A 72,089-nucleotide genomic window follows, 5' to 3' on the forward strand; every position below is an offset into this window, starting at 1 on the left:
AGGAAACCCATGACTCGGTGCCAAGGCCACTGTTCGTCGTAACCAAGGATGCTTGGCTCGGAACCTTAGGTATGAGAGGGGAAGGTCAATAATGAGCACCCCCACTCACTTCATCAAAAGATCGGCCTCTACTAAACCATAATATGACTTTTTTATTTTCTTTATATGTTTATGTTCTGATTATTGAATAAATCGTAAAATTTACTATGTGAAGCATACAAGTATAGACTAGTTTGCTTAAATTGGAACAATTCAATTTCATGTTTGCTTTTCGAAAAGGGTTTGAATTTGCCACTTGACAAAGCGGGTTTAAAATTTGTGAATTTGCCACTGCAAAGTGGGCTTAAAACGTACATTTATTGAATCATTCCAATTCAAGTAACAAGCCTTCATCCACAGGCATTCATACAGTTTATCATTTAAGCAATTAGTCTCATGGTAGGATGCTAAACATAATAAGAAAATCACACACAAATGGGATGCTAAAGCATAAAAACTCACAGATTTACCGACGTCCCTCGAACTGCTACAAAACAAAGTTAGTAAAATATGCATGATCTTATATACAGAATCCTAATGCAATTCACTCACGAGATGCAACTAAAGATTCGACTTCTAAAATATGGCATATGAATTATCTCAAGAACATGAGGTAGAGCATAGAATCACGGAAGAATTGATTAAATCCACACATGTAAATTTAGCCTAATCTTAATGCATGAAACATGAATGTAAAACATGGATATGCATGGCATGTCAAATATATACATATGTATAGGTAGGGAAAATGAGTAAAGAATTGGAGAGAAAGAAACGGGATGAAGAGTTATTACAACACCTTAAATATTACATTTCCGAACAAAATAAATAAAATAAAATTCTCACAAACCCTCAAAATAAAAATAAAATAAAAACTTCATATACTTTGGCGTCTACGACCATGAACTCTGTCGCCTTTACTGTTGCATGAGTATAGACCATTCTTTGGAACTGAAAGTTGCATCCAAGACCACAAGCTCGGTTCTGCCATAGGCATTGACGTCGAGACCAGTTGTGAGAAGATCAGCAATGTCTTTCCTCAGAAACTTCTCCATTGCGTTTCTCTTCCTATTTATCATATCAATTCGAGTCTTCGATTCGAGTCTTCGTGAGCTTGATTGCAGACTTGCATTTTGAGTAGAATTTGCTCTTCAATAACTCATCAAACATGTTGATCTTTTGCACTCAATCTCTCTAAAAATCTTCTTGGTCACCTTTTCTCTTTCCTTCTCCTCTCACTCTCTCTAAAATAATTCACTCATCCCCCATGAACCACACCTTCCTCACCACCTTTTCTCTCTCTAGACACCCACCCCTCATATCATAACTTCTTCCCCGTTTTATCTGTGTGTGTATGTGTCATGCATGTGTGTGACTCTTCTCTACCCGAGAGAGAGAGAGAGTGGACTCGAAGTGTGTCTTTGTTGTTTTAGAGAGAGAGACCGTGGGTTTGGTCTCACCAAAAATCAGAAATATAGAGAGAGAGAAGAGGCAAAGAGATAGAGAAGTTCATGTATGGCTCCAAAGAAGAATTTCGGGGTGAGAGAGAGTGGAGGCCGAGAGAGTGAGAGAGATAGAGAGAGCCCCCCCTGTTTTGTTTTCTCTTTTCTTCTTTATTCTCCTCAAGAGAGAGAGAGATGGTGAGGTCCCCCTCTCTCCCGTCTGTGCTGTCTTCTCCCCCTGTATCAACCGTGTGTCTGTGTATGTGCTAGCCGTGGGGGTCATCAGTGCATGTGGATGTAAAGGTGTGTATCTTCATCTCCCTTGAGTGGTGTTGGGTCTCCTCTTTTAGAGAGAGAGAGTGTGATTCTGGAGGGTGCGTTCGAGAGAAGGGTGGGTGATGTGTGTGAGCGATTAGAGGAGGAGTGAAGGTCGAGAGAGAGACGTTGGCTGGTGGGTTTGATGAGCCGTTGGTGTCCCGGTGGTGGTCAGTGGACGCGGAGATTAGCCTCTATGGTATATGCATGTGCATGCCGAGGCTGGAGAGTGAGAGAGAAGATGCATGTGTCTCTCTGTGTGTGTTCATCCGTATGTGTATCTCATGCATGTGTGTGCTCCTCCCCTAAAACAATGCTGTCATCTCCCTCTCCTCTCACCCGAGGGAGCGAGAGAGCCCGTGCCTGTGTGTCTTGGGTCTCTCTATCAGTCTTGAAGCTCTAGTGTGTGCATGGAAGGAGAGAGAGATCACCGTGTGTGTGATCGGGTGGTCTGTGTATCTGAATCCCCTTCCCCCTCTCCTGTCTGTGCTCCGTTCTCTTCTCTCTGTTGAGTGTCTCCCTCGTGTATGTGTCTGTCGTGCCCCCCTCCCCGTTGGTTTTGGTGTGTCTTTACATTTTTTTTGAGAGAGAGAGAGAGAGAGGAATGGGTGCCTCTAGAGAGAGAAAAGTTGGTGGTGTCTGTCTTCTGGTGTGTTGGGTCTGTGTCGTGAAAGAGAGGAATGTTAGAGAGAGACGAGAGAGATCCCCCGGGGTGTTGTGTGTCAATCTCTTTTTTTAGTGAGTGAAACATGGGTGTGTCATGCCGTGTGGATGATGTCTGTGTGCATGTGTAGTGTGTGCGGAGCAATGCTACGTATCATGAAAAAACTTTCATGAAAATGATCATGAAAAATTCATGACTCTTAAATTACATTTAAAATAAAACACCACACACTAATCAAGGTAATCTAAAGGTTATAAATTTTTCATGATCAGTTTCATGAAAATTTTTTCATGATCCCTATCTTTTCTCAGTGTGTGCGTGATGAGTGTGTAACCCACCTCCCCACTCACTCCACCTTTCTCTTTTAAAAATGAGAAAAATTATGAATTATGAAGAACTTTTATGAAAATGGTTATGAAAATTTATAATTCTTAAATTACTTTGATTAATTTGTGATATTTTATTTTAAATATAATCTAAAAATCATAAATCTTTTATAATTATTTTCATAAATTTTTTTTCATAATATCTAATATTACTCTCTAAAAATACTCCGCCAAAGCAAAACATAATTATCTTGGCCATAGACCATGTTCACCACTACCTTTCTTTTCGTTTTTTCATTTTTTTTATATTATCATCATCTCACCCACAACATTCTGACCATATTTTCTTTTCTTTTCTTTTTTTTAATTTTTTTTTGTTTTTATTATTTTTTTATTTATCAAATATCACATGCCAATTTTTATAAACACACCTAAAAAGTTTGTACAAACACACAAAATTATATAAAATTATAAAAGATTATAAATTCATAAAATAATAATAAAAATATTTTAATTTGGCCAAAATAAATGAGGTTTGGAATTAAAATTTCAATTTGATTTTTCTGGTAAGGGTGGTAAAAATAAAGTGTCCAAGTCTTAGGGCCGGTCAAAATGGGGTGTCTACAGTTGCCCCTCTTTGACAGAACTCGAAGTCATTTCATGACGTGAGTGAATGTCAAAGCCCGAAGATGACCCTTTTGACAAGGCCGTAAGACTTGGGCAATCAAACAAAATGCAATGCATGTAGTTGAACCCAAAGGTTGCCTACGTATTCTTTTGCAAGGAATCAAACCAGCGTAGTTCAAGGCCAAAATACAAATAATATGAAGGAAGATTTTGAGAATTGGACTTACACGCTACGCGAAGCCGATTTGTAATTGGACTTATACGCTTATGCGAAGCCGGTTTGAAAATTAGACTTATACGCTATGCGAAACCGATTTGAAAATTGGACTTATATGCTATGCGAAGCTGGTTTGAAATTGGACTTATAGGCTATGCGAAGTCGGTTTGAAAATTGGACTCGCTATGCGAAGCTGGTTTGTAATTGGACTTATACGCTTGTGATGCCGGTTTGAAAATTGGACTTATACGCTATGCGAAGCCGGTTTGAAATTGGACTTATTTTCAAAATTATTTTTGAGTATCTTATGATATATCATGCCTTTAGTTGAGTATTTGCATCTCTTTTACAGAGAGAGTCGGTATTTTAACTAGAAATCATTGTTGGAATCTTTATTGTATTTAAAAAAATAAATTCTGTTTTGTACTTAACAACAAACGGAATACAGAAGAAATAAAGGAAATAAGAGAGATTATTTGATTACAAAAATCAAACCAGACTATAAAATAAATAAATAAATAAAACAGATTTTTATTTTGTTATAAAAATAAAATCAAAATATGATATAAATAAATAATAAAACAAAAAATAAATTAATTACTAACCTTATGTATTTATTGAGCAAAATTTTGATCAAGTACAGTGTTTAACACCGTGTCCTCTCCACGGTGCTTTTCAGATTATGGACGTCTATCTCCTAGGATAAAATGATCAACAACAAATAATTGCAACACTACAAATTATTTGCACAACGAACATATACACTGTTTCTCACAGAAAATTAATACAGCAAAATACAGAGATGAATGGCAGCAAAGAAGAACGAAAATTAGAATAAAAATCCAAATGAGAGACTGCCTTTATATAAAAAAATCCGTAGCTGTATGGTTTGAATTAAACAGGTGCAAAACCTGTTTGAACATGTATTCTACCTGTTCAGTTTGAATGAACATGTATGGAACTTGCTGGGTTTAAATTTCAAACAGATATGAATCTGTTTCATTTAAATTCAAACAGATATACATCTGTTCGAGTAGGGAAAAATCGGAGCCAATTTTGAAATTAATTTTCAAAATTCAAATTCCAAAAAATTAGATTTTAATTTTAAAAAAATAAAATTCAAATATTTTTGGCCCAAAAAATAAGTAGTATTGGGCTGGACAAGCCCAGCCCAACCCAACCTCACACCACGTACTCACGCGGAGTTTAATTTACCCATAACATTTCCCTTTTACAAACTTGGGGTGCCATTTGGGGCCCTTCCCAAGTTGCAATCCCAAGCTTTATAAACCCATAAAATTTTTCCCACCAAACCACTGTGGAACAAACATTTATTCAAACCTTAAGGAATTTTCACCAAAAACTCAATTTCCATAGAGCTCACTTTAGCTTTAATTCTCTATTCACCTAATAATAGTTTTGAGCAACTAAATATATTACGTGAATCACAACGCGACATAGAACGCGTTACCACTTAGACCCGTCAAATTTGACACATGAGTCCCACTTAAAAATTAGGTCATAGTTAAGGAAAATTTTTCCAAAACTTCCCAAACCCATTTCTAACAATCATGACATCTTAATTTCTATTATTGTGTTTCTTATGCACTAATTATGCCCATTTGTAGTCAGAGAGGTTCTTAGAAATCATGATACCTGTACGGGAAAGAAATAAACCTTCTCGTATAATCCTGTTGACCAAGTTCGTGCTCCTCCGTACGACGTCGCTTTACTCCCTGAAAACACAAACGTGAGCTAGCCGGCGGGTGTGTGCCGGATACCTCTCTGATGCCTAAGTCAGCAAAATAAACAAATAGACAAAAGCTCTGTGTATTCGAGAATCAAAGTTGTGTTACCTCTCCGAATGTGATGTTGTGAGCTTTTATAGGTTCCTCGTGGTACAATCCTAGTAGGACTCTTACTCCTCCATATAGAGTCCTCTTTGGATTCACACTCCTGAAAGATAATGTTTATCCTTCAACACCCCCCTCACTGCTTAAACCAAGTGAGATGGTTTTTCTATGGTCGGACTCCAATATGACCGAGCTAAGCATAGCTATGCTAAGCCGCAGATCAGACCGAGATAACTCTACCTCGGTTCCTCCTGTACAAACCATAGCATAATTGGACCGAGCTAACAATTAGCATGGTTCCGACCGATCTAATACCACAGCGCCATGACCAGTATAACTTCTAGTATGGTGACCAAGCTAACCGTAGCTTTTTGGGACCAGAGTAACTTCAAGTCTCTCACGGACTGGAGTAACTTTACACCTCTCTTGGGCCGGTGTAACTTTATACCTTCCTTGGGCCGGAGTAACTTCATGGCCTTTTTACTCAGCTCTTTGTACTGCGGAACATAACGGCCCATAACCCAACTCGGCCCAATTTTCATATAAATTACCCTCTCAATTGCCCCTTAATTCCATCTGCATAGCATGATAGGGATTACCTGTTCATCAATCGGGCTAACAATTTTAGCCTGTCGACCGAGCTAAATTCACACCGGGCTCTAGTTGTCCGGTCAAAACGTCTCTTCAATCACAACAACTGAATCGCTTTTCATTCCAATGGACACGTGGCAGACTCTTATTGGCCCAGCACAGCTGTCACGTCGTTCTTCGTACCTCACAACTTTTGAACAGTCCCGCCAAAAAGCTTTACACAAAGTAGCAACCCCTTTTTCCCCGAATCTCTTCCTACCTTACTCATCTTTTCTTCCTCTTGTTCTCTCTCTTGCCTGCGTCTCCATCGTTTTGCATCCGTGAAGCTTGCGTTTGTGGCTGTTTTCTACTTCCCTTTCCTTCCTCTTACCTTGGTGAGTAACACAAATCTATTCTATTTTTCTGGTTTTCGCACTTTTTTAGTCCATAACACTTGTTTTATGTGTTCTTGTAACACATTTTGTACTTCCATTTTCTGCCGTGTCTTGCATCTTCTGCAAAAACTTAGTAATAGAACTCCTCTGATTCAAGAAATAATATGAAAAACACTAGTTTTGATCCAAAATCACAATATAACCGAACTAGGAAGTTGTTTGTAGTGGATGTCAGTCTAACCGGACCAACCAACCGAACTAACTCTTTATGTTATACCATTAGTCTCAATAAGCCAAAGTACCCTACTCTTCCTAACCGAGCTAATGAACCAGACTAGGGCTGCGCAATAGTAGACTCGAAGGTTTTAATCTCGACCGAGCTACATTCTGGGGCTAAACCAGCCTTCCTAGTTCAGTCCGAACTAAGAACGCGGCCCCTAGAGGCTCCACGGGGATAACAAAACCTTTGCTCAAAACCAAGATCACAAATCCCTGGCACAAACCGAGATACCAAATCACTTGCTCATTCCATGATAACAAATCCCTAGTGCAAACCGAGATAACGAAACCCTTGCTCAAACCGAGCTACGATACGTAGTATTTCACATAGCCGAGCTAAGACTTGATATATCTTGCCTTTATTTTCTTTTAGCACGGTCCCCCGGTTTGTGCTTAACACCTTGTTTTTTCACTTTGCAAACTTAGGTTGCCCAGGCACCCCTTTGAGCGCTCAACCGAGCTACACAGCACAAATCCTCAACCGAGCTAGCACTCGGTTGTAATTTATTCATATCTTTATAGAGAATGGGTAAATATAGGTTCTTAGTAGACACACCTGGTGGATTGGCCGAATTCCGAAGAGAGTATAACATCCCTGACGACGTCCATCTTACCTTAGCCAAACAAAATATCACACCCTGGGAAAACCAAGGTTTCGTACCTTCTACCCTCCTCTCCATCATAGAGACCGGGCTAAGATTCCCTTTACAGCCTTTACTTTGCGAATTCCTCAGGCAGACTAGGATATGCCCAACCCAGCTTTCGACCAACTCATACCGTATAATAAATGGTATAGCCGAGCTAAACTGCCGAGCTGGCATTAACCTCGGTTTAGCCGAACTGTTCCACCAATACTCCATATGATCAAAAGAAGATGGCTGGGTCAATTATCTAAGAATACGTCACCGCCGAGAGAAAATAATAAAAGATACACCGGACAAAGACCTGAACGATGATGATTTTTTCTGGGTATTTGGGAATTTTGAAGACCACCAAGCCCAGATCCCAGGTGACCGAATAAACTGGAAAAAAGGAACCCCTGGTATAACTCCCTCGGCTCTTTTGCACGTTTCTCTTTATTTCGGTTTCCTACTTCTCAACCGAACTAACAGCTGCCTTCTTTATGCAGATTCAGCCCATCTTAAGTCGCTGTACAGCTACCCCAATCTAGGCACACTTCGTGCCGCACTACGATACCCAGAGAGAAGTTGGGCCAAACTACTGAATTTTGAGCCGACCTACCGATATAGCAGCCGACGCAAAGCCAGAGTAACTGACTTTTTGTTAGAGGCTTCTCCAAAATCGGACCCAACCTTGCCACAAATCAACTTGGTCCGAACTACAAAAAAAGAAGAGATGGCAAAGAGGAACAGAGTAAGGGCCCTCCTAACCGAAACCAACCGAGCCGAAGTGCCACCATCCAACCAGACTCAAGAGACCGTGGTGGCTCTTCCATCTCAACAACCCTCCTCATCTCGCCCCAGCAAGCGTGCCCGGACTACCTAAACCGAGCAACGCCTTGCTAATGAAGATGAAACTACTCTTCCACCGAGCCCACCACCGAGCCCTCAGCCGGAGCGCTCTGACCGGGCTAACTCCTCCAAGTGGGCTCCGAAAATGTCTTTCCAAAACCGCGCTATCCGTGATACTGACTTAGTGGTGGCTGACAAAGACCATATGCTAGCCTTCAATCTGGCTAAGAGTGTATGTCTGCCCTTGATATGGAGCATCACAACCATTTGACCGAGCTCAAGGCGATCCGTTCTGCAACGAAATCAATGATCTTGGTAAGCAGCCCCTCTGGTCTCTCTAATTTTTCTAACTTTTTGCTCGGTTTTGTCATTAGTTTCTTTTCATTCTTTTTCAGGCCATGCAAAAGAGTCAAATTGCCCACCAGCGTGTGTTGGAGCTTCGAAAAACAGCAAGGCAAGCCCTGGCCGAAGTTGAAGCAAAAGCAACCAAGCTAAAAGACTCCCAACAGAAGACAGCCGAGCTAGAGGCCAAGGTAACCCGTCTAACCGGGCTAGTTACCTCGGCTAATGCTGACAAACAGAAGGCCCTGACCGTGATAAAGGACAAGTACCTGCGTGAGCGGGCCAAGCTCGAAGGAAAGAAAAATGCAGAGATTGCCGAGCTAAAAAAGAAGGCGGCTGATGCGAATGCTGCAGGTTTCAAGGAGGGGGAGGCCCTTTACATGCAACAATGTGAGGCAGCTAAGGATTTGTTCTTCAAATGCGGTTGGAGGGGGGCCGTGGTGTAGCTCGGTCATGGACCTGAAGCCGAGGTATTCAATCCTCCTTCATACTTCATACTGAGCTCACTAGCGGAGTACGCTGCTACCTTTCAGCAACAATTCCTTGAGGGTTCAGATGATGATGAGACCGAGCCTAACGACACCCCGGTCGTCACTGATCCTACCGATCAGTTAGCTCGGGTGAAGCCCACTGTGGAAGACCTGACTATTGAGCAACCAGCTGAAACCGTGCTTCAAACAGAGACCATACTTCCGACCAAAACCGAGCTCCCGTCTGAAACCGGTCTTCTGGTTGATGTTGACGCTGATCTTGACACCGAAATAGATGATCTGTTTAACTGATTTTGTATTTTCTTTTCTTTTATGCTTTTGGACAATTGTAACTGGGCTGAGGCCCCACCCTTTGTACTTGTGAACTTTGAATGAATGCTTCTTTTTTGTTCAAACTCTTATTTCAGTTGATCTTTATGCTTATACCTTTTCTTTCTAATTGATGTCTTGAATGAGGTACATCATTCTCTTGCCAAGATACCTTATCTCAGTCTTAACATTGCAACTATAAGTATACCTGCCAATCATTCTTTAGTTGAGATCCCTACCTCGGCTGAAGAATACTAAAGGTTGGTTTAATCCAGCCAACCACTCTTTAGCCGATGTCCTTACTTCGGCTGAAGAGTACCAAGAGTTGGGTTAGTCCAGCCAACCACTCTTTAGCCGATATCATTACTTCGGCTAAAGAATACCAAGAGTTGGTTTAGTCCAGCCAACCATTCTTTAGCCGATGTCTTTACTTCGGCTAAAGAGTACTAAGAGTTGGTTTATTCCAGCCAACCACTCTTTAGCCGATATCCTTACTTCGGCTAAAGAGTACTAAGAGTTGGTTTAATCCAGCCAACCACTCTTTAGCCGATATCCTTACTTCGGCTAAAGAGTATTAAGAGTTGGTTTAATCCAATCAACCACTCTTTAGCCGATATCCTTACTTCGGCTAAAGAGTATTAAGAGTTGGTTTAATCCAGTCAACCACTCTTTAGCCGATATCCTTACTTCGGCTAAAAAGTACTAAGAGTTGGTTTAATCTTGCCAACCACTCTTTAGCCGATATCCTTACTTTGGCTAAAGAGTACTAAGAGTTGGTTTAATCCAGCCAACCACTCTTTAGCCAATATCCTTACTTCGGCTAAAGAGTATTAAGAGTTGATTTAATCTAGCCAACCACTCTTTAGCCGATATCCTTACTTCGGCTAAAGAGTACTAAGAGTTAGTTTAATCCAGTCAATCTCTAAATTGGTTATTCCAGCCAATTTAGAATAAAATGTTTGGTTATTCCGACCAAACGTCCTGCAGCCTGGATCCTTATCCTAGGCTTAGAAGGGGTGTTGGTTTTTCCAGCCAACTTCTAAATTGGTTATTCTAGCCAATTTAGAATAAAATGTTTGGTTATTCTGACCAAACGTCTTGCAGCCTGGATCCTTATCCTGGGCTTAGGAGGGGTGTTGGTTTAATCCAGCCAACTTCTGAGTTGGTTTGTCCTGCCAACTTAGAATAATGTTTACAAAGTCCCTAACTCACTAAAACTATCTTTTACAGAAAACAACTATGTTGAAAAGAATCGACTTTGTTTTATTGAGAAAAAGGAAAATTACATATACTTGAAAAAAGCTAAAAGTAAAATAGTTTGAGATTGGCAGTGTTCCATGGCTTGGGAATGGCTTTGCCGTCCTTATCTTCCAGGTGGTATGCCCCTTTTCCAGCTAATCCAACCACTTTGTAAGGTCCTTCCCAATTGGGCCCTAACTTGCCGTCTCCCGGTACCAAGGTGTTTCCCATCACTTTACGCAGTACCCAATCGCCAATCTTGAATTGCCTTGGATGTACCGTTTTGTTGTATTTCCTGGACAACTCTTGTTGGTATGAGGCAATGTGAACCAGTGCTCTTTCTCTTCTTTCTTCTGCAAGGTCGAGCTCCAATGCTATGGCTTCTCCATTCAAGTTTGGATCAAAATTTTCGCTTCTAATTGTGGGGAGGCCGACTTCTAGTGGGATTACTGCTTCCATACTATAGGCTAAGAAGAATGGAGTTTCCCCTGTTGACCGCCGAGGTGTGGTGCGGTAAGCCCATAAAACATGAGAGAGTTCCTCCACCCACTTGCCTTTTGCCTTTTCTAACCTCTTCTTCAACCTATCCAAGACAACCTTGTTTGATGCTTCTGCTTGGCCATTTGCTTGGGGATATGCCGGTGTAGAAGTGTAGAACTCTATCTTGTATTCTTCACAAAAGTCTCTAAAGATTCTGCCGTCGAACTAAGTGCCGTTGTCTGATATTAGGACTTTTGGTATGCCAAACTGAGTGATGATATTCTACCAAACGAACTTTTTCACATCTTTTTCCTTGATTGATGCCAATGCTTCTGCTTCCACCCACTTTGTGAAGTAGTCTGTTGCTGCGAGAAAGAACTTCCTGTTATCGGGTGCCGTTGGAAGTGGTCCTACTATGTCCAAGCCCCACATTGCAAAAGGCCACTTCTGGCATTTCTCGCACTTCTTCACATATTTCTCTGAGTCTGCTTGCACGTATGGCCACCAGTATCCTTGCGAAATGGCTCTGTAAGCTAATGATCTTCCACCTTGGTGGCTTCCGCACACTCCTTCGTGTATTTCAAACAAGAATGCTTCCACTTTGTTGGGGTGGACACACTTTAAATAAGGTCCAGAGAATGACTTTTTGTACAATGCCATAGATGGAGAGAGCCAAAATCGCTGCGACTTTGCTCTAATTTTGTTGGCTTCTTTCTTTTCTTCCGGTAAGACGCCATCTTTTAAGAACAGTATGATGGAATCCATCCATGAGGGGCCTAGTTCGGCGCAACATACCTCTTCTACTTCGGGGTCTTCAATGCTTGGTCTTGGTAAGTAGTCGATGAGCAATGGATGAGGGATGGATGTATTTGCCATTGAAGCGAAGCATGCTAGTTCGTCTGCTCTGCTGTTTTCCTCCCTGCCAATCTGTTCTATCCTTACCACTTCAAATTTCTTGATCTCTGTTCTGACCAATTCTTGGTACTTGGTCATCCTGTCATCCTTTGCTTCGTAGTCGCCAGAAATTTGGTTTACCACTAGTTGTGAGTCGCTGTAGATCATTAGTTTGGTGGCCTTTATGTAGAATGCTGATTTGAGACCTGCAAGAAGCGCTTCATACTCCGCTTCGTTGTTTGATGCTGGGAAACCAAGGTTGACTGCTTGCTCCACAACCAGGCCGTCTGGTGAGATGAGGACTATGCCAAGTCCTGCGCCATGCCGGTTGGATGTTCCGTCCACAAAGAGCTTCCACATCTCTCCGACGAACAATTTCCAACAAGTGGAAGGATCAGATGATGTCGTGGGGTCAAGAATGTTGCTTGTGTTTTCTTCAAGGTCCATGCTTGCTGTCTGCCCCTCGTTATCTGACTGATCCAAGTCTTTTTTTGTTGGTGAGTCTTGGCTTGGTGCAGCATGGTTTGCTTCTGCCTTGTTCTCTTTACTTTGGTCTGCCTTGGGATCTAACTGAGTATTCTGCACCAGGGGTTGCGCTATTCCGGCGTCAACTTCCATCCCTGGTTTGGTTGCATCAGTCAGGTCGACTGGGCAGATATGACGACTTCCTGGTGTAAATTCTGCGACAAAGTCTGCCAAAGCTTGGGCCTTTATCGCGGTTCTAGGTTGGAACTTGATGTCGAATTGTCCCAACTCTACGGCCCACATATGAATGTTGTCTTATGGACATCCTCCTCTGCAATGCAAATTTGGTTATAACCAGAGTGCCCATCCATCATTGATAAAATTTGATGCCCTGCTGAACTGTCTACCAACAAATCTACTATAGGCATAGGATACTCACCTTTTGGAGTAGCTAGATTTAAGTTTCTGAAATCAATACATACCCTCATTTTACCATTCTTCTTAACTACAGGCACAATATTGGATAGCCATTCAACATACCTGGCTGTTCTAATAAAGCCTACCTTGAGTAGTCAAAGAATTTCCTCCTTAACTTTCTGAATCACTTCTGGACTCATTCTCCTTGGTTTTTGCTTATATGGTTTGAAATTAGGCCTCATAGGGAGCCTATGTTCCACTAATGACTTGTCCAATCCTGGTAGTTCATTATAAGACCATGCAAAACAATCTTTATATTTCTTCAAAACAACCAATAACTGGTCCCTGTCCAGAGCATTCAAACAAGCACTTATATAGGTAGGCTGTTGTATAGAATCTTCCCATAAATTCACTTTTTCTAAGGGGTCTTGTGTCTGAGAACTTATTGAAGCTTCTTCTTTGATTCCTTCTGCCTTCGAAGCAATCTTCTTGCTTTGTTCTGCTCCCAGATTCTTTAATTTAACATCCTTACCCTCATCCTCATAGACAAAGTATGTCCATAAGGCTTCTTCTTCCTGTATCTCCTGGACTTTTGTTTCAATGTCCAATGCATAGTATTTGTCAAGGACCAAAACTCTGGTTTGTTGTTGCTCCTGCTTGCAGCCAATTATCATGGCTTCTTTTCTCTTGTTTTCGCACTCTCTGGACTATTGATTTTACATCCAATATAGAGAACTTAATCAGAGCCAAAGACTTGGCTTCTTGGACAGGCATCATTGTCATCCTTAACGACAACCTCTTCATCAGCACTCTCCTGGACTAAGTGCTTCAGGTGTGTCACTTCCTCATCAGCCGTCACTTCGGCTGAGCCATCAGGTTTCCTCAGTATACTGAGTGGGGTCACTCCCTTAATATACAATTTGGCCTCTGCGAAATCTGCACAGGCTATGAAGGGTTGAGGATCTGCATCAATTTCCTCTGTCTCCGCATTAACCAAGGCCATCATTATTTTTGATGCAAAGACGAAAGCACGCACTTGTTGGTGTGAATCCAATCTCTACGAAGTAAAGTATTATACTTAGCATTGCTGTCCATGACGAAGAATGCTGTCATGCAGTCCCTGGTTCCCACACTCAAGTTGATAGGAAGAATTCCCTAAGCCATCTGTTTATCTCCAGCGAAACCAGCAATGGTTGTGCTAGTTGGGATTAACCTGGGGTTCCTTTTCCGTAGTTTATCTCCAGCGAAACCAGCGAGGTCGGGCTTCGGGCTGCCCACGGGTCACCGGCCAATTGTACACACTTATCAATGTGAATGTTAACTTGTCAATATGAATATTCACATTGTCAACAGGTCGGGCTGGGCCCGCCCTGGGCCACCCATGGGCCGTGGGCGTGTTTCGGGTAGCCACGGGGTGCGGGCTAATTTTACACTCCTATCAATGTGCATGTTAACATGTCAATGTGAATATTCACATTGTCACCGGTCGGGCCAAGCCCGCCTCGGGCTGCGGTCGGGCTTTGGGCCGCCCACGGGCTGCGGGCCAATTTTACACTCCTATCAATATGAATGTTAACATGTCAATGTGAATATTCACATTGCCAACGGGCCGAGCCCGCCTCGGCCCGAGGTCGGGCTTCGGGCTGCCCACGAGTCACGGGCCAATTGTGTACACTTATCAATGTGAATGTTAACATGTCAATGTGAATATTCACATTGTCAACAGGCCGGGCCGGGCCTGTCCCAGGCCACCCACGGGCAATGGGCGGGTTTCGGGCAGCCACGGGGCGCGGACTAATTTTACACTCCTATCAATGTGCATGTTAACATGTCAATGTGAATATTCACATTGTCACGGGTCGGGCCAAGCCCGCCTCGGGCTGCGGTCGGGCTTCAGGCCGCCCACGGGCTGCGGGCCAATTTTACACTCTTATCAATGTGAATGTTAACATGTCAATGTGAATATTCACATTGTCAATGGTCCGGGCCGGACCGGGCCCGCCCCGGGCAGCGGGCGGGCTTTTGGCCGTCCATGGGCCGCGGGCCAATTTTATACTCTTATCAATGTGAATGTTAACATGTCAATGTGAATATTCACATTGTCAACGGGCCGGACCGGGCCCGCCCCGGGCCGCCCATGAGCTGCGGGCGGGTTTCGCGCCGCCACGGGACGGGGGCCAATTTTACACTCCTATTAATGTGAATGTTAACATATCAATGTGAATATTCACATTGTCAATGGGCCGGGCCCGGTCGGGCCCGCCCTGGGCTGCTGTCCAGTTTTATACTCTTATCAATGTGAATGTTAACATGTCAATGTGAACATTCACATTGTCAATAGGCCGGGACGGGCCTGCCCACTGGCCGTGGGTGGGTTTCGGGCAGCCACGAGGCGCGGACTAATTTTACACTCCTATCAATGTGAATATTAACATGTCAACGTGAATATTCACATTGTCAACGGGTCGAGCCGTTCCTGCCCCGGGCCACGGGCGGGCTTTTGGCCGCCCATGGACCGTGGCCCAATTTTATACTCTTATCAATGTGAATGTTAATATGTCAATGTGAATATTCACATTGTCAACGGGCCAAACCGGGCCCGCCCATGGACCGCGGGCAGGTTTCGCGCCGCCACGGGAAGGGGGCCAATTTTACACTCTTATTAATGTGAATGTTAACATGTCAATGTGAATATTCACATTGTCAACGGGCCGGGCTCACCCTGGCTTGCGGGCGGGTTTCGGGCCGCCCACGGGCTAATTTTACATTCCTACCAATGTGAATTTTAAAATATAAATGTTCAGATCATTAAATTGCTAATCGTTCAAAAAATATTTATAAGGGTATCAAAATTAAATATAAGGGCATAAGTGTCCAAGAAAATAGTGTAAATTAAGAAAATGGACTTTATGGAATAAAACTATACATATATAGGACTAAATGGGTTAAAAAATTCCTTCATGAACTTCTTAGATTAAAACACTTCTAAATTAGACTTATCAATAAAAATCCCTTATAATAATTGTGAGATTAATAATCTTCCTCTTTAAAAAAAATCTTACACAAGCGCATATATATATATATATATATATATATATTAAAAGCTCTTTTTTCCTATGACTTGTCTTTTTTTTTTTTTCTTCTTATTTTGCCCTAAACTTATTTTAAAATTGCTATTTTATCCTTTAGTTAGTTGGTGAAATAATTTGAGTGGTGACATTTTGAAAATTATGTAAGACATTTTGGTTGCTTTGGTTGGGAAGATTTGTTTTGGGTTGCCTATTTTGCCCTTAGCTTGTTTTAGAATTTTCTATTTTGCCCTTTTATTTTGTATAATTTACTAATAGTATAACAATTTAAATGGAGATTTTCTCATAAATATGTAAACATCCTGGTCAATTGTAAAAATGAATCTTTTATTTTCTTAAACTTACAAATACACTAATAATGTTTGTTTAAAATATAAATTAGTCATATAATAATACAAATTACAACTATCGTTTGTTAAAAAATAAATAACTACTCTCCTATGCAATAATAAATTATCAAAATTGTTCATTAAAAAATATTTATCATATTATTAAAAACTGTTAATTGACTTAATGCTTTGTTTATTAACAAAATGGTTAACTGAAAGATATTTTTCATATCATTAAAAATTGTTAATTGACTTAAGGATTTATTTTTTAATAATATTGATCATTTGTTATGCGAGTATGATTTATATATTATAAAATGGGTCATTTGTATATGTATGTATATATATATATATATATGTATGTATGTATTCTCTTCTGCTTCTTTATTAGTTCAGTTTTTTTTTTTTAGATGGGGAATTATCTTATCTCTTTTATACTAAAATATATATTTTATTTTGTTTATTTTATGTCTTCACACTTAGTCTTATTGAAAAAGAAAAGAATATAATTATGTTAAAACGATAAGACTTATTATATTTTTTCTAATTGTTATTATTTATAATACAATTTATATAATTCTATCATAAATCTAATGATTTATTCTATTTAATTTCATAAAATAATATTCTTATTTTTAAAAATTATTAAAATACAAAACTTAAATATACTGTAACAGTAGCTCCTGCCTTGCATGGGCCTTTGTAACTAGTATATATATAAGAACAGCTTAGCTGCTTGAGGTTCATCTTTTTTTTTCGATTTTGCCTTTTCACTTTGAATAATTTACTAATGGTGTCATATATGTTGAGTGAAGGTTTTTTTATAATTACGTAAACAATCTTGGTCAATTATGCAACAGATTTTTCCGTAATTACACGAACATTCTTGGTCAATTATGAAATAGGTTTTTTCGTAATTACGCAAACATTCTTGGTCAATTATGAAACATAAATCTTTCATTTTTTAACAAATCACAAATACACCCATAAGATTTGTTTAAAATATAAATCAGTCTTATAATACTAGAAATTGTAACTATCATTTGTTATAAATTTTAATTTAACACAATACTCAAGAAAAAAAAAAAAAACCATTCTCCTATGCAATAATAAATTATCAAAATTGTTTATTAAAAAATATTTCTCATATTATTAAAAATTGTTAATTGACTTAATGATTTATTTATTAACAAAATGGTTAACTGAAAATATTTTTTATATCATTAAAAAATTTTAATTTACCTAATGACTAACTTATTAATAAAATTATGCGAGTATGATTTATGTATTAATAAAATTAGTCATTTATATATATATATATATATTCTGCTTCTTTATTAATTCAGTAAATTATCTTAGTAGTTTTTTTTTTAGATGAGAGAATTATCTTAGTATTTTATATTTATCTGTTGAGAAAAGTTACACACCAATTTTTTTTTTTTTATAAATTCGGAAGGAATACATTATTAGGTGTAACAAATCAAAAAATAATACATATCATACCACATAATTCTATCATATATCTAATAATTTATTCTATTCAATTTCATAAAACAATATTTCAATTTTAAAAAAATTATCAAGATATAAAACTTAAATATATTGTAATAATAGCTTATGTGTTGTACGGGCTTTTTCAAACTAGTATATATATATATATATATACACTAGTGAAACAAGGCTGGTGCAAGATATGGGTTACTTGCACAATTTTTTCTTTTTCTTTTTTTTTTAAATTTTGATTTTAGTCTTTCATTTTAATGTAGTGTTTGTTTTAATGGAAAAAAAATATAATCGAATGTTTATCTTGTAATTGTTAAAAATTAAGAGTTTCATTCTATTTCACTAAATTTAATGGCATTCGGCCTTTATTTTATTTAATTAAGTATTATTTGAGATTATTATTCTAAAATAAGATTTTTCTTATCAGAATTGAATAGAGCAGAAGACTAAACAAATTGAATTGTTCATATTGTAGGGTTTGTTGAGCATTTAATCTATTAAAAAAATAAAATTAATTGGATATGTTTTGAATTGTTCAAAATTGAACTTCCGGTTATTTTTAAAAAACTGAGAAGCATTTTTATCCAATAACTGGAGAAAACAATAAAAGAAATGCTTTTTATAAAAACAAGAAAAAAATTATAGGAAATTCTATTTATACACTATACAAACTCTCGGTACACACCACAAATGGTATTTGGATATAAATTTTCAAACAAATGTCAAATGTTCAGAATTAAAGTTATGAATAAAAATAAATTGTTCAAATATACATTTTGTTCAAATATTTATATCCAAACAACTGCTTTATGTTCATAAATTTATATTTAAATGATTGACTTTTGATCAAATATTTATATCCGAATACTATTTGTGGTGTGTATTGAGAGTTTGTATAATGTGCAAATAGAATATAAGGTGTGCAAATAGAATTATCAAAAAATGATACATCAATGAAAGCTGATTAAAACTCCATATAAAAAAATTATAAAAAAAAAAGAAAAAAGAAAGAAACCCAAAAATACCAAATGAAAAATTAAAAAATAAGCCAGAAGCAAAATAGGAAATTTAAAAAAAAAAAAAAAAAAACCTTTTGACTATGCCTGAAGCAATTTTTATACAGATAGATATATATCTGAACATGTCCAACGAAGTTTTTACGTGTAATGCAGGACTAATGAGGGGGACCTCAATTGAGTTGATGGAAGTTGACAAAGCTAAACATAGTGTCAAAGTAATCATGGTTTATTTTACTGATAAAAAGGTTTTTAAACATTGGTCAAGAGGACAATCAATTATTCCACTCTTTGGATCAAAATAAAATAAAAAACTTAAAAATAGAGTTTTGAGCCTCAATATTAGGGGCGTTCACGGACGATTCGATCTAACAAAATCGTCATTACCTGATCCAATTTACCTGCTTTTAAGTAGTTTCAATAGTATGGGTGGACAGACATGGATGGAAGTTTTCTAAATCCACTAATATTCGGACAACTAGTGGATGAGAAGCCACCTAACCCAACCTGATCCGCCATCCCCTGAAGAAAATGATATTATATTTTTTATGTTAAAAAAAATATTTTATTTAGTAATAATATTAGTTATTTATGAAATATTAAAGTTTAGTCTTTATTTTAATTACAAAAAAAAAATAAACAAATTTTGGATTCAAATAAGACTCAAAATAATAAAAAATTACTTTAAAATAGTTCCAAAAAAAAAAAAAAACATAAAACAATAAAGCGCAAACCCCAAATCAATTCACATCTATCTATCAACCCACACGGCCTGCTTAATTCGTATCCGCTATGCGATTTGATTTTTTTTCAAATTTTCTAAGTTAAGAATGGATGGCGGATGGGAGGCGACCCGAGGTAACCCGATCCATACTAGAGATATATTGTTAATAGTCAATATTCCAATGGAATTAAAAGAAAATATTTTAAAGGGTTGGTATTAACTCAAGTCTAAGTTTGGGCCCGTGGGTTCATCATAAATCCCATTTCAATGAATTGAATTATTCATTTTGTAAGACTCTTCGTATATATTATTTATAAAAAAAATTAGGTCGATTTGATAATTATAGTCTTTTTTATTGTATCGAATTAGTCTCAAAAAAATAAATAAGGGCGAATTACACTAACGATCTTTGTAGTTTGGGACTTGTATCATTTTGGTCCTGTTTGCACTGTAAATAAAATTTCTATCGATTATAATTAAGTTTAAAACTTTCTATTACGTATTATTATTATAGTTATTATTATTATGATTATACAGGCAAATTTTAAAAGTTAAGAGAAGTTAAGTCAAGTTTTGAAGACTCTAGAAATGGAAGACAAGTGGTAATGTAAGAAGGTGGAAGTTATGTGAGTGGTTAGATGATGGTTAATAGAAATTTTTTCTTACATTTTTTTTTTTTGTATAAATTGTCATTGATGGCTCTTAGGAATGGCAACGGGCGGGCCGACGCCGGGGATCGCACTTCCTGTCCCCGATTCTCGATGGTAGAAATTTTCCAGTCTCCGGCCCCGATCCCCGATGGGGAGCCTGTCACTGCCCCCGCCCTCGCCCCTAACAGGAATCGAATTTCCCCAACCCCAAAAATTCCCCAACCAAAATAAATATAAAAAAAAACAACATATATATTAAAAAAAAAAAAAAAACAGATCTGAGCATATATATTCACCACCAACAACATGATCACCAAATAAAAAATAAATATTCAACAACATAAAAAATAAAAAATCTGAGCAATATTCCCCGAAAAATTCAATAATAGAACTCTGACAACATATATATTCAACAGATCTGAGGAGATCGGCGGTGATGGAGATGAGAGGAGCCACATAACTCTGACGATGGAGAAGAGCGACAGAACTCCAATGATCGGCGATGATGGAGAGGAGATCGACGGTGACGGTGACGGTGATGGGAGGAGAGAGATCGGCCAAAGACAGCGGAGGAGGGGGATCGGCCGGAGGAGGAGAGAGATCGTTGCCGACGCTGTGAAGAGTAGCAGTTGCGCAGAGAGAGAAAGAGAGAGAGAGAGAGAGAGAGAGAGAGAGAGAGAGGCTCTCAGAGAATATGAATGTGAGTGAGAGAGGCACTGTCAAACATATATTATATATATATGGGCCTATCAAAAAAATATACGTATCTCAGAATGTGAGTGAGAGAGGCACTGTCAAACATATATATACATATATATATGAGCCTTCAAAAATATATATATATATATATATATGGGGAATATTCGGGGATAATTCGGACCGGGGCCGGGGTCAGGAAACCTATCCCCGTCCCCGACCCTGGCCCAAAAACTGTCGGGGATTTAATTTTCAATACCATCCCCGAACCTATGGGGATAATTTTCGAGAAAAACCCATTCTAATCAGGGTCGGGGGATTGGGTCCCCGTCGGGCCGGGTTTAAATTGCCATCCCTAATGGCTCTATTGTATGGGGGACCAACAAATCAATACATGACTTGATTTTCATTTTTTTTCTATCCTAAGAGTAGATCTAATCTACATAAGTGTAGTTTAAACTTAGATAAGAGTAGTTTTAATGTACTTTACTTATATTTGATTGTTTATTCAATTATTTACATCATCATCATCTTCTTCTTTTTCTCATTTTTCTTTTTTGTTTTGTCATTATTTTTACTCCAAGGAAGTACTTGAACTTTCAAGGTATAGAACCTCAACACAATTGCTTGATCATTGTGTTGTTTGGTGAGATTTTGGTTAAGGCTTTGTCGATCTAAGCTTAACAAAAAATTTATTAACAATTTTTGCCACGCCTAGTGAGACATCGTCCTAACTTGGAGAAAAAAAATGATACAAATTAAATATCAAGAAATTATGTCATCAAGTGACATGTTTGCATCTTGTGCACTCAAGAGTGCATATTACCAATGGAGTGACAATATTCCAATGGGTATGAATTATTATTAGAATGTCTCATCTTTCATGTAAAATGATTATCAATATTCTGACAATGATACTACCATCTATTGCCAACACAATGGTATGACAAATGATATGGAAAGAATAATTCGGCGTTGTGAGGATGAAATTTATTGGTTCAAGAGTGAAATTTTGGCTCTACAAGAAGAAATTAATTCTCTTGATTGGCAAAATTTTCAAATAATTTCATCACCACCATATTATTTGATACAAAAAGATATAAATTATTTTGATGAAAAAACTCGTCAACTTAGTTGTCAATTTTATCAAGTTGATGGAGAAATTCAACATTGGAGTAAAAAATTAGAGAATGTTAAAAAGAACAAATTTTATGTGTTTCTAAGAAGCTTTTCTAGCAAAACTCTCTCCATAAAAATCATGACAAAGGAAAAATTAAGTTTTGAAAATGGCATGTCTGGGGGGCAATTTTTTAAGCCATTAATTGAAAAAGAATATGAACTTCTTTTGCCAAAAGCTATTGAGCATTCTAATCCAATTAGAGGATATGGTTTTAAGTCAAATTTGATAAAAGAATGTTGAACAACTATTACAAAATGATGGTGAACATTCAATTAGAGAATATAGTTTTAAGCCAAACATGACTAAATTTAATGAACAACCATCACAAACTGATAATGAAAATCCAATTAGAGGGCATGGTTTTAAGCCAAATATGGATAAATTTGATATAAAAAAAAAATCACAAAATGATAGTGAAAATCTAATTAGGGGGTATGATTTTAAGCCAAACATGGCTAAAAATTAAGAACAACTCACATTTGATGAATTTGAATTTTTCAATATTGTTAATTTGGTCAAAAAAATTAATTTTCTAAAGTCAATTGACATATGATTTCTGTTATCCAACAATTATAATGGCTTTGTGGTTCACATCAAAAATTAATTTTGATAAAATGGTATACAAAAGAAATTCTAAATTTTATTTCCATTTTTTATATAACAGTAATGGGGGAGTATTTCAATGTGGTCACAACAAACAAAAAACTATATATATATATATATGGCTAATCGATTATAATTTTCATAGTTTCTATCATATATTTATATTCATACAACTCTTAAAGAATTCAAATACTCATTCTTAAAAAGTTACGGGGCATTGTTTGTACCATAAATAAAATTTCTATCGATTATAACTAGGTTTAAACTTTCTATTACTTATTATTATTATTATTATTATTGTTATTATTATAATTATACAGGAAAATCTTAAAAGCTAAGAGAAATTAAGTCAAATTTTGAAGATTCAAGGGATAGAGGACAAGTGGCAATGTAAGAAGGTGGAAGTTATATGAATGGTTAGATGATGGTTAATAGAAGTTTTTTCCTACTTTTTTTTTTTTTTTTTGTATAAATTGTCATTGATGGCTCTATTGTAAAGGGGACCAACAAGTCAATACATGACTTGATTTTTATTTATTTTTCTATCTTAAGAGTACATCTAATTTGTATAGGAGTAGTTTAAACTTAGATAGGAGTAATCTTAATGTACTTTACTTGTATTTGATTGTTCATTCAATTATTTACATCATTATCATCTTCTTCTTTTTCTCATTTTTCTTGTTCGTTTGGTTATTACTTTTACTCTAAGGAAGTACTTGAACTTTCAAGACATAGAACCTCAACACAATTGCTTGATCATTGTGTTGTTTGGTTGGATTTTGGTTAAAGCTCTGTCGATCTAAAACTAACAAAAATTTTACTAGCAGGTCCTTAATTTTTTCAATTGTGATACATTTAACTTTGAATTTTGAATTTCGTTCAAAATAAGAGCAATTGAAGACACTGTTGCTTCATTTTAAGGGCAAAGTCGTCAATTTGATAAAATAGAAACTAGTTTGACAAAATAAATGTCAAAAAACATTTTTGATTTTTTTTCTATTATTTCTACCTATCAAAGATAAAATTATATAAAAATGATAAATCTTTTATATTTTTATTTTTATTTTTTTACTAAATTAATTTTTAGTTTGTGTTTGAATGATGATCATGTAATGGATAGTTGTTTTTGTTAATATTTTTAGATGGTTATCATGTAATAGATGATTGTTGTTAACAAATATTTTTGGATAGTTATCATGTAATAGATTGTTATTAGACTTTTAATGTGTAATCGATATGTTTAATAAATGAAATATTTTTAATTTTGAAATTTTTTTTATTTAATGGATTGGTTTAATAATGATATCAAAGTTGTTGCCATATTTGACTTTTGAAAAAATAGAAACTAATTTACTAAAAATAAATAAAAAAAATGTTTGTTTAAAAAAATTATTTCTACCATCCTAAAAGATAAAATTATATAAAAATGTTGTATTTTTAATTTTTTTCACCAATTTAATTTTTAGTATCTTAATTTTTTTTTTCCTGAAAATAGATTTTGAAAACTAAACCAAACATAACTTTATAACCAAGAAAGTTTTAATATTATTCATTAAAAAATAAAATAAAATTTCATTACGTTTCAAACAGCATATAAGTTAACCAACACAAAATAAGTTACATGACGATTTTACTCTTAAAATAGACTATTTTGCAAAGGAAATATCTTTGATTATCCTTATTTGGAATAAGATTCAAAATTAATGATCAAATATATCACAATTGAAAAATCAGGGACCAGAGTGACAAAAAACCCCAAACTAAAGGAACTGTTAGTGTAATTTGCTTAATAAACAATCTAATTTTTTTATTAATAAAAAATTAATATTTATTAGATCAATTTAATATTTTTTGTAAGGAGAATTCTATAGTGTACATCTCATACTATATTTACTTTTAGTTACGTCATTTTCTTTTTTAATTATGATCAATTTTCTTATTTAATTATGACATTATTTTGAGATGTTTGATTATATCTCATGTAGTGTTTGGTTTTATGACCTTTTTTTTTTTTTAAGTTAGGACTCAGAAAATATGAAATTATACTATTTTCTTCTTTAGTAATAGAAAAATGCTAGAAACTCCTTTTGATTAGAAAGAAAATTCTTAGTAGAAAATGAAAGTAAAAGAAAATGAAGTGAAAGAAAAGAAATAGAAAAGAAAAAATATTTTCTTGCCAGCATTTAATTAAAATAAAAATTTTGTAAGAAAAAGATAGAAGTTTAGTTATAGATAATTCACACATTGAATTTTTCTTGTATTTTTTTTTTTTTTTGGTAAGAAATAAAAATTAGTTGCAATACTAATATGGGTTCTACAAGAAAATTAATTTTCTTTTATTTTCCGTTACTTTCAAACTAAACAAACTCATAAAAGTTAAATTTTTTCTACTTCTTTCACTTTTTACCTGTTTCATTCTAAACAAATTGAACGTAAGAAAACTCTCAATTTTTTTACCACTCACTCACATAGAGTGGGATCCATATGAGTGTGAACCGCACACCACTCACTCACATAGAGTGGGATCCATATGAGTGTGAACCGCACACCCATGCAAGCATTTGGTAAAAAATTTAATAATCTTCTTTAATGTCTCTAACATTACCCCTAATTATAAAATGAATATGGTATACCTCATTTGAGAAGTATGTGCATAATTTTTCCCTTTTTATAAATGGCATGGACAGAAAGTTCCACAAATAAAAAATTTAAATTATCAAAATAACCTTGTAAACACTTTAAATTCACTTAAATTCATATTTAAATTAGGCTCAAATTCAAATTGAGAATTTGAGAAAAAGTGAACCATATCGGTCCACCCCAGTGCCCCATTCGCATGCTAATGAACAGAAAATTGCAATTCCAGTGAGATTTTCTCAATATATTTACAAATTTATAATTTTAATTATGAAAATTTGATAAAATTTCACTAATTTAAACATATATATAGGAATTACGGGGTATGTTTGGTTTGTGTTTGAGAGATGTGTTTTAGAGATAAAAAGTACGAAAAATTGTTTGGTTTGATTTTTTTTAAGAGATATTTTGGAAAATTATTTTGAGAGAGAGTTTTGGAAAAAGTGATTGATTTGATGAGTGTGAGAGAGAGATTTGTTTGAAAAACTTGTTTGGTTTACAAGTTTTGAGAAATTTTTTTTGAAAAAATTTGTTTGATTTAATTACTTTTAAAAACTTATTTGTAAAAAAAATTTCCTAAAATTTTTTCAGAAATACAAACCAAAGGAACCCATTTCCCTGTTGATGAATGTATGTAGAGAGAGACAGAAAACCGCCCGCTGCTGCTCTGCTCCATACGCTTTCCCTGCACCACCACAAAATACTCTCTCCGTCTCCCTCTCCCTCTTCCTCTCTCTCTCTCTCTCTCTCACTCTCTCACTCACTCACGTCAGTTTCAAACCCTAACTCTCTCTCTCTCTCTCTCTCTCTTTCTCTCACTCTAAACATGTAGCTTCGGAAGCTTTCTCTGCAAATCGCATGACGTAACTTCCTCTTCCACAGCTTTCTCTACAAAAATGAACTCCGTCTCTTGAGCTGAAAATCTGTTATCAAAAAATGGCGATACTACTCAATTCTTCACTTCATTTCAAGCTTCATTTTTTCCTTCTGAATACACAAACACACATACATATATAGATATGTGGTGATGCTTGCTACTCGTTTGAAGCATTTCGTCTTTCGAATCTGTGTGACTATGTATGAACTCACACTCCATTTCACTTCGTTGTGCTGATTTAGGATGCGCTGGTTCGAATACACGATCGCTGAAATGTAGTATTGAATCGAGGTAATATTTGAGGCTCTAAAACTCTGAATGCAAAATTTTGGGACTGAGATTTGATGATTCTGTTAAGTACTAGTTGTTTTGATCCATGAAAAAGTGTCACTGCTTTAAGCAAATCTCCAACAATGGCAAACTCGAGAGACGCCTCTCTCTCGGAGAATACGAGCGAGCCGCGTCGTGGTCCAAGTACTTGGTGTCGTCTGGTGCAGAGATTAAAGGAGAGGGAGAGGAGGAATGGAGCGCAGACATGTCTCAGCTCTTTATAGGCAATAAATTTGCTACTGGAAAGCATAGTAGGATCTACAGAGGGATATATAAGCATAGAGATGTTGCAATTAAGCTCATAAGTCAACCTCAGGAGGATGGACACTTGGCTGCTCTTCTGGAGAAGCAATTCAGTTCAGAGGTCTCTTTGCTGTTCCGATTGCAGCATCCTAATATCATCACTGTAAGTTGTTTATTTTTTGGTTTTAAAATTTTTTAAGCCGTTTTGCTCTGTCAAGATTATATGCTTAGTTAAATTAGAACACCCTAGTCCTTACTCACATATTCTTATTAGTATTCAGGTTCATAAGGGATCTTACAGGGTTTTTACGTTTCGAAAATAATATTAAAGCCCACTTTCTAGGCTCGGTGATGTGTAAAAAATATGATGGACTGATGATTGGAGAAAACATGAGAGAGAGTTGTCTTAGAAATTCATTCTAATAGACCGCCAAGTCATTGGGTTTGGATAGTGATTTTTGGCTTGTGTAGCACTACTCTTTACGTATTGCTTAGCAAGATTTTTGTGGGATTTTTATATTCAGGTTATCTACAACACAACCCTTCTCCTTATCCAAACTTGGGACTGGCTATATAAAAGATTCAACACTAAGCACAACACCGGTGGAGTTTGTTTACCTACGCAATTACAATTCAAAAGTTCCATGGGATTAGATCTTTCCATTATTTCCATTCTTGTGGCATTAGAATGAAAGTGTTATATATTCAACTAACTTTCTGATAAATTTGTAACATATTCTGAAATTTCCTTTTGGGCTAAGCTGGAATAACATATTCACAAGCAAGAATTCTGCTTTTCATTGATGAGCTTCTAATTTGGGGACCACACACTTTTGCTTAGTAAGATATGCCTTCTTTTACTTGAGCAATTCAATTAGGAGAGTGTTTTCTCAGTGACATGCATGGACATTAGTCAGGTCTTGTTTCTTATGCCCATAGATTCACATTACCTGTGTGCATCATTTACTTTTTAAGCTGTAGACCTCTCTTCCCAATGAAGGTTCCCCCTGGCAGTGGGACCAAATAGTATCACTAGCAGTGATTAGTGATTATTTCTTAACTTGGCTTGCAAACTGGTAAGAATATCGTTCTTCTGGTTTGCACATCTTATCTAATATCCTTAGACATTTTTTTATTACCAGGTTATCAGGGTTGGTGCACAGAATTTATTTATTTATTTCTTTTGGGCTTTGTGTGTGGGTGGATGTGGGTTGGTGAAGGATAAATTTGTAAGATACAATGGTAATACTTGCTTCCAATGATGTTTTTTTTGTGGGTGGATACGTGGGTTGGTAAAGGATAAATTTTGCAATATATTAAAGTAATACTTGGTTCCGATGATGCAAGAGGAAACAAGAAATCCATTGAATTGGATTTAATAGTTTTATATATTCAATGGGATGTAGTGGAGAATCCTGTTACAACTTACAGCTAGGTTGTGGGTTCTGTTCAGAATAAGATTACTAATTTTCATCTTGAATCTGGCTAAGGTTCAATCTAAAGAATCATAATTTTATATGCTCAATTTTCCTTCAATGGCTATTAGTTATGGGCCCACCGAAGATATTGTAAAAGAACATCAAATTTTAATGCATTTTTGTCTCAGAACTTTTTCCTGTTAACACTTCCAATTTTACGAGGCTCCTTCCTTCATGCATTCACACTTGCACACAAAATCCTCTTGGCGATGCTGATGATGCTTGCACAGTTGGTGGATCAACTAGTCAGCTGCCTTCTATTTTGAGTTCATAATAATTAAATTTTCAAGCTGAACTTTCCTATTTGATCATTTTATGTGACCCCTGTATTTCTCCACTTCATTCATGCAGTTTGTTGCAGCATGTAAAAAACCCCCCGTGTTTTGTATCATCACTGAGTATTTGGCTGTGGGCTCTCTCAGAAAATACCTTCATCAGCAGGAGCCTTATTCACTTCCTCTCAACCTAGTTCTGAAGTTGGCCCTCGACATTGCACGTGGGATGCAATATCTTCATTCTCTGGGGATACTTCACAGGGATCTTAAATCAGAGAATTTATTGCTTGGGGAAGATATGTGTGTGAAGGTAGCAGATTTTGGAATCTCATGCTTGGAGTCTCAATGCGGCAGTGCAAAGGGATTCACGAGCACTTACCGTTGGATGGCACCAGAAATGATCAAAGAAAAACACCATACAAAGAAAGTTGACGTTTATAGTTTTGGCATAGTCCTCTGGGAGCTTTTAACTGCGTTGACGCCATTTGAAAATATGACTCCTGAACAGGCTGCCTTTGCAGTCTGCCAGAAGGTACTTTCCTTTAACTGTGGTATTTCATTTTACGATTATTTTCTTACAGGAAGCCTGCTCTTACATGTATGTCTCACACTGTGTTGAATACATTTTTGTGCAATCCCATCAATGTGATACACCATTCCTTTTTCTCATGTCTTGGACAGATTGCATTTAATGATTATAATTTCTTCTTTGTGACATGAAGCTTAATCATAAAAACCTTTAAGAACAGATCTCTGTTGTTCAATGATGATCTAAGATTAGTTGAATTCGGGCTTAGTGGAGATTATTTTTTAAGTTGGCTGGAGTTGAGATATATTACACAGTGCTTGGTGGATATAATTTTTTTGGCTCCTCATCTTGTGAAAGTCTGTACTTAATACTCAAAACATTGAGTCACATGCATACAGGTTAAGAGACTAAACTGTCAACCATAGAAGTGTTACATGACAAGGAAATTGGTTCTTACATGGTTGAATTTGTGGCAAATCAAAAGTTGACACATAAGTTGTCATGTCATTGTGGGTAAAATTAGGGGAAACTCTTTAGGGGTCCCAATCTTTTTCCAAACAGAAAATAAAATGAATAATACGAAGGCAAAGGTTTTTATTTTATTTTATTTTATTATTATTATTTTTTTTTGGGGGGGGGGGGGGGGGGGGTTTAGAAACTATGAAACTTTCTGTAATAAAAATTTATGGGGTCACTTAATCAGATGGCTGAATGTGATACTGTCAAGAGCACAGTGGTCTTGCTGATAAATTAATAATGGTTCTCGTATGCTACAAACAAATTGTCAGGCAGTGCTTTAGCATCAGATGATACTTAAGCCTCGTTCTTGCACTAATCACTCATATTGGTGATGAAACATATTGTCTATCAATTTATACAGGTCTCAGTTGGTGTTGCTTCCACCTCCATTCCTCATCTCTTCAACTCAAAATCCAGTTTTGTAAACCTCTTGTCAAAGATCTTTAGAACTTCAAGCTGGGGAACTTTTATTTTTATGATTTGTCTCAGTGACCCAATAAATTTTATGTCTGGATCTTGTGCAGAATGCTAGACCACCATTGCCATCCACATGCCCTGTGGCTTTTAGACATTTCATCAACCGATGCTGGTCAAGTAATCCCAATAAGCGTCCCCATTTTGAGGAGATAGTTAATATTCTTGAAGGTTATGCAGCCTCTATTGAGCAGGATCCAGAATTCTTTTTATCCTACAGCCCTTGCAATGATCATATTCTTTTTCCATGCCTGCCAAAGTGCATTGCGGCTTCTTTAGGAGTTTAAGAAGTCTTCTGGAATTGTGTGTAATGCTAATTGTATCATATTGCTCTTTTCTTGCCTAGGTATATCACTGTTCTGTTGTGATTATAAGCTTTTTCATGTACCTTCTCTCTCTTTCTCTCTCTCTCTCTCTTGGGTGCAATATGCAAGAACATAGACAGTTTGGTTGATATCCTCTAATTTATGTGGGATCCTAAGGTTTGGAATTTCTGTTTAAAACAAAAAAAACATGACAAACTTGTGCATATACGAAGTGCGTACAAAATGTGTATAGTTTATGAATAAAAAAGATGAATATAGAAACTGTCCATGATTAGAAACCATTAGCATTTTTCAGTTTTCAAACTCATCAATTGTGACGTGCATTTTTGGGAAAGGAAAAATGCTTGGGAGCACTAATTAGTGTTTCCACTAATTAGGTGGCAGTGGGTCCCGCCATTAATGATGTGATGTTTTGGTCTTGGAGTTGTGTTTTTTTTTTTTTTTTTTTACTTTTTTAATGCATTAGTGCTATTAGTGGTGATGTTTTTAGTGGGATGAATCATTGTTGTTGGGAAAGAGTGACTAAGTTTTGAAAAGTCTTACTGAGTTGTGTATTTTATATTATAATATAGACAATACATATACAAGATTTGCCTGATTTTCTAATTACGTAGAATTATGATTGATGGTTTAGTGATTTTTTTGTCCTTTTGTAATCAAAATCCACACAATTCAATGATGATGTTATCTGAAAGTGTTCTTGACCATCTGAATTATTCTTTTACATTAACGTTTGATTGGGAAGGCAATGAAATTGATGGTTAAAATTAACCAAAAACAATGTTCAATTGACTAAGGAGATCTATACTAATCTGAGATAGAGTATCAATTAAAATTATTATTTTATGCATTCTCCGCAGCATATGACGGTTTGGCCGAGTGGTCTATGGCGCCAGATTTAGGCTCTGTTCCGAAAGGGCGAGAGTTCAAATACCACAGTTGTCAAATTTTTTTTTTAATTTAAATTAACACATGTAATCATAAATAGGAGCATTTGCACACAAGTTTTAATTTATAAACTTATATTTCATTAACTCTTAAGTAAGATTTTTTGAACTTTCAAATCTTATTAAATTTTTAATAATTGAAATTGCCTTCCAAATAATGATTGTTTATCATTTATGATTATCTATAAAGGAACATGATGATTTGGAATTTATTTTGATTTTCAAAACTTTAAAAATCAACTTTCAAATTGAAAAAAAAAAAAAATTATGTGCAAAAAAAATTAATATTTTTTGAAAAAACTGAATTTTTTTTGTGCAAAATTGAAAATTTTGTATCTATAGAGGAATATGAAGATGGAACATTGATGTACAAAATTGGAGAAAAAAAAAATTTAAAAATGAAAAAATTGGTAATGTTTTCAGTTTTAAAACTGAAAAAAAAAACTGATAATATTTTCATTTTCACTGAATAATTGAATCAAACCAACAAGTAGAAGAATAAAAACGTTTAATCTCATACTCTTTTTTTTTTTTTTTTTCCATTAGTTAGTGAAACAATTATCTGGAATATTACTATGCAAAATTGATAATGTTCTTAATTTTAAAAATCAGAAAAAACTGATAACATTTTCAGTTTTATTACATAGGCCTTATTGGTTTAAAAAGTCTTTGATAAGACCTGAATTACCATAACATTTGTAAATAGGACTTTTAGGTAATTAACTCTTACAAATGTTATTTTTCTTATTTTATATACTCTATTTGTAAACATATATATTTATTTATTTTCACAAATTAAAAGATCTTCATTAGTTATTGTAAATAAAGATTTTCAATTTGTTTAAAAAAACAATAAATTAAAAAATATAAACAAAATTTTTTAAATGCCTAAAATAGTGAAAATAGACAAATAATTCAAGACAGTGGGAGTATGTTTTAAAGCTTTTTTTTATTATTAAATTAAGTTATTAGCATGTTAACAAGTCAAATTAGCACAATTGATTGTTTGAAGTTTTTTCATAACTTTAAATTCCGAATCTCCATCTAAAGTTGTTTATTATTAAAACTTCCTTTTGATATCCTCTAGACAACCATTTTTTTGTTCAAAGTTTTAAAAAAGTTATAATAAGTGTGGGATGGCTCAATGATTCTATGTCCTGTTTGTGAGATGGGCATGTGCCTTTGAGATAATCCTCTAGATGAACAAGGTTTGATCATTTGATGATATAATTTTAAGTTTGTTTAAGTGGTTTAAGCGATTAACAGATGTGTCATGTGGGTGATTTTGATTAACTGAGGTGTGGTAAGACCACAACTGAATTCAAGATATTCAAATGAAGGACTAGAGTCCTAAATGATGACAAACTTTCTGATTGGATAGATCATGACCCTAGATTATGACTCTTGAGAAAGTTAATCCTATTCTAAATTGGAGGAGTTCTTGATAAGTGATATCTTAAAAAGGATAAGAATCCTACGAGGTGAGACTTCTAAAGGACATGAGCACTGTCCATTATATAAAGCAGGCACTCTATGAGTTTAAGGTATGTTTTACTTAAGAGTTAATTGTTAATCGATATCTTTGTGAGATTGTTGACTAATTTGATCGTCGGAATACCCTTGGGTGGACGAGCCACTGGTCTTGTTGTCTTTCTGTTTGTAGGTGTTGAGCTTCTTTATTTCTGCACATGCTCGACAACTGAGTTCTCAAGATGTTGGCGAAGAGATTTAATTTCGTTGCAAGGTCAAAATTCAGCACCTATAATTTGGCACCGTCCGTGGGAAGTTAGTCGAAATAGATAGTCAATATCGTGCAAGATCAAAGTGTCAGTGATGACGAGTCATGATCTCGATCAGAGGAGCACCTTTCAACATGTTTTGCAATTGACATGTTGGGAGATCGAATGTTGTAGGTCTTATCACCTCAATCTGACTAAAGTAATAGGACCTAGGGGTAGTTGTGAGGACATAATTTTGAATTGTCCATGTGGCCTAGATGGTTAGCCGAGGTGCCACGTTGGTGATTCTGATTGGTCGAGGTGTGGTCAAACCACATCTGAATCCGAGATGTTCGGATGAGGGTTAGAGTCCTAGATGATGACAGACTTTCTATTTGGATAGATCTGAACTCTTGAGAGAGTTAATCCTATTCCAAATTGAAGGAGTTCTTGATAAATGATATCTTAGAAAGAGTAAGAGTCCTATGAAGTAAGATTTCTAGGAGACGAGGGTACAAATGATTATAAAAGGTAGGCACTTTCATGAGTTTAAGGTATGTTTTTACTTACGAGAGTTTTTTTTGGGGGGGGAGGGGTAAGTACTTGAGAGTGGTTTATTATGAGATTTGTTGATTGACTTGATCATCAGAGTATCTCCAAGTGGATGAGTCACCGGTCTTGTTGTCTTTCGTGTCACGTTTCTCTATTTTTGTAAGTGCTCTACGACTTAATTCTCAAGATCTCAACGAATAGATTTAATTTATTGTGAGGTCAAAATTTAATACACACAGATCCTATGATTAATAAAGTGCCAAAATGGAAAGTAATAATTGAGGGGACAAAAAAAGGAAAATGAAAAAGCAAAAAATGGGGCTTCAATTTTGCATCAAAGAAGAAAGCTAAGTAAATTATTTATAAAAGTAATTAAAAATATATATTTATAGATTATAATCACTATGTAATTCACATCTTTTCAATTTTAAATCTATACGATTCCTCTCATTTTCGAGACAAGAATTCATGGTAAACAACATTTTCCAAGTACAAATCCTTATCTTACATTTGCACTTCGGGTTGTAGTTTCACCTTACATTTATTCAATAATGTATATTTTTGTACCTTATATAATCTCTAATAAAATGGTTAATTTTATATGCTAAAAGGTAACTGACAAAGAATAATAAAAGTGAAACTCAAATTTTGTATTAAACATTTATTAATTTAAAGAGGGAATGAGTGGGCCAATTATACGCATTAATAAATAATATGTATTTATATAAAGCGGTCCAACAAATTTTTTTCTTTTTTTCTCTCTAGCTCTTTTCCTTCTTCATTTCTCCTTTATCTCTCATCTTTTTCTTCATGAGAGAGAATTGGTCCTATCTCTTCTTTTCCCCTCTCGTGTGTTATTGTTAGCAACGGTTTTAACTTTTTTTCAACAAACTTATTAACATCACCGAAACATATTTTTAAAAAATTAATTATTTAACTATAATTTTCTGACCTAAATAACTTTAATGAATGCACATGTGAATGCCAGACAACGTAATTTCATGAATAATGCTTGAGAGCACTAATTAGTGCTCCCACTAATTAGGTGGTAGTGAGTCCCGTCATTAATGATGTGATGTTTTGGTCTTGGAGTTGTATTTTTTTTTTTTACTTTTTTTAATGCATTAATGCTATTAGTGGTGATATTTTTAGTGGGATGAATCATTGTTGTAATTTTATTACTTCCAGAGAATTTCAAAGATGAAGAAATTGACAAATGAAAACTTACAAAGTCGTTAAAAAAAATCAATATAACATTAAAAATTGCTTATAAATCTCATCAATATACTATGATTACTTCTAAAGTTTATACTCCCTCCGTCCCAAAATATTAGTCCCTTATTCCATTTTTCATTGTCCCAAACTATTAGTCCCTCTTCAAAAATCAAGTACAAAAATAATATAAATTTCCTATTTTACCCTTCTTTTAAATTAATAAACAACATAAAAAGTACAATTATGCATTGATATTCCCAAAAAATGTACTATCAAAAGGATAATTTTGGAAAATCAACTTTTTTCAAATGCAATAATTGTACTATCAAAAAAAGTTGAATTCTCCAAAAGGGACCATTATTTTGGAACGGAGGGAGTAGTTGCTTCTTTGTAATCTTCTTTTTAGCTTTATACTTTGTCATCATGGCATAAGGTTCTTGATGTCTGCTCATCTCTTTCTTTGTACCTATGTGGTTTTGTGATCTATATAAGGTTGTTATACAATAATAATCATTTAGACATTGAATGCTGGTTTGCCATCATTTAAAAAATTTAAAAAGTTAAAAAATCATTAAAAAAATAAAAAAGTTATTAAAAAAATAAAAAAGTTCATACTATTTACCTCTTTTTTGGTAGAAAATTTGTCAATTAAAAAAAAACAAAAAAAGAAAAACAGTCTGCACAAAACTGTACAGCCACAACTTCCCAAGTCAAAAAGAAAACATGGCACACTTGTAACCACACATTTTAATAAAAAAAATAAAAAATAAAAATTGAAAAGAGATAGAAACTGTGCAGTGTAGTATTGCTGCTTGTGTTAGCGAGGGTGATTTCGTAATTTTGTAATTTTATACAATATTTTAATACACATTTTTTCGTAAAAAGTCAAAAAATTATCTCAACCCACCATTTTTTCTCTCTCTACTTTTTAGTCCAAAAAGTCAAAAAGTTTACTTATTTAGGACATCCCAAACAACCCTTGAGTCTATTGGGTGATACAATGAGTTTAAGTGCATAGAGATTAAATACAGAATTAGACATAAATAAGGGATATTTTCTTATGAGACATTTGTGTCCCATTATGTGTTAGGATTTTGTGTTATTTTGGTTTTGTTTGGGAAGAGTGAGTTGGGTGGGTTTGGGGTTATTTTAGCGACAAAAAGATAAAATAAGTTTTTTAACTTAATAAGACAAAACATCACATCCAATAAAAAGTCAAAAAATTATCTCAAATCACCATTTTTTTTTCCTCTACTTTTTAGTCCAAAAAGTCAAAAAGTTTACTTATTTAGGACATCCCAAACAACCCTTGAGTCTATTGGATGATACAATGAGTTTAAGTGCATAGAGATTAAATACAGAATTAGACATAAATAAGGGATATTTTCTTATGAGACATTTGTGTCCCATTATGTGTTAGGATTTTGTGTTATTTTGGTTTTGTTTGGGAAGAGTGAGTTGGGTGGGTTTGGGGTTATTTTAGAGACAAAAAGATAAAATAAGCTTTTTAGCTCAATAAGACAAAACATCACATCCAATCCATAATCATTACATCATTTCTTTCACAAGAAGTCAAAAAAATAAAAAAATCTTCCTAAACGAGGCTTTTTAGTCCTAAGCCAAAAAGCCAAAAAACCAACCCACTTCCCAAACGAACCCTTCTGTATTAAGACTCTGTGTTCTTTTTTTAGAGAGTAAAACTCTGTATTCTTAATATTGCTATAGATGATATAATGGTGGTGTTTGGTAGAGCTTAAAAGCTCCTTAACTCAGCTTTTAGATTATTTTAAGCTGTTTTGGTGTGTTTAGTAAAACTTAAAATCACTTTTTGTAGCTTAAATTAAACTAAAAAAGTGTTTTTTGGCTGAGTGGCCTTCGGGGTGCTTAACTCATTTAGCTTAAGAGGGAAGCTACAAATTGAGGGGCAAAATTACTTAAATGCCCTTTACTAATTTGAAGTATTACCAAATTACCATTATATAAACCACCAAGCATCACTGTTCATTCTCTGAGAGAGAGAGAGAGAGAAAAAGAGAGACGATTTCCGGCGAGAGGCAATTTTCGACGAGAGGCGAACCAGTGCTCTCTCTCTCTCTCTCTCTCTCTCTCTCTCTCTCTTACGAACCAGTACTCTCCCTCTCTTTCACACTTACTAACTAGATCTCTTTTCTCTCTTAGCAATCAAAACCCTAATTTCGCGATCGAAACCCTAACCATCGACTGCGTGACAATCGCAATCTGAAACCCTAGAGTCACGATCGACTACGTGACGATCGATGGTGACAATCAACCGTCCGTCGTCGTCCGGCATTGGTTCGTCGTTGCAGTTCTCTCTCTCCGGTGATGGATTTCAGTGTATTTTTCTTTTTTTGTTGAGGTTTTCAGTGTTTTTTAATTAAAAAATCATAATAATAATTAAGCATTTTAGCCATTAATTAAATAAATTTTATATTAATTGATGCTAATTAAGACATTAATTGACACTAATTAATTTATAATGAAATAATTTTCTAAAAATGAAAAAATGAAATATCACTAAAAAAATGATATAAATTGAAAAAAATGAAATAATTTGTCTAATGAATAAATGAATTACTAAAAATGAAATATCACTAAAAAATGATATAAATTGAAAAAAAATGAAAGGATTTGTCAAATGAATAAATGAATTATTAAAAATGAAAAAATGAAATATCACTAAAAAAAATGATATAAATTGAAAAAAATGAAAGGATTTGTCAAATGAATAAATGAATTACTAAAAATGGAAAAAATAAAATATCACTAAAAAAAATGAAAAAATGAAATATCACTAAATTGGTATTTGTAACAATTTTGTAATAATAAATTAAAAAAATATAAATTGGTATCTGTAACAATTTTTAATAAATTAAAAAAATATCAATTAATATTCATGCATTTATAAACCAAAATGAATATAATTTGAAAATTTTAATTGGTATTTCAGCATTTGTCAAATTTTCTTATGATCAATCTCACCATGCATGCACCACTTCTAATTTGAAAAAATAAACTATAAACTAAAGAAAATAAAATAAAATGAAGAAAAACAAAAAAAAAATTAAGAGAAGAAAAGAAAAAATAAATAAATAAGGAAAATAAATAAATAAGGAACAACAAAATTAATTGTTAATATTAATTGATACTAATTAATAATTTTAGTATTAATTGAGACTAATTAAGCCATTTATTGATACTAATTAATAATTTTAGTATTAATTGATACTAATTAATTTATAATGAAAAAAATTGTTACAATAATACTTCCATTACATTTTTATCAAATGTATCAATTTTTATATTAATTGATACTAATTAATAGTAATTATATTAACTTTTATTAATGAAATAATTTTTTTAAATTAAAACTGAAAAAAAAAATGACAAAATTATCATTTTTATATTATATAAGGGCAAAAAGGACAATTATATAGTAAAAAGCTATTTTATAGTTTATCAACCAAATACTACTTTGCTGCTTAAATCCATAATCCCACAGCTGCACCAAATAGGTTAACAGCTTATGTTCACAGCTATAAATTATAATCTGTTAAGTTATAATCTATAATCACTTTCCCACAATTCTACCAAACAGGGCCAATGGAGAGGTTACTGAACACCATTTATTTCATGACACTTATCAAAATCAAAATCAATATAAAAATATTAGTTCCCACTATTGACCACTATTTTAACAAATAAAGATCATGTTGAAACAACATGATAGATAAATATTTAGAAGAAATAGAAGATGTCAATATATATATTGAGAGAGAGCATCTCTAAGCTTTGGAAAAACTAGGACTACCCATCCATACTAGCCATAAAAGCATTTGTTTTCTGATTGTGATATCGTTGGCATAAAAAAACACACATTATTTGACTTGGACTCACTCCAGATCTTATAAGAGAATTCATCTATAAGATGAATTAAGACTTAATGTATGATTGTCACGACCCAAACTCGCTCCTATTGGTTTAGCGTCATAACCAACCAGTAATCTTGGGATTACCAAAGGCCTTTGATCTGAATATCATAATAATAGAGAGGTTGCAGAAGCAAATATAGAAACATACATAGTCCATAGAACTGTGCAAACATACATGGAACATAAATTCCAAAACTGAAATATATACATACATAAGGGACGTCAAACTTTCTGAAGTCTTACATCACTATACATGTAGTATCATAAAGGACTTAGCCCAATGAACAGATAGACAAAAACAAAATAACAAAACATCCTTGACATGGAATATTGCTTATGTTGTTCACATTGTCAGTTAATTCATAGCTGCTCCCCGCTCTCCACATTATGATGCTCTGGTTCACATTTTGCGCTATTTCAAAGGCACTGTGTTTCATGGTCTTTACTACTCCGCTCAGTCTTCTTTACAACTATAAGTATTTTCTAATACAGATTGGACAGGGGATCTTACTGGCTATTGTTCCACTACTGGGTTATGTTTTTTCTTGGGCAACTCTCTCATTGCCTAGCGTAGCACGAGGCAAACTCTTGTTGCTCGTTTTAGTACCAAGGCTGAGTATTGTGCTCTTGCTAACAGTGCTCAAGAGCTTGTGTGGCCTTGTTGGCTTTTTTTTGATATGGGAGTTTCTCATTCTGCTGCCACCAATTTTTATTGTGACAACCAGAGTGCTATTCAGATTACACATAACAATGTCTTCCATGATTGCACAAAGTATATTGAGATAGATTGCCACTCCATACGACAACATGTTACTAGTAGCAATATTTGTCTTCTCCTTGTTACTTCTGTTCAGATTACACAAAATTGTTATTCATTCGTGGCCGACCCGTTGGTGTTCGATTAGTGCTGACGATTTGAAGACACAGCTTTGCGAAAGTTCACATCAGGCAACGTGTATAATTAACCAAAATGAGGAACAAACGTAAGGACGTTCAACGTGAATTCCAAAACAACTATTTGATAAATAGTGTTGTTGTGTTCTCCTTTTAAGTTTGAATATAATGAACTGATGTGAATATTTACATCATGTGGTTATCATTCTTGTTGATTCATTGTAATATGCTATTATTTTGTAATATTGCAACTCTTTTTCCTCCTTTTGTGAATGTTGGCCTTGTTAGTGTTGTTGATTGTTGATGGTGATCAAATAATTTAGACCCGCAATTTTTGAGTATTTTTTCATAAAAAATAAAAAAGTAACATAAAATATGGGCCATGTGAATATTCACGCCATATATTTGATTGTGAACATTCACATCATCTATATACCTTGTTAGTTTAATAATTGTAATATGATATTATTTCGTATTTTATCTGTTATTCCCCCACCTTTTTGGTTGTTGTTGTTGTTGGTGCTAATGATGGTGATCAAATTATTTGAACTACCAAAATTTTGTTCATTTGCCAGATACATGAATTAGTGGCATGATGTATAGTCAATGTCAATGTTGACACCATGTATTTAACTTTTGTTATTTTGTTCTGTATTGTATTGCGTTCATGTTAATATTTACATCATGGTTTTGCTCAATGCAACTATGGTTACATCATTCTACTATTCACAACACATATAGTTTATACTTGTTATCATTTACCATTTGTGACGATTAATAGTAAATTTGTTTGTAATTGAACAAACATATGTTGCCCATAAATTTTATGGCAAAGGAAAGAGAGAACAATTCCACATGAAAGACAAACCCGAATAAATAGCCAGCCCCTAAAAAGTGAACATGAAAAATGTCAACTACTGATATAACATTATTGGGTTAGTGAAACTGATAATTAGCACCAAGTTCTCGCACTACAACAAAAAAGATCTATGGTGACAAAAACACGTGACGAAAAAATAGTTCGTCTCCAAATATACATGTTTTAGTGATGAAAATAAGATTTCGCCTCCAATTGTACTATTTTTAGAGACGAAAACCAAATTTTGTCACCAAATGCTTAAAATCAAATAAAACAATAGGTGACGAAAATTTTATTCGTCTCTAAATTTTATTTTTCGTCACAAAACAATTTCCCGCCCTTGGAAAATTTTGTGGAAGATTTGGCGCCATTTTGGAGATGAAATTTGTCGTCACCATTGTAAAAAAATTTAGAGAGGAAATAATTTCGTCTCCAAATGTATTATTTTTAGAGAGGAAAACCAAATTTCGTCACCAAATGCTTAAAATCAATAAAACATACAAGAAATCTAGGCTATTGTGACAAAATTTGGTGATGAATTTTTTTTTGTCTTAAAATTTAAGCCAAAGATGACGAAATATTAATTTTGTCGTTTGTTTTATTTTTTCTCAAAATTATAGGTGACGAAAACAAAATTTTGTGTGCAAAAATGAGGCGCCAATTTCATTTGCATTGGCGCGAATTATTTTAGCTCATTGGAGACGAATATTTTTGTCACAAAATATAATTTTTTTTGTGACGAACGTAATTCGTCGCCAATAAATTCCATACCTATTAAACGATGTCGTTGCATATTTCCATTTATTAGGCGACAAATATATTTTTGTCTGGGAAGGATAAGTTATGGAAGACGAAAATATTTCGTCATTAATAAACACTCCATCATGCAAACAATGTCATTTCATCTTTCTATTAAATAGGCGACAAATATATTTTTGTTTCAGAAGAATAAGTTGTGGGAGACGAAAATATTTCGTCACTAATAAATTCTAATTGATTGCGTGATGAATACATTTTTCATCTCATAAAGTTAAGTTGTGGAAGAAAAAAATATTTCATCACCAATAATAAATTCTTTGTTCTGGTATTGAAGGATACAAAAATATATTATCACTAATCATTTCTCTTTATTAAAATGCCATGGTTTTGTGTTTCGAAGTATTGAAACTGTGACCCCAAGAGATACACTCTAACGCTTATCACTCATTTTCATGTACACGGACCTTGAAGTCGTGACCCAAGAAGACACTTTCTACAAACCCTCATTTCTCTCTCGCACTTGAGTCTACTCCTCTCTCACAAGTATTGAAGTCATGACTCAAGAAGACACTCTATAAACCATTTCTTCTATTTCGCGCAAAAGCCCCTCTCTTCTGTCTCACACTTAAGCCCTTCAGGCATGCCAACATTGAAGCTATTATCCAATAAGGCACCCTATGTACGCAAGCACTTTTTCTCATTGTCTGAACCAACTCTACCCTTTCCGTCTAGAACACCTATTTCAGAAAAATCAAAGGTCAAAACCTCTCTCCACAAAAAAAAAAAAAAAAAAAAAAGATAATTAATGTAGCTATTTTTTTGTGAGAAAAAATACAGAGAAACAAAAAATAAAAAATTTGTAATTTTCAAAATTAATAGAAAACATTATCTTGTTTAGTATGGAGTTTTCAATAATTAATTTTTAAAATTTGGTGATAAAATTTGTTTTCGTTTTAGAATGTAACCCAAACATGACCAAATATTACTTTTGTCGTTTCTTTTAATTCTTCTCAAAACTGTAGGAGACGAAAAAATAAATTCATCAGAAAAAAAAAGAGGCTCCAATTTTTTTTCTTGTTGGCGCCAATTATTTTAGCTCATTAGAGACGAACATTTTTGTCACAAATTTTAAAGTTTTTTGCGACAAAAGGAATTCGTCACCAATAAATTCGAAACTTATTAGACGATGTCGTTTCATTTTCTTATTTATTTGGTGACAAATATATTTTTTTGGCTGGGAAGGATAAGTTATGGGAGACAAAAATATTTCGTCACCAATAAACTCTTCATGCTCATTTTATCTTTCTATTAATTAGGCGACAAATATATTTTTGTCTCGGAAGGATATGTTTTGGGAGACGAAAATATTTCGTCGTTAATAAATTCTCCATGTGTCGTGTTGCATTTTGAGTGATTGTGCGACAAATATATTTTCGTCTCATAAGGTTAAGTTGAAGGAGACGAAAATATTTCATCACCAATAAATTCTCCATCCCTTTGTATTTTTGTTGATTAGGCAACGAACATATGAGTTTGAGACGAAAATATTTTATCCCTAATTATTTCTCTTTATTAAAATGTCGTCAGAAACTAAGAGATCACTCTCACCTTAATCACTTACTTTCACACACACACAAATACTAAAGTCGTGACCCGAAAAGACACCCGCTACAAACCCTCGTTTCTATCTCACACTTGAGTCTCCTCTCTCACAAGTATTGAAGCTGTGACTCAAGAAAATAATCTCTATAAACCATCTCTTCTATTTCGCACTAAAGCTCCTCTATTCTCGCCGTTTGTGCATGCAAACATTATTATCCAAGAAGACATTTTGTGCAAAGCTATTATTATTTCTCATAGTAAACCCCTCACCACAATATGAAAAAAATAATAATAATAATTAAACAAGGAAACAAAATACAAGAAATCTAGGCTATTGTGACAAAATTTGGTGACGAATTTTTTTTTGTCTTAAAATTTAACCCAAAGATGATAAAATATTAATTTTGTCGTTTGTTTTATTTTTTCTCAAACGTATAGGAGACGAAAAAAAATTTCATCTGCAAAATTTAGGCGCCAATTTTATTTGCTTTGGCGCGAATTATTTTAGCTCATTGGAGACGAACATTTTTGTCACAAAATATATATATTTTTTGTGACGAACGTAATTCGTCACCAATAAATTCCCTATCTATTAAACGATGTCGTTGCATATTTCCATTTATTAGGCGACAAATATATTTTTGTCTAGGAATGAGAAGTTATGGAAGACGAATATGTTTCGTCACCAATAAACACTCCATCATGCAAACGATGTCGTTTCATCTTTCTATTAAATGAGCGACAAATATATTTTTGTCTTGGAAGAATAAGTTGTGGGAGATGAAAATATTTAGTCACTAATAAATTCTGATTGATTGCACAATGAATATATTTTTCATTTCATAAGGTTATGTTGTGGAAGACAAAAATATTTCATCACCAATAATAAATTCTCTGTTCTTGTATTTAAGAAGACAAAAACATTTTTTCACTAATTATTTCTCTTTATTAATATGCTATGGTTTTGTGTTTCGGAGCACTAAAACCGTGACCCCAAGAGACACACTCTGACCCTTATCACTCATTTTCATGTGCACGGACACTCAAGTCGTGACCCAAGAAGACACTTCCTACAAACCCTCATTTCTCTCTCGCACTTGAGCCTACTCCTCTCTCACAAGTATTGAAGTCGTGAAGCAAGAAGACACTCTGTAAACCATTTCTTCTATTTTCGCGCTAAAGCCCCTCTTATACGTCTCACACTTAAGCCCTTCATGCATACCAGTATTGAAGCTATTATACAAGAAGGCACCTTATGCAAAACTGACTATTCTTGCTCATAGTGAAGGCACCTCTTGCATAAGCACTTTTTCTTATTGTCTGAACCAACTCTACCATTTCCGTCTAGAACACCCATTTTAGAAAAATCACAGGTCAAAACCCCTCTCCACAAAAAAAAAAAAAAAAAAAAAAGAAAATAATTAATGTAGCTATTTTTTTTTGTGAGAAAAAAAAAACAGAGGAAAAATTAATAATAATTTTTTAATTTTCAAATTAATAGAAAACATTACCTTGTTTAGTATGGAGTTTACAATAATTAATTTTTAATTTTTAATCTATATGTTTTTAGTGAACATTTTTTAATATTATAATTTTTTGTTCTTTTTTTTTTTTTTAACTTTTTAAATCCCTTTAATTTAGATGAGAGCAAATTGCAGCAGTTGTCCCGGTACTTTGGTCCTTGTGTCATATAAATGGTATGTGCCATATCTATATCTATCTATCTATCGATCTATATCTATCTATCTATCTATATCTATATCTATCTATCTATCTATCGATCTATATCTATTTATTTATCTATATCTATATATATATATATATATATATCTATACTATATATTAAGCAAAAGGAGGTTTTTAACCCCAAGGCCTGTGGGAACTTCAATCTCCTAATCCTAATTTTCTAATTTTTTGATTTAAAAAAAAAAAAACCTCAACATTTATTGACTTCTCCCAACCCAACCTCAGTATTTATTGACTTCTCCCAACCCACAATCCCTTTTGACTTCTCTCATAATTATTGCAACACCCTTTTCAATTTCTCCCATATACTATGGTTACACACAAAAATAAAAAATAAAAAGATAAGAATTTAGCTATAAATCTCAAAAAGATATAACATCTAAATTTGAATTATGATTTAATAATATAATTATGTATTTTTTTTATGTATATCTATCAAAATTTTAAATCACTTAATAGGACAAATTAATCAATTTTCCAAAAATATTGATTTTTAATTTACAAAATAGATTAAAAAAAACTATTGACTAATTTATTTATTTAATAACAAACATATTTCATAATCTCTCCCTCCTAATCTCTCTCACAAATTTTCAAAAAAAAATATTAAAACTTGCATTCATTTTCTCTTCCCCAAAAAATCAGATAATATTTTCTTTTAAAGTTGTAGATATCTACCTATATTTTATATATTACATTATAACATAACCAAAAAAACTAAAAAACTAAAAAAAAAATCTTTAAAGTTTATCTAAATAAACTTTAAATCAATAAAACTTACATGTCTATCACATATCTAATTCACATCATAACTTACCTAAATAATAATAATTAAAAACAAATGAAAATCACAGATAAATTAAATTTTAAAAAAAAGATACCCACAACTCCATCTTAAATAAATTGAAAAAAAAATACCCGAATAGAAACCACACCAAAAAAAAAAAAGAAGAAGATATATCTATCTATCTATATATACTATATATTAAGCAAAATAGGGTTTTTAATCCCAAGCCTTGTGGGAGCTCCAATCTCCCAATCTAAATTTCTTGATTTTTTGATTTAAAAAAAATAAAAATCTTAGCATTTATTAACATCTCCCAACTCCCAAGTTTTACCCTCATAAAAAAAAAAATCTTTAAAGTTTATCTAAATAAACTTTAAATCAATAAAACTTACATGTCTATCACATATCTAACTCACATCATAACTTACCTAAATAATAATAATTAAAAACAAATGAAAATCACAGATAAATTAAATTTTAAAAAAAAGATACCCACAACTCCATCTTAAATAAATTGAAAAAAAATACCCGAATAGAAACCACACAAAAATAAAAATAAAAAAAAAGAAGATATATCTATCTATCTATCTATACTATATATTAAGCAAAATGGGGTTTTTAATCCCAAGCCTTGTGGGAGCTTCAATCTCTCAATCTAAATTTCTTGATTTTTTGATTTAAAAAAAATAAAAATCTTAGCATTTATTAACATCTCTCAACTCCCAAGTTTTACCCTCATAATAACACTTTAATGCATTAAGAACAAGCATAAAAAAAATTTCTTTAAAATCCAACACATATGAATTCCTTGAAAAGTTCCAACACATATGATTATTATCCTTCATAATAACACTTTAAAGCATTAAGAACAAACATAAAAAAATTTCTTGAAAGGTTCAACACATATAATTATTATCAAAATATTAAACTTTAATATAATATAATAAAAAAAAGACATTTAATTCCTTGAAAAGTCCAACACATATGATTGTTATCAAAATATTAAATTTTAATATAATATAAAAAAGAAAAAAAAGAAGACATTTAAAAAAAATATTTAAAAATCACAATTCACATATATAGATAATTATAAACATAATAAAATAGGAGGGCATTCATGTCTACACTTTTTTTTTATAAGATCTCATCCAAAATATCTAAAACAGACATAAATTTTTATTAAATCTATCTATCTATCTATCTATCTATATCTTCTATATATTATGGAAAATGGGGTTTCTAACCCCAAGCCCTGTGGAAGCTCCAATATTCCAATCTAAATTTCATGATTTATTTATTTAAAAAAAAAAAGCTCAACATTTATTGACTTCTCCCAACCCACTTTTTGACTTCTCCTATATCTACTGCTACGCCCTTTTCAACTTCTCTCATACACTATGGCTAGTGACGAGATTGTTAAATTATTTTTATAAAAAAATCTTAAAAAAAATAATTTGTATATTAAAAAAATATCTAAAACAAACATAAATTCTTATTAAATCTATCTATCTATCTATCTATCTATCTATCTATTAAGGAACTAGCCTATCACCCGTGCTATGCACGGGATAATTATAGGTATTTATATTTTTTTTAATATATAAATTATGTTTTTTAAGATTTTTTATAAAAATAATTTAACAATCTTATGTATCTATAATTATTTGTATGAGGGGATTTTAAATGATAATCAAGGATTTTGACCAAATCAATAAATTCAGGCATGTGGATTGGAAAAAGTTAACAAACGTTGATCAAGGGATTTTGACCAAATCAATAAATGTTGAGGTTTTTTTTTTTTAAATCAAAAATTTAGAAAATTAAGATTAAGAGATTTGAGCTCCCTCAAGGCTTGGGGTTTAAAAATCCCATTTTCCTTAATATATTTACAACTATCTATATATGTGAATTGCGATTTTTAAATGTTTTTTTTTAAATGTCTTTTTTTTTCCTTTTTTATATTATATTAAATTTTAATATTTTGATAATAATCATATGTGTTGGACTTTTTAAGGAATTAAATGTGTTCTGTTTTTTATTATATTATATTAAACTTTAATATTTTGATAATAATCATATGTGTTGGACTTTTCAAGAAATTTTTTTTATGCTTGTTTTTAATGCATTAAAGTGTTATTATGAGGGATAATAATCATATGTGTTGGAACTTTTCAATGAATTCATATGTATTGGATTTCAAAGAATTTTTTTTTATGCTTGTTCTTAATACATTAAAGTGTTATTATAAGGGTAAGATTAATAAATGCTAAGGTTTTTTTTTTTTTTTAAATCAAAAAATTAAGAAATTTAGATTGGGAGATTGGAACTTCCACAAGACTTGGGTTAAAAATTCCCTTTTGCTTAATCTATACTATATATTAAGTAAAAGGGAGTTTTTAACCCCAAGGCTTGTGGGAGGTCCAATCTCCCAATCTAAATTTCTTAGTTTTTTGATTAAAAAAAAAAAAAACCTTAGCATTTATTAACTTCTCACAACCCCCAAGTCTTACCCTCATAATAATACTTTAATGCATTAAGTACAAGCATGAAAAAAATTCTTTGAAATCTAACACATATGAATTTCTTGAAAAGTCCCAACACATATAATTATTATCCCTCGTAATAACACTTTAATGCATTAAGAACAAACATTAAAAAAAAATTTCTTTAAAAGTCCAACACATATAATTATTATCAAAATATTAAACTTTAATATAATATAATAAAAAAAAGACATTTAATTCTTTGAAAAGTCCAACACATATGATTATTATCAAAATATTAAACTTTAATATAATATAAAAAAAGGAAAAAAAGAAGACATTTAAAAATCGCAATTCACATATATAGATAATTGTAAATTTATTGAGGAAAATAGAGTTTCTAAACCTCAAGTTTTGTGGGAGCTCCAATATCTCAATCTTAATTTTCTAAATTTTTGATTTAAAAAAAAAACTCAGCATTTATCGATTTGGTCAATATCTTATGATCAACATTTATTAACTTTTTTCAATCCACATGGCTGCATTTATTGATTTGGTCAAAATATCTGATTAGCATTTAAAATCTCCTCATACAAATGATTATAGATACAACCTGTATATAGTTACTGTAGTAGTTTTTTTAATTTCTCTTATACACTATGATTAGTGATAAGATTATTAAATTATTTTTATAAAAAAATTTTAAAAATATAATTTATATATTAAAAGAAATTAAAATAAATATAAATATTTATAATTATTTCGTGTATAGATAGGTTAGCAATTTAAGAATGGAAATGACGAAATTGAAGGTCTATATATTAAAGGCATCGGGGTCCGTGGAAGAGGAAGAGGCAGAGGAATAGAGGAACAGAGGAATAGGAAGGAAGCATCCATCATGTCTCATCTCCTCCCCAGCACTCCTTTTTTTGCCCATAAACCCCATCGCTGCTGCTTCTCCTCCCCCCTATCACTCTCAGGTCTGCTCTCTCTCTCTCTCTCTCTGGGTTTCGGTGGCATTTGATTGATACATGTGCTATCTCTATCTGAGTTTGTTACCACCAGTAACTCACCATAAACATTTTTTTATCAACTTTACCTTTTGTATGCATTTGTATGTATGTATGTATTTATACATGCACACGACACGACGACATCGCCTGTTCTTCAATTTATAATATAAATTATAATAATTGCTGTCTGTCAAATTCAATTCCCATTCTCTCTCTCTCTCCGTTTTATTTATATGAAATGAATTAGTCTTTCAATTAAAAATTCTCTTTTGTTTAATATATAGTATAGAAAGGAGATTTTTAACCCCAAATTTTGTGGGAGTTTCAATTTCTCAATTTAAATTTCCTGATTTTTTGATTTAAAAAAAAAAATCTTAACATTTATTAACTTCTCCCAACCCTAAGCCTTACCCTCATAATAACACTTTAATTCATTAAGAACAAGTATAAATTTTTTTTTTGAAATCCAACACATATGAATTTTTTGAAAAGTCTCAACACATATGATTATTATTCCTTATAATAATACTTTAATGCATTAAAAATAAGTATAAAAAAATTTTCTTGAAAAGTCCAACATATATAATTATTATTAAAATATTAAACTTTAATATAATATAATAAAAAAGAAAAGACATTTAATTCCTTGAAAAGTCCAACACACATGATTATTATCAAAATATTAAACTTTAATATAATATAAAAAAAAGAAAAAAACAAGACATTTAAAATAAAAAAATAAAACATTTAAAAATCACAATTCACGTATATAGATAATCGTAAACACAATCCGTTCATAGTACGGGTGATATGCTAGTCTATACTATATATTAAGCAAAAGGAGGTTTTTAAGCCACAAGCCTTGTGGGAGGTCTAATATCTCAATCATAATTTTCTAGTTTTTTTATTTAAAAAAAAACCTCAGCATTTATTAATTTCTCCAAATCCCCATGTCTTTTGGGAGATTTGGTCAAAACCCCCCTCATAATTATTTAATCGTTTTATTTACTATTTTAATGGTTCTTCTTTACAATTATATTTTTTATTATGAAAAAAATATTATTGTAATTAGATAGCATAAAAATGTTTGTGATTTGTATAATTGAAGTTATCTCATTTTTTGATGTATTTGGTCTAGCAAAAAAAAAAAATTATAATTTGTATTTGGTTTAGCAATTTCTTCTTTTGTGTACTATTTTAATGGTTCTTTTGATTAAAGTTATCTCATTTTTTTATTTGTATTTGGTCTAGCAAAAAAAAATTATAATTTGATTTTTTAATATGATTGAAGTTAGATAAATATAAACACTCATAAAGAGAAAAATGTGTTTGTAGTTAGTTCAACAGTTCTTTTTTTTAATGTGATTATAGTTAGTTCAATGGTTCTTTTTTTTTTTTTTTAATGTGATTGTATTATAATTAGTTTAATGGTTCTTTTTTTTCATTTATTTTTTTTATTATGGGAAAAATGTGATATGATTGTAGTTTGTTCAATGATTCTTTTTTTAATGTGATTGTATAGTAGTTAGTTCAATGGTTTTTTTTTTCATTTATTTTTTTTATTGTGAGAAAAATGTGATGTGATTGTAGTTTGTTCAATGGTTTTTTTTTTAATGTGATTTAATCATTTTAACGGTTCTTCTTTATAATTAATTTTTTTTATTATGAAAAAAATATGATTGTAGTTAGATAGCATAAAAATATTTGTGATTTGTATGATTGAAGTTATCTCCTTTTTTTATTTGTATTTGGTCTAGCCAAAAAAAAAAAAAAAATTGTAGTTTGATTTTTTAATATGATTGAAGTTAGATAAATATAAACACTCACAAAGAGAAAAATGTGATTGTAGTTAGTTCAATGGTTATTTTTTTTAAATGTAGATTGGTTAGAAGAATGTCTATACCTTTCAAAAGGTTAAAAAAAGGGGGTAAATTACATTGACACCCCCTGAGGTTTATGTTGAGTATTTCTAATACCGTTGAATTACAGTTCCAGGTCTGAGATGTACGCCTTATAATGGACCGCAATTCAAGTCATTCCAAGAGAGTTGGGTAAGTTCAATTTTTCCTTCCATAGCCAAAAAATTATCTCAATTTAATTTTTTATTATGCTATAACTATTTTAATTCTATCATTAGTGGAGGTTTGTCATCTCGTAATGAGGTCAAAGATAGAAGTCTACACTTCTTTTAACAACTAAGGCTATTATCAACAAGTGAAGATGACAGAGCAAAAGGCACACTAATCATATTGAAAAAGTCTACATGCTAAATTGACAAGTAATTATGGGCTAACAAAATTACAGTAAGGTCAAGTCCAATGCTTTGTAAGATAGATGATGACCCCCTGCCCTTCTCTTTCACCCTCCTCCCCCACACAATGTAAACTCGCCAAGTTGTTTTTTTTGGTTTTGGGGATGGGCTTCATGAAATTGCATTGGTTAAAATTTGGTTTCGGTAATGGAGAAATGTTTTAAACATTGCGTAGCTATTAATGGATTTGTATTATTCTAGTGATTTTAAAATATTAAGGGTAAATATTGTGGAAAAAAACTGAAGGACATTTTTTTTTTTTGGTGAAGGATGGTATTTGCTTTGATGTCTCATATTTCAGTTATTAGTGGAAGTTGTTTACTTTCTCTAGTGCTTCCACGCATTAATAGATATTTGATCAATAACAATTAGAGAATGTTTGATTGTACGATTCAAGTTCATTAAATTGTATACTGCTGGTATATTCTATAAGTCATAATGGTCCATTCCATTTATTGCTTATTGTATCCCCTGCAAGTTAGTGGGTTTGATGGTGTGGTTAATAATATATTCCCCACCCACCTCCAAAAAAGGAAAAAAATATGTTTAGACTGGGCAGTATCATTTGTTAATCTTATTATTGTATTCACTTTCACATCTAATCAATGTCCATTTCCCTTCTTAGTACCATCTAGATGCTAATGCAGCTTCTTTGTAGTTATATTGAATTTTTTGATGCAATGCCAGTCCCTATGGCAATAGCACTCTCTAGCCAGCCTCTTCTTGGTTAGCCAGTAATGGTTAAACCATCAGAAGCTGAAAAAAATCTGGTTCAGTCTACTACAGCCACAGCTCCTCCGTACGACGTCGCTTTGTCACCTGAAAACACAAACGTGAGCTAGCCGGCGGGTGTGTGCCGGAAACCTTTCTGATGCCTAAGTCAGAAAACTTGACAAATAGACAAAGCTCAATGTGTTCAGAAAACAAAATTGTATGTGGTGTTATGTTCTGTTACCTCCTCCAAGGTGATGTTTGTGAGCTTTTATAGGTTTTGAGTGGCACAATCCTAGTAGGACTTGTACTCCTCCATGCACAGTCCTCCTAGGATTCATACTCCTAAGGATAATGCTTATCCTTTTACACCCCCCCACTGCTTAAACCAAGTGGGATGGTTTTCATCATGACCGAACTACCACATGACCGAAATAACACTGGCTATGCTGAGCCACAGAGAAGGCCGAACTATCCTTAGCTCGGTTTTCTCCTCCTGCTCCTTATCTCGGCTTTCTCCTGTTCAACCATGGTGTGTTTAGACCAAGCTTCCAAGTAGAAAGCTCTGACCGATCTAACCATAATATGTCACGACCGGACTAAATGTGAGGCCGGACTTACTTCAAGTTGCCTCTGGACCGGAGTAGCTTTACATATTCTTGAGCCAGAGTAACCATACCTCTCCTGGGCCGGAGTAACTACTCTTCTCCTGGGCCGGAGTAACTATACTTCTCCTGGGCCGGAATAACTTTGCGGTTTTTTTCACCCAGTCCTTGGCACTTTGGGCCACAATTCCCATCACACAGCTCGGTCCAATTTTTACCAAAAATTACCCTCTCAATTGCCCCTTAATTCCATCTGCACAGCATGATTGGGATTACTAGTCCACTAACCGAGCTGAAATTATTAAGCCCTTCCAGCCGAGCTAAAAACCTTTTAGCCTCTCCAGCCGAACTAATTTTACCTAGGGTTTTACTTTGTCCGGTTAAAACGTCTCTTCAATCACGACTGTAACGCTTCCCTTTCCGTATACACGTGGCATGCTCCCATTCGTAGAAGGCAGCTGTCAACGCCGTCTTCGTGTTTCGCAATTTTTGAACAGTTCTCGCCCTCTCTCTCTTTCCACAAAACAATCATCCTGCCTTTGAACCATTCACCTTTACTATTCTTCATCTTCTCTCTCTGTGCTCTTGCTGTTCTTCCGTTGCTTCCGAAGACTGATTTTGCTGCCATTTTCCCATCTTCAGCCTCCTTCTCTTCAATCTGGTAAGCCAGCCTATCCTTCTTGCTCTGTCTTGCTTTCGCATCTGTATATCTTGTTTTGTATGTTTTTTGCAAAACACATTTGTATAGTTTTGTTTTTGCAACTGTACTTTCACGGGAAAACCATCAGCATCGTATGAGTATATGCTATATATCTCATAAAAAACTTGATTTTGATCCAAAATCATGTTCCAACCGAACTAGGGCACTGTTTGCCCCATATAGGTAGATCACTTTAGATAATAACCGAACTACCACTTGTAGGAATAACAGTAGTTTCAGAAAGTTACCAACTCCTGATTTCCTCTAGCCGGAATAACATCACCGAACGAAGTTTGCACTTATTGCACTAGGAACCCCGTCTTTCAACCGAGCTAAACCTTGGGGCTAAGCCAGCTTTCTTAGTTTCTGAACCAAACTTAGAAAGCTGCCCCTAGGGGCTCAACCGAAGTGACAAAGCTTCATAGTTCAAACCGAGACAACTAACCTCATAAATAGACTCGATCTTGCAAGCCTTAAACTCAAACCGAGCTACCCAGCATTTTGCTGAACCGAGATAGAACCCGTCCGTAGAGCCGAAGTAGAGTTCTTTACCTTTCTTTTAATTTGTAGCACGGTCCAACGATCTGTGCTTAACCCCTTTGTTTTCTACTTTGCAGAATTAGGTTGCCCAGACACTCCTCCGTGCGCTCAACCGAGCTACTGAGCATAACTGTTGCATCGATCTAATTTATTCTTAATTTATACCACAAATGGGTAAGTATAGGTATTTAGTTGAGACCCCTGGTGGCATGGCCGAATTCCGAAGGGATTATGGCATTCCAGACGATGTACACCTTATCCTAGCCAAAAAGGACATCATACCATGGGGCGAAACAGGCTTTGTACCTTTTACCCTGCTTTCTATAATAGAGACCGGACTAAGGTTCCTAGTCCAACCTTTAATTTGTGAATTCCTTAGGCAAACCAGACTATGCCCCACCCAGCTATCCACCAATACATACCGGATAATAATGGGTATAGCCGAGCTAAACCGCCAAGCAGGCCTGAACCTTGGTTTAGCCGAAATCTTCCACCAGTACTCCATAGGATCCAAGGATGACGGCTGGGTTTATTACCTTAGGATACGTCGACATAGAGAAAAGATAATAAAAGATACACCGGACAAAGACGTTAATGATGATGACTTCTTCTGGGTATCGGGCAATTTTGAAGATCAGCAAGCCCCAATCCCAGGCCGAAGTATAAACTGGAAGAAAGGAGAACCTGGTAGAGTTACTTCGGTTTCATACATGTTTTTCTGTTACTTCGGTTTCAGATTTCACAACCGGTCTGACAGTTTGAATCTTTTTTGCAGACTTAGCTCATCTTGCTTCCCATTATAGTTATCCAAATCTGAACACACTTCGAGCCGCACTACGGATTAAAGAAAGAAGTTGGTCAAAGCTTCTAAACTTCGAGCCGACCTATAGATATAGCGGTCGTCGAAAAGCCTGAGTGACTGATTTCCTTCTTGAAGAAGCACCTGAACCGGACCCAACCTTGCCCGAAATACGACTTGTCCCACTAACCGCTGAGGAAGAAATGGCAAAGAAAAGCAGAGTTAGGGCCCTTCTGACCGCCACAACCAGGGCCGAAGTAGAACCATCCGTACAAACGCTGCCTGCCGTTGTGGCCCTCCCTTCTCAGCAGCCCTCTTCATCTCGCCCTTCTAAACACGCCCGATCTGCATCGACCGAACAGCAACTTGTTGATGAGGTTGAATCCATCCCCCAAAGTCCTCAACTTACTCTTCAACCGGAGCAAACTGACCGAGCAGAATCTGTAAAATGGGCTCCGAAGCTAACCTTCAACGATCGAGACATCAAAGCTTCTGATTCGGTTGTTGCTGAAAAGGATCATCAATTGGCCTTTAATCTGGCCAAATGTGTGTGCCTCCCCAAGGACATGGAGCACCACCTAAAGCAATTAAACACCGAAATGAAGTCAATCCGGTCTACATCGAAGTCCATGATTTTGGTAAGTAGCTCTGTCCGCTTTTTCTTTCTGATTTTTCCAAACTTTTACTTCGGCTCAAGAGATGCCTTTGTTTCGTTAGGCCTTTCAAAAAAATAACATTACGTACAAGAAGGTCCAAGAGCTTAGCAAAACCACAAGGCAGGCAATGGCGGAAGCCGAGGCAAAGGTGGCCGAGCTAGAAGAAGCTGAAAAGAAAATGGCCGAGATGCAAGCAGAGAACGGCCGACTTGCCGATCTGGTTAATTCGGCTGAAGCAGAGAAGCAGAAAGCCGCCATCGCTATGAAAGACAAGTATCTGCGGGAGTTGGTGAAGCTTGAGAAGAGAAAAGACACCGAAATAACTCAACTAAAAAAGAGCGCGGAGGGAGCCGAAAAGGAGGGGTACAAGCAGGGTTACAAGAAAGCAGAAGACGCCTATGTCAAACAGTGCGACGCTGCCAAGGAGCTGTTCTTCAAGTGCGGCTGGAGGGCGGCTGTTGAGAAGCTCGGTCATGATCAACAGACCGAGGTCTTCAACCCTCCAGCTTACTTTATACCGAAGTCCCTTGTGGAGTATGCGGGTGCCTTGCAACAAGAGTTTCTGGAAGACTCAGATTCTGATGACTCCTCCTCTTCTGAAGACATTCCGGTTGTTAGTGCAGACCCATCACTTCGGTTGGAGCCCATGGTAGAGGACCTACCTATTGAACAGCCAAGTGACACCGTGGTTCCAACCGAAACCATCCTGGCAACCGAGAGCGAACTTCCTCTTGAAACCGGTCTTCAAGTTGATGGTGATGCGGCTTTTGACGCCGAAATTGAAGAACTTTTTTCCTGATTTTTTCTCCTTTTTTGTTACCTTTCCTGTGTAACCGGGCTATGTTCCTCTTGTACTTGCTCTTCAATGAATGAAAATTTTGTTGGACTCTTATTCCGGTTCTGATATGTATGCCTGTACTTCGTAATGCCTTCTAATACTCCAACTTCTATTTCGGTTTTTACTTGTTAAACTATGCTTACCAGCCAACCACTCCTTAGCCGACATAATTACTGTGGCTGAGGAGTACACAGAGTTTGGTTTAGCCAACCACTTCTTCAGCCATACCCTTACTTCGGTTGAAGAGTAATAAGAGTTGGTTTTATTCCAGCCAACCATTCTTCAGCCGTACCCTTACTTCGGCTGAAGAGTAACAAGTGTTGGTTTATTTCAGCCAACCACTCTTCAGCCATTCCCTTACTTCGGCTGAAGAGTAACAAGAGTTGGTTTATTAGAGTGACAAGAGTTGGTTTATTCCAGCCTACCACTCTTCAGCCATACCCTTACTTCGGCTGAAGAGTGACAAGAGTTGGTTTATTCCAGCCCACCACTCTTCAGCCATACCCTTACTTCGACTGAAGAGTAACAAGAGTTGGTTTATTCCAGCCAACCATTTTTCAGCCATTCCCTTACTTCGGCTGAAGAGTAACAAGTGTTGGTTTATTCCAGCCAACCACTCTTCAGCCATACCCTTACTTCGGCTGAAGAGTAACAAGAGTTGGTTTATTCCAGCCAACCTCTAAGTTAGTTTTTCTAGCTAACTTAGAACAATGTTTGGTTATTCCGACCAAAACGTCCTACAGCCTGGATCCTTATCCTGGGCTTAGCAAGGGTGTTGGTTTAATCTAGCCAACCTCTAAGTTAGTTTTTCCAGCTAACTTAGAACAATGTTTGGTTATTCCGACCAAAACGTCCTGCAGCCTGGATCCTTATCCTGGGCTTAGCAAGGGTGTTGGTTTAATCCAGCCAACCTCTAAGTTAGTTTTTCCAGCTAACTTAGAACAATGTTTGGTTATTCCGACCAAACGTCCTACAGCCTGGATCCTTATCCTGGGCTTAGGAAGGGTGTTGGTTTAATCCAGCCAACCTCTAAGTTAGTTTTTCCAGCTAACTTAGAATAGAATGCTTGCAATATACCTAATCTTTACTAAAGCTAACTTTTACAAAGAACAACTTGTGCTGAAAAGAATTGCTTGTTTTATTGAAGAAAGAAAAAATTACATATGTTTGAAAAAGAAAAGCTAAAAGTAAAATAACTTGAGATTGGCCGTATTCCATGGCCTAGGGATTGCCTTGCCATCCTTGTCTTCTAGGTGGTATGCCCCTTTGCCTGCTAACCCAACCACCTTGTAAGGACCTTCCCAGTTTGGCCCTAACTTTCCATCTCCTGGGATCAAGGTGTTTCCCATTACTTTGCGCAGTACCCAATCGCCGATCTTGAATTGTCTTGGATGCACCTTTTTGTTGTATTTTTTGATTAACTCTCGTTGGTATGTGGCGATGTGAACCAATGCTCTTTCTCTTCTTTCTTCTGCAAGGTCGAGTTCTAAAGCTATGGCTTCTCCATTTAAGTCTGGATCAAAATTTTCGCTTCGAATTGTGGGGAGGCCAACTTCTAATAGGATTACTGCTTCCATTCCGTAAGCTAAGGAGAATGGTGTTTCTCCTGTCGATCGCCGAGGTGTGGTGCGGTATGCCCATAAAACATGAGGAAGTTCGTCTGCCCACTTGCCTTTTGCCTTCTCTAGTCTTTTCTTTAGTCCATCCAAGATGACTTTATTTGATGCTTCTGCTTGGCCATTCGCTTGAGGATATGCTGGTGTAGAATTGTAGAACTCTATCTTGTACTCTTCACAAAAGCTTCTGAAGATTCTGCCATCGAATTGAGTGCCATTGTCTGAGATTAGGGCCTTTGGTATGCCAAATCGAGTGATGATGTTTTGCCAGACGAACTTCTTCACATCTTTTTCCTTGATTGATGCCAATGCTTCTACTTCAACCCACTTTGTGAAGTAGTCTGTTGCCGCGAGAAAGAACTTCCTGCCGCCGGGCGCTGTTGGAAGTGGTCCTACGATGTCCAAACCCCACATTGCGAAAGGCCATGGGCTAGTCAATGGTAGGAGTTCTCTGGCTGGTTGATGTATTTGATGTGCGAATTTCTGGCATTTTTCACACTTCTTCACATATTTCTCTGAGTCTGCCTACATGTATGGCCACCAATAACCTTGTGAAATGGCCCTGTAAGCTAGCGACCTTCCCCCTTGATGGCTTCCGCATACTCCTTCGTGTATTTCGAACAAGAATGCTTCTACTTTGCTGGGATGAACGCACTTTAGGTAAGGCCCTGAGAATGACTTCTTGTATAATGCCAAAGATGGAGATAGCCAAAATCGCTACGACTTTGCCCTTATTCTGTTGGCTTCTTTTTTCTCTTCTGGTAGGATGCCGTCTTTTAGGAAAAGGATGATGGGATCCATCCAAGAGGGGCCTAGTTCTGTGCAACATACTTCTTCTGCTTCGGGGTCTTCTATGATTGGTCTTGGTAAGTAGTCGATGAGCAATGGATGAGGGGTAGATGCATCTGCCATTGAGGCAAAGCCTGCTAGTTCGTCTGCTCTGCTGTTTTCCTCCCTGCCAATTTGTTCTATCCTTACTACATCGAACTTTTTGATCTCTGTTCTGACCAGCTCTTGGTATTTGGCCATTCTGTTATCCTTTGCTTCGTAGTCGCCAGAAATTTGGTTTACCACTAGTTGTGAGTCGCTGTAAACCATTAGTTCGGTGGCCTTAATGTAGTGTGCTGACTTGAGTCCTGCGAGAAGCGCCTCATACTCCGCTTCATTGTTGGATGCTGGGAAGCCAAGGTTGATTGCTTCCTCTACAACCAGCCCGTCTAGGGAGATGAGGACTATGCCAAGTCCTGCACCATGCCGGTTGGATGCTCCATCCATAAAGAGCTTCCACATCTCTCCAACGAATAACTTCCAGCAAGTGGAGGGGTCAGATGATGTCGTGGGGTCAAGGATGGTGTTTTCTTCAAGGTCCATGTTTGCTGTCTGCCCTTCGTCCTCTGATTGAACTGTTGGTGAGCCTTTGTTTGTCTCTTCTTTGTTGTCCTTAGTATGGTCTGCCTTGGTGCTTGATTGACTACCCTCTACTAGGGGTTGCGCTATTCCGGCGTCAACTTCTATCCCTAGTTCGGTTAGGTCGACTGGGCAGATATGATGACTTCCAGGAGTAAACTCTGCGACGAAGTCTGCCAAAGATTGGGCTTTTATTGCGGTCTTGGGTTGGAACTTGATGTCGAATTGTCCCAACTCTACTGCCCACTTTAAGATTCGCCCAGAAAAGTTCGCCCTTTCAAACAAAGCTTTTAGTGGAAAAGCTGTGAGGACGACTATGGTGTGGGCATGAAAGTAGTGTGCCAATTTTCTGGATGCCATCATTAATGCTAATGCTAGTTTCTCTAAGGGCAAGTACCTTGTTTCGGCTCCCAACAATGTCTTGCTGACATAAAAGATGGGCAAGTGTTGTATTCCTTCTGCACGAACCAACACTGCGCTAACTACGTGCTGAGAGACTGCCAGGTACAAAACGAATTCTTCACCAGGTACTGGAGTAACAAGTAGTGGTGGGGAAGACATGTACTCCTTCAAGCTTTCCAGAGCTTGGTCGCATTCTTCATCCCACTCAAACTTGGCTTTTAAAGTTTGGAAGAATGGTCGTAATCTGTCTGATGACCTGCTTATGAACCGGTTGAGCGCAGCCGCCATACCAGTGAGATGCTGCACTTCTTTGACTGAGTTTGGTCTCTCCAGCTCCTGGATTGCTTTAATCTGAGAGGGGTCTGCTTCTATACCCCGGTTAGTCACAAGGAAGCCCAAGAATTTGCCAGATCCAACTCCGCATGCGCATTTGGACGCATTGAGGCGCAACTTGTGTTTCTTCAAGATCTGGAACATCTCGCCTAGGTCTTTAAGATGGTCATTCTCATCCTTGCTTTTGACCACCATGTCGTCGATGTAAGCCTCCATTGTTCTACCTAACAATGGTTCGAACATCTTGGTGACCATCCGTTGGAATGTCGCCCCTGTGTTCTTTAGGCCAAAGGGCATGACCTTGTAGCAATATAATCCCCTTGGTGTCGTGAAGGATGTGACCTCCTGGTCTGGTTCATGCATGGCGATCTGGTGGTAGCCTCTGTATGCATCCAGAAAGCTAAGTCGGTTATGCCCTGCCGTTAGGTCCACCAGTTGATCTATCCTTGGTAGAGGAAAGCTATCTTTTGGGCATGCCTTGTTGACTGTTTTGTAGTCGACGCAGACACGCCATTTACCATTCTTTTTTGGCACTACGACTGTGTTGGAGATCCATCTTGGGTAGTGCACTTCTCTTATTGCTCCTGCCTCCAGCAGGTTGTCTACCTCTTCTGCCACTATTTCGGCGTGGTGGAGTGCCGATCTGCGTGTGCGTTGAATGACTGGTCTGGCGGATGGGTGGACATTGAGTTGGTGACTGATGAAGTTTGGATCAATACCTGGCATATCGTAGGGCGTCCATGCAAACACTTCGATGTTAGAGGTCAAGAATTCCAAGACCTCTAATCTCTCAGCGCTGGACAACGATGAGCCAAGTAAGAAGAACTTATCCGGGTTCTTCTCATCTATTTTAACCTCCACCAAGTCCTCTACCGCTTTCTGATCAACCTCTTTACCGACGTCCGCGAATAGTTCATTACTTTCTGGTTCTTCCACCGAATGAACATATCCTTTGGCAGCGCGGCTGCCATTCACCGTGGCGAAACATTGCTTTGACATGATCTGATCTCCATAGACTTCTTCAATTATACCGGTGTCGTTGGGGAACCTCATTACTTGGTGGTAAGATGACGCCACCGATCGCATGGCATGCAGCCATGTTCTGCCCAAGATGATGTTGTAAGTGGAGGGGACCTTCAATACCCAGAACTCCACTTGTTTTGTTACGCTTCCTGCTCTGACTGGAAGGATTATTTTGCTGACGGGCCACTCTGGCATGGAGTTAAATCCAATTAGGGGAGAAACTGCAGGTGCCAAGTCTTTGTCTTGTAGCTTCAACTGTTTGAATGTTTCGTAGTACATGATCTCACATGAACTACCCTGGTCAATCAGAATCCGCTTGACGTCAAAATCTTTGACTCGGAGAGTGACAGCCAGAGCATCATTGTGAGGACAGTATATTCGATCCAGGTCTTTATCCGAAAAAGACATGACGTTTGTTGCCTCTGTCTTCCCTTTCTTGGTGGCTGGTTGGGCACCTAGCACTTCTCTAAAGTGCTCAGCCTTTTTAATTGATCCTCTGAGCTCGCATACGCGCTCAGGTTCAAAAACTCCATGTATGACATTGATAATACCTTGAGGCGGTGTGTCGATTGGCATTCTGTTGGGATGGTTATTATGATCTTGGGGGGCCGGTTGCGTCCCTCCTTCAATATATTTGTCCAAGTGGCCTGCTGCCACCAACTCTTCCAAGTGTTGTCTTAACGGTGTGCAATTCTTAGTTCGGTGCCCCTTTTCTTTGTGGAAGGTGCACCGTGATCTGTCGTCGTAGTCTTTCTGAGCTTCCCCTAGCTTGGCTGGCCACTTGACAAAAGGCTCATCTCTTATTTCGCTCAGAATCCGATATATTGGTTTTTTGAACACCGTTGTTATGGCAGTGCGGATTCTCAACCATCTTTTGTCTGGGTCTTCTCCGTTATCTCGTCTGCCACGCCCGTTTTTATTCTGCCGATCTACTGCATTGACCTTTGCTGGGGTCTTCTTTTCTGGTACCGCGGTTGCACTAGATTTTGCTTTGGCACGTGCGCCATCCTCTTCTACCCTGATGTGCTGATGCACTCTTTCCATCAGGGCCTCCATGGTGAGGGGTGGCGTCATGGTGATCGAATCCCTTAGTCTGTTCCCTACTGGAAGGCCTCTTTTATACTGCGCAATGGCAAGATTGGTGGAGCAATCCCCAATCTGATTGAATGTTTCCCAGTAGCGACTGTTGTAGGATCTAAGGGTCTCTTTATCCCCCATGTCGATGGAGAGTAACTGGTCTATCTCCACCGGCGTTTTAGTGTTTGTTCGAAACCTTGTTACAAATGCTTCTGCCAGCTGAGCCTAGGAGGCTATGCTGCCCTCTGGGAGCTTTTCAAACCAAGTCAAGCCTAGGTCGCCAAGACTTGATGGGAAGAGTATGCACATTAAGGACTCATTTCGTCTGTATACAGCCATGACTTGGCGGAAGTGGCTCAAGTGTGAGTACGGGTTCGTCTTCCCTTCATATGTGGTGAATTTCGGCTGAAGGAAGCCTGATGGTAGGGGTGCGTTCTCGATTGCTAGAACAAACGACGAAGTCTGTAGTTTTGCTAAGGCTTTGTCCGTTGGTTCGTAGGCAGGGTGCGGTATTGGCATTCCAACCTCGACGCTTCCATGCGTCCGAGGAGCCAACCGCTGTAAGGCAGAAACTCGGTGTGGATCCCTTGCCCTGGCATCCTCCTTGCACCGTGCTTTTTCTTCAAGCACGGTTCGTAAGTCGGATGACCTGGGCAGCTCTGTCTGTCTAGATCTGGTTTGGTGTGAATGTGAAGGCCAATACGTGCTTCCTCCAGTGTATGATCTCTCAGATCTCGTCCTCTCAGACCTAGAGTGACGAGTTCTGGAAGACAAGGATTGAGTGTCGCCCGTCCTGAGGCTTCTGCTTTCTCCTTGTGAGGGTGTAGTGTTCCTACTACGATTTTCTGAGTGGCGAGGGGGCGTCTTGTTTTTGCGCCCCTCTCCTGTCGCCACTTCTTTTTTCTTCATCTGGCGTTTCAAGGCCTCCATGTCCGCCGCCATCTTTCTTATTAATTCGTCTTGCTCTTTTACGCGGTCTTCCAGAGCTTGAGGGTCAATCCTCCGTCTTTGCCGGTCGGGACTCTGAGAGTGACGAGGACTGTTATTCCGCCTTCCCCTGCCACCCCTCCTGGAGTTATGTTGTTGGGGCTCCAAATCTGCCATAGGAGGGACAGAGGGTAATCCTTTTCGCCTTGCGCCCCCATTTGGAGTTAGCCCGTCGACGGCGGACTGCGGTAGTTCTTCAATGTGTGCCATTGATTAAGAAAAGGAGAAGCTTAGTCAAGAGGTTTTTTGTTCTTGTCTGTTCTTCCCACAGACGACGCCAATTGTACGGGGACGAAATAATTTTCCTCGTATAATCCTGTTGACTAAGTCCACGCTCCTCCGTACGACGTCGCTTTGTCACCTGAAAACACAAACGTGAGCTAGCCGGCGGGTGTGTGCCGGAAACCTCTCTGATGCCTAAGTCAGAAAACTTGACAAATAGACAAAACTCAATGTGTTCAGAAAACAAAATTGTATGTGGTGTTATGTTCTGTTACCTCCTCCAAGGTGATGTTTGTGAGCTTTTATAGGTTTTGAGTGGCACAATCCTCGTAGGACTTGTACTCCTCCATGCAAAGTCCTCCTAGGATTCATACTCCTAAGGATAATGCTTATCCTTTTACACCCCCCCACTGCTTAAACCAAGTGGGATGGTTTTCATCATGACCGAACTACCACATGACCGAAATAACACTGGCTATGCTGAGCCACAGAGAAGGCCGAACTATCCTTAGCTCGGTTTTCTCCTCTTGCTCCTTATCTCGGCTTTCTCCTGTTCAACCATGGTGTGTTTAGACCAAGCTTCCAAGTAGCAAGCTCTGACCGATCTAACCATAATATGTCACGACCGGACTAAATGTGAGGTCGGGCTTACTTCAAGTTGCCTCCGGACCGGAGTAGCTTTACACATTCTTGAGCCGGAGTAACCATACCTCTCTTAGGCTGGAGTAACTACACTTCTCCTGGGCCGGAGTAACTATACTTCTCCTGGGCCGGAGTAACTATACTTCTCCTGGGCCGGAATAACTTTGCGATTTTTTTCACCCAGTCCTTGGCACTTTGGGCCACAATTCCCATCACACAGCTCGGCCCAATTTTTACCAAAAATTACACTCTCAGGCTTCATGAAATTGCATTGGTTAAAATTTGGTTTCGGTAATGGAGAAATGTTTTAAACATTGCGTAGCTATTAATGGATTTGTATTATTCTAGTGATTTTAAAATATTAAGGGTAAATATTGTGGAAAAAAACTAAAGGACATTTTTTTTTTTTGGTGAAGGATGGTATTTGCTTTGATGTCTCATATTTCATTTATTAGTGGAAGTTGTTTACTTTCCCTAGTGCTTCCACGCATTAATAGATATTTGATCAATAACAATTAGAGAATGTTTGATTGTACGATTCAAGTTCATTAAATTGTATACTGCTGGTATATTCTATAAGTCATAATGGTCCATTCCATTTATTGCTTGTTGTATCCCCTGCAAGTTAGTGGGTTTGATGGTGTGGTTAATAATATATTCCCCACCCACCTCCAAAAAAGGAAAAAAATATGTTTAGACTGGGCAGTATCATTTGTTAATCTTATTATTGTATTCACTTTCACATCTAATCAATGTCCATTTCCCTTCTTAGTACCATCTAGATGCTAATGCAGCTTCTTTGTAGTTATATTGAATTTTTTGATGCAATGCCAGTCCCTATGGCAATAGCACTCTCTAGCCAGCCTCTTCTTGGTTAGCCAGTAATGGTTAAACCATCAGAAGCTGAAAAAAATCTGGTTCAGTCTACTACAGCCACAGCTGGGGCTGTAGGTGGGCTCATAGGCCCCTATTTGGGGGGAGCTAGAAGAGTATGTTCCTTTCTATTGAGGTAAGAAACATCTTCTATTCATTTCTTATGCTTTTTCTTATACATGGCTGTGTTGCTGCAACATTGTGTCCTTGCTGCCCAGGTGAAGAAACCACACTGGTTGTCTTACCCATGTGCTGCCACTGTCCATGTGACATGACCATAAAGAAAGGATTGGTTTTCCCCCAGCTGATGATTTTTCTTTAGTTTTTCATGTATGAATGTCTAAGTTGATTGGTTTACTTTTTGGGTTGAAAATTTTGCCCTAAATCTGGATGCTTTTAACATAATGCATCTGACCTTTCTCAATGATAAAAGTGTTTTTTTTTTTTTTTTTTCTTCTTCTTCTTCTTTTTCTTCTTCTTCTTCTTTTTATTTTATTTTTTTTTTAATCTTTTCTGAATCCCAGATTAGGAACAAAAAGCGGACCTTGGAAATTGGTTTGGTCGGAGATAGAGTAGGAAAATGCCTGAACTCGTGCATAAGTTCCGAGTTCCATATTTTCCCCCTCTGTGCATAATGATGAATTCAAACATAATTTCATGATGGGGTAACTGTTTATGCTATGGAGATTCACAAGTACATAAAAGAAAATTATCTTATTTTGAAGTAAAATATGGCTTGATTCCATTAGTTCTAAAATTTCATATTTATGTGCATTGGCAGAACATATTTTGCAAGGCTCTTGGAAATTTGATGTTGTTAGTTAGAATATATATTCCAATAATGTTGTCATACATTACAACACAAGTTCATCATAGAACTTTGGCAACATCACTCTCCTCAAAACAATTTTTGCATCCCAGGGATTGAGTGTTAAAGACCTTGTTGTTCTTTTAGTTGTAGCAATTTGTCTACTTGGATGATTGTTAACTTGTTGTGCTTGCTGGTATGGCTCATTTGAGAGTTGTGTTGTTGTGTGTTTGGGAGACTTACCACTCACTTACGATGGTTGTTTTATGCTTCAAATGGTTTCATATATTTTTTTTACTAACTTGGTAATACAAAGGCAAAGCAGTGAAACATTTCAAATATTGAAATTGAACTTTTATTAGACTTTATGCAACTAGGATTAGATTGAGAAGATTTGTCAGTGAGAGTCCTAACTGTTGATTGTCTTTGATTTTGCTGTTTTTGCAATATTAACCTGGTGCTTCTCTTTTCTCTTTTTTCTTTTTTGCCCCTTGCAAATAGCGTGAAGATGTAGCTTATAATTCTGACTACGGAACCCCCATCCACACTCATTGATCTTCTTCCTTTCTCCAGTGGTGATGATAACTCAGCTTTAGCACCTGAGCGGTAAGCTATTACACATTAATGGGATGCACCTTGGGAGGGACCAATATAAGTTGTATGAACTTACGACACATTAATGGGATGCACCATTTGTGAATTAGCCTTAAAATTAATTTTTTGTTCTCATAATCTCAAAAAAAGTCTGTTACAGGGATAAATTGTATAATTGATCTAATTGTAAATTGATGAGTTACTAATGTTTTTAATCTTTTGTATAATTGATTAATTACTAAAACTTTTAATTTATTTTTTTGCAGATTGGATTAGAGTGGCATTTTTGACGTGCAACAATGATGTAATTTGCTTGAATGTTCATTTTTGTTTGATAAGGATACACATACTTTTTGGAGTTCCACTAGTTATTGTTGGATTTTTGGTGGAATTGAACAAGTTATAACTTTTGGATATTTTGTGGATATTTCACTATTTTATTGTATTAGGATGAAATTATTTGTAATGATGAATGGATATCTTCATTTTGTTAATTCGTAAATGTGTTGATAACAGGTTAGGTTAAGTTGTGATGGAATTGTTATATTCAACAGGTTTCAACATGAACAGGGTCATATTTGTTGAACTAAAATTTGGATTTTGATAAAATAGGTATATAATGTGGAAAAAAATATTATGGAATTATTGACAAAATTTTTCATCCCTAAAGAAGGTTTTTTTTTTTGTCTCTTATTTAGCTTAGGTGGATGATTAATTTTGTCATGAATTCTTTATTTCGTCGCTAAATGAATTTGTCATGACAAAAAATATTGTCACATTTTGTCACTATTACCCTCAATGTGTGACGAATTTTTTTTGACATTATTTCATTATTTTTAATGATGAATTTATTTTTGTCTCTATTGGTAGCTTCTTTGACAAAAAATTTTCGTCTTCGTTTATATTAAACGTGACAAAATTATTTTGTCTCCATTTCTTATTTTTATGAAAAAATACTTTTGTCTCTAATTTCTCTTTAAATGACAAAATATTTTGTCGCTAATTACTTCCAAGTATGTTCCCAACAGAATGTATTGGAGACAAAAAAATTCGTCACAAATTTATCATTTTTAATGATGAATTTGTTTTTGTCTCTATTGGTAGCTTCTTTGACAAATTTTTTTTTGTCCTCGTTTATATTAAACGTGACAAAATTATTTCATCTCTATTTCTTATATTTATGACAAAATACTTTTGTCTCTAATTTCTTCCTTTAATGACAAAATATTTTGTCGCTAATTACTTACAAGTATGTTCCCAACAAAGTGTATTGGAGACAAAAAAATTCGTCATAAATTTATCATTTTCAATGACGAATTTTTTTTTCCGTTTCTAAGACCCTTTAGCGACGACCCTTTGGCGACAAAACGGGTGACAAAAAATGTTCGTCGTAATTACTTTGGGTGACGAAATATATACATTTTGGGACAAATTTGTTTCGTCTTTAAATCCCAAATTTGTTGTAGTGTCGAATCCTCAGCTGGATTGTTTGAAGGAAATGCCATTTTGGCCTTTGTTTGATGTGTTGAGGACCGAGTAAAGTTGACCTCTACAATTGCATGAAGTTCAATGATGTTGTTGTACACGTGCTAAAGATGTACGAGGCATTCAAAGACACATTTTATATCGGCGAGAAAAAGGTGAATATAAGCTACACATCCTTTGTGATTTTGTAAATATTAGAATACATTGAACAAAAGAATATTAATTAGTTATTTGGATTGTGCTTAATAAGATACAATGGTATGTTGTCATAATATTTGATACTACAAAGCTAATATTAATATTCACATTGATTTTTGTTATTTTATAATTGTGTACACATAGCCATTGGCTTAATGTGACTAAACTAATTTATTTGATATTTTATTCATGATGTTAACATTCATATCAATAATCTGATTGCGCATAAACGTGTACTTCAAGTTTGTACACACATAGAAATGATGGTTTGTGGTTAATGCAATATTGATGTTGTAATATTTTTAGAGATTATAAAATCAACATGAATCTTCACATTGTTGTTAGTTGCTTTACAATTCTGTACATATAATCATTACTTAATGTGATTTGTGGGCAATGTAATTTTGATGAGAACTTTAATATCACCTTTCCATATTGGTAATTAACGCTTTGAAATCATAGTGGCTTTATCTATATTCCAAAATTCATGTGAGCCTTCACATTTATATGTTTTAGTGTGAACATTCACATCATGTTCGCATTCAAAATAAAAGTTGAGGTTTGTGGTTGTGTAATTTGATGTAATGCTTATGTGGACTTTAACATCGTCTTGTCACAATGGTAATGAACACAATGAAAATATATTCACTATTTAATATTATACGGGTGTGTGAAAAAAATTAACACTGATCGACAACATAATGATAATTTTTCATCTCAAATTAATCTGATTATTAATACTGATTAATTATATGAACATTTACACAATTTGTATATCAGACACATTATCAATCTCAAAAAAATCATTACTAAATTGAAATATAATAATAAAAAATCAAAATCAATGGTAACAACAGAATCAGAAATTCAACAATCTCAATCTCCAAAAAAATAAAAAACTATCACCATGTTCTCCTCTGTATCTTCATATTCATCTTCATCATTATCACTATTATCAACACCTCCTGCAATTCCACCATTATGCCAATCCAAATCAAACCAAACTCACTTCATTTCTTTATAAAGAGAACCCCATTACTATACTAGAGACATCACTCCTCACAATCCCAACACTCATTTCTCAGGCTTCCAAATAATATGAAATGTGAACATTCACATTGATTGACAACATAAATGACAAATTAATGTGAACATTAACATTATTTAACGATATGATACTGTTAACAAAAAACCAGAAACAATGGCAGCAATAAAATTAGAAATCTAAAAAATCTCAATCTCTCTACATATAAAAAATCATCACCCACATCCTTATCTTTAACATTGTCACTATCATTAACAGCTCAAGCAATTCCACCATTTCACCAATTCAAATCAAAGCAAACCCACATTCGAATAACAATTTTGTAACAAAATCGCCTGAATACAAACAAAGTTTTGACCTACAATAATGGAGAAACACAGAGATTTGAACAAAGAGTAACAATGAACGAATACAGAGTTTCGAACGAAAGCAATAATGGAGGAACACAAAACTTTACCGTAACAATAGAGAAACACAACATTCTCTCGCCACCACATACTAGAGCTTCGAACTCTACCAAACAGAGGTTCAAAATATATCAAACCAATCCCTACAATCACTACAAATGAAACCGTACCACAAACGAACCACTGATAAAATGTATCAAACTTAATCACAATCAAAACCGTGAATAACGAACACTACCGAAATAGGGGAGCAACAAAAAAGAAACTAAAAAATAAATAAGGGTATAATAGTCCAATAAAAAATCTAAATCAAAAAGAAATAAACTCATGGAATAAAAATATAAATACTTGAGACTAATTAAAATAATAAGGATAGTTTGTGAACTTATTGGACTAGAGCATCTTTAAAAGGTATTTATAAATAAATTTCCGTTAAGAAAGAGAAGGGAAGAGATAGGGTTGTTATTTAACAATTATTTTTTTAATAAATTTTTTGTTGATTTTTTATTTTTTATTTGAACAACTTCACTTTTATATCCTACTATCCGGCTATGCTAGATTCTAAAATTTTTAAAGAATATATATATATATGTATTTTTTATATGTCAAAAAAAAAAAAAAAAGTTTAAAAGTAGTTTTTTTTTTCCCTAAATCCTTCTAAGCTATAAGAATCAATAAAAGTAAAATGATTAAAAAAAGAGTAAATTACGGGATCTCTCCTATGGTTTGAAAAATTATAAATACCTCATTGTTAGAATTTTTTTATTTAACAAAATTAACAGAAAGAATGAAATTCCTATATGCTCTTTTATATAATGATAAAATTGTCTAAATTATTAATTAAATTAAATTTATGATATCATTAAAAATTATTAAGTGACTTAATAATTTATTAATAAAATAGACAATTTGTTATGAAATTAAAAAATTTAAAGGGTGTAATATAAATTTTAAAAATGTAAGGAATAAATTATATTTTAAGCAAATTGTAATTGGTGCATTTGTAATTGATTTAAAAGAAACTATTTAGCTAAAGGCAAAGCAGCCGCCGTAACCAAACGAGAAGTGTTAACAGGGCTACTTCAATTAAATAAATGGAAATGAAAGGGTTTGCATAGGTTTTGCGAGCTACGATTTCAACACCTCATTTTTTTTTGGGCACAACCCTCTTCATACACTAAAAAAATTACGAAGTTTTAAGCTTGTTCGCTCTACATTAGCGGTGGACATTTGTCGAGTCAGGTGGGGTTTGGGTTAGACTAAAATTGCGTAATAAAATTTTTTTGTATCTATCCAAACTTAGCTTGTACTCTACTCTAACATCAAGTTTCTATATCTGCCTAAGTTTCTCTCAAAAAATAATTATAAATTTTAAACTCACTCATCGAATTATATGTAAAATAAAAAAAAATCAATAATTAAATTCAATCACGCTATATTTCTTAAATAAATATACTAATATCATTATATGTTTAAGAATTTTGTGTATAAATTTAGGGATTTCTTAAGTAAATTCAATTACACATCACTATAAATATGAGTTTCAATAAAATCAATAAAGATAAAGTTTATATCTCAAAAAAAATAAAAATAAATAATTTATTATAATTAATTAATTTAATAGCGGGCTAGGCTGGGTTGAAAGTACGAATCCCAAACCTAATTCATTAATATATCAGGCTAAAAATATTAATCAAACTTGACCTTATAAGCTAAAACAATCTTTTTAAATCCTTAAAAAATAGAATTGGACTGGACATACTAACAGGGCAAATGCGCACTCTTACTCTACACACTTCTTATTTCAAATATATCCCATACACACCACATATAAAATTGTACACGTATACCAAACAAACACACAACACACCCAAATCCACATGACACAGAACCCAAAATTGAGGAAGCATTGTTCAACTGTGAGGAGTGAAGTATTGTACTATAGGCTATAGCATTGTTTGGAGTGAAGCAGTGTTGGATTTTAGGTTAAGTTTGGCTACAAAGAAAAAAGTGCACTTATTTTATCTTTTTATCTTTTTTGAGTCACATCAATCAACATCTCTTCTCTACTTTTTCTACACATAATATAAAAAAAGTCAAAAAGTGCACTTATTTAGTCTTCCCAAACTAGGCCTTACTCTTTTAAAGAACCTACGGGTTTGTTTTTAATCCACTATTTGTTGAAATTAGTTTACTATTTTCATGTATATATTTGTGTAAAAATTTGAGATTTTCAATGGTGACAACGGAGTGAGTGAATTTTTTTTTGTGTGCATAGAAGTAGGGTTTAGTGTGTTTTTTTTTTTTTTTTTTTTGTAATAGATGTATTTGTGAGATTTTTACTTTTTCAGAAGATGTGTACTAAGAAAAATTAATCTCAATTAGAGTGTGTTTATTGATGTCTGTATTAGTAATTTCATTTAAGAATAATATTGTAATAAAAATATTTTTCATTAAGTGTGTGCATAGAGTAGAAATGATGTGTGGAATTAGAGCTAATTACACCGACACCCATTAATTATTAAGGAATAATATTTTACCTCTCTCATTTATGAATTTGTACATTTGACTCCCTTAACCCTAATAATATATTACTTTTACCCCTCTAGACTACTTTAAAAAAGAGTGAATTTATAAAGACTGAATTTATACAATTTTCATAGATATACACATATTTATAGATGAAAGAAGAAAAATGATATTTTAAGGGAATACTTCAGGGAAGACATATGCCCTTCGGGCTCCATTTGTTTAGATAGAAACGGATAATAGAAAATGAAAATGGTAGAAAATGAATATGAAGTGAAAGAAAGGAAAAAAAAAATCAAAATTTATTTTCTTGCATACATTATAATAGATGAAAATTTTTGTAAGAAAATGATGGGAAAAAAATATAATCACTACATGTAGTTGTGGAGAGACATGGGCACAAAGGAAAACAAAATAAGCATTGTCAAGATTTGAGGGGAAC

The 72,089-nt window shown here is 35.0% G+C and overlaps 1 protein-coding gene and 2 long non-coding RNA genes across 4 annotated transcripts; all 3 read left to right on the plus strand.

Annotated features, from left to right (window-relative positions):
* Positions 1-25,875: 25,875 nt before the first annotated feature.
* LOC145790798 (serine/threonine/tyrosine-protein kinase HT1-like) lies at positions 25,876-30,375 on the plus strand. Of its 2 annotated transcripts, none has more exons than XM_082869537.1 (3): positions 25,876-26,876; positions 28,543-28,998; positions 30,039-30,375. In XM_082869537.1, the coding sequence occupies exons 1-3, from the start codon at positions 26,517-26,519 to the stop codon at positions 30,273-30,275; spliced, it is 1,053 nt and encodes a 350-aa protein (XP_082725663.1). In that variant the 5' UTR covers positions 25,876-26,516; the 3' UTR covers positions 30,276-30,375. The 2 variants fall into 2 exon arrangements, with proteins under 2 accessions (XP_082725663.1, XP_082725664.1); XM_082869538.1 differs by having other exon boundaries at positions 25,884-26,876; positions 29,876-30,375.
* An 18,247-nt stretch (positions 30,376-48,622) lies between these two features.
* Positions 48,623-51,923, plus strand: LOC145788770 (uncharacterized). Its single transcript, XR_014329997.1, has 3 exons — positions 48,623-48,806; positions 50,829-50,890; positions 51,809-51,923. It is a non-coding gene; the product is annotated as an uncharacterized LOC145788770 (long non-coding RNA).
* Positions 51,924-64,239: 12,316 nt separating this feature from the next.
* On the plus strand, positions 64,240-66,509 carry LOC114262594 (uncharacterized). The gene is made up of 3 exons (XR_014329996.1): positions 64,240-64,717; positions 65,891-65,995; positions 66,250-66,509. It is a non-coding gene; the product is annotated as an uncharacterized LOC114262594 (long non-coding RNA).
* The last annotated feature ends 5,580 nt before the right edge of the window (positions 66,510-72,089 follow it).

This window comes from Camellia sinensis, chromosome 5 (genome assembly GCF_055761805.1).
Source record: "Camellia sinensis isolate YWXY chromosome 5, ASM5576180v1, whole genome shotgun sequence".
In the NCBI taxonomy this organism is placed as follows: Eukaryota; Viridiplantae; Streptophyta; class Magnoliopsida; order Ericales; family Theaceae; genus Camellia; species Camellia sinensis.

Excerpts from the sequence above, each read along its gene's own strand:
- LOC145790798 (XM_082869537.1), top strand. The coding sequence starts at position 26,517 with ATGAAAAAGTGTCACTGCTTTAAGCAAATCTCCAACAATGGCAAACTC. Across the intron at positions 26,877-28,542 it reads AGCATCCTAATATCATCACT|TTTGTTGCAGCATGTAAAAA; the intron begins GTAAGTTGTTTA and ends TCATTCATGCAG. Across the intron at positions 28,999-30,038 it reads CCTTTGCAGTCTGCCAGAAG|AATGCTAGACCACCATTGCC; the intron begins GTACTTTCCTTT and ends GATCTTGTGCAG.